At 49.3% G+C, this 70,205-nt stretch overlaps 2 protein-coding genes across 5 annotated transcripts; both read right to left on the bottom strand.

Moving 5' to 3' along the window:
• Window positions 1-25,686: 25,686 nt before the first annotated feature.
• QPRT (quinolinate phosphoribosyltransferase) lies at window positions 25,687-65,035 on the bottom strand. Of its 2 annotated transcripts, XM_055298870.2 has the most exons (7): window positions 62,060-65,035; window positions 55,727-55,798; window positions 55,517-55,621; window positions 54,522-54,716; window positions 28,105-28,640; window positions 26,191-26,322; window positions 25,687-26,119 (listed from the first exon to the last, which is right to left on the bottom strand). In XM_055298870.2, exons 4-7 carry the CDS (start codon window positions 54,532-54,534, stop codon window positions 25,901-25,903), a joined length of 900 nt encoding a protein of 299 aa, XP_055154845.1. In that variant the 5' UTR covers window positions 54,535-54,716; window positions 55,517-55,621; window positions 55,727-55,798; window positions 62,060-65,035; the 3' UTR covers window positions 25,687-25,900. The 2 variants fall into 2 exon arrangements, with proteins under 2 accessions (XP_055154845.1, XP_055154847.1); XM_055298872.2 differs by lacking the exons at window positions 55,517-55,621; window positions 55,727-55,798; window positions 62,060-65,035 and having other exon boundaries at window positions 28,549-28,640; window positions 54,522-54,599.
• A 2,280-nt stretch (window positions 65,036-67,315) lies between these two features.
• Window positions 67,316-69,663, bottom strand: SPN (sialophorin). 3 transcript variants are annotated; one of them, XM_055298846.2, is made up of 3 exons: window positions 69,568-69,658; window positions 68,615-69,189; window positions 67,316-68,560 (listed from the first exon to the last, which is right to left on the bottom strand). In XM_055298846.2, exons 2-3 carry the CDS (start codon window positions 69,153-69,155, stop codon window positions 67,899-67,901), a joined length of 1,203 nt encoding a protein of 400 aa, XP_055154821.1. In that variant the 5' UTR covers window positions 69,156-69,189; window positions 69,568-69,658; the 3' UTR covers window positions 67,316-67,898. The 3 variants fall into 3 exon arrangements, with proteins under 3 accessions (XP_055154821.1, XP_055154820.1, XP_063468012.1); XM_055298845.2 differs by having other exon boundaries at window positions 67,316-69,189; window positions 69,568-69,663; XM_063611942.1 differs by having other exon boundaries at window positions 67,316-69,324; window positions 69,568-69,635.
• Window positions 69,664-70,205: the final 542 nt, after the last annotated feature.

Genomic DNA, 70,205 nt, shown 5'->3' with positions numbered 1-70,205 from the left:
AGGGACTCTTATGCATATTTACAATATTCCAAGCAAAAGTTAAAAAGGTTGCTTTGGCCAGGTGCAGCAGCTCACACCTGTAATCCCAGCACTTTGGGAGGCTGAGGCGGGTGGATCATGAGGTCAGGAGTTTGACACCAGCCTGGCCAACATGGTGAAACCCCGTGTCTACTAAAAATACAAAAATTTATCGAGCGCGGCAGTGGGCGCCTGTACTCCCAGGCTGAGGCAGGAGAATCGCTTGAACCCGGGAGGCGGAGGTTGCAGTGAGCCAAGATTGCACCATTGCACTCCAGCCTGGGTGACAGAGCGAGACTCTATCACAAAAAAAAAAAAAAAAAAAGCTGCCTTAACTTTTTGAGTGCAGTCCATTTATTTAACTTTTGTTTTGCTTGATATTTGTGAATATGTCCATTCTTTATGGTCCTGTACTTTTTTTATTGCAATGTTACAATCTTCAAAGCTATTAAAAACCTGCATTTGAGAACACCTGTTAAAGTCCTTAATATAGCTTGATTATAAACCATTTTTTGAGAAGGAACAAAGCAAGACAACAATTGTTTGCGAATGACAAAATTTCCAGGATAGTTAGTTAAATCTTTACAAATCTTTTATAACCTTTTTAGCAAAGGACAGATTAGTGTTTTAAGACCTCCTTGCTATGCTTTTATTTCAATGCTCAATTTATGAAAAGACCATATAGATACTATGAGAGAAGACAGTGTAGTGTTTCTACCATGCATTTCATTGCAAAGCAACCCAAAGACAATTGGCTTATTTCGGTAATTAGCCCATTCTGCATGGTAGTCTCATCTCTTTGTGGGGGGCGGGGATGTCTTTTAGGTGCCCAAGAGCATGCTTTTTGATTTATAACTACTATTAGGCATCCTTTACAGTGTATTTTCTACCTAGTTATTACGCATCAAAGCTCTTTTATAATGTGAAGTAATTTGATACCCCCAAAACTCAAAATTGTAGATAACACAGTACATAACAGAACAGAGCCTTTGGTTTTGAGAGGGAACTATCTGCTTTTAATTTTGAGGGTTTCATGAGGAAAACAGGTTTTTTTCCAAAACGGGGTTTGTGGCACCTCCTCTGTTTTTCCCAAGGAGTTCCATGCTGTCAGAAGTTATCTTAGGGACTCTCATGCATGCATTAAGAGTGGTTAAGACAAAAATGGAGAAAAATAATTCAGTTGACTGAGAAGAGCCTTTTTCCAGGAAACAAGATTCAAGAAGAGAAAAACATAAGGGCCTTTTAAGTATACCTATAACTTGAATATCCACTTTTTATTAAGCTGAGTGCTCTAACAAAAGCCTTCAAAATCCCTTGTTACTTGACTTTAGCCATCCCAAGCAGTTAAGATTTTTGGATTTTGAACTTTACAAAAAGTAACCTCACAGGTGAAACCAATGAGCCTTCATTAGGTCATGACTTGACCACAAGTGTAGAAGGTATTTTCAAAGGAGTGATAGGCAGCTTTTGAAACTGTCATTGCAAAACTGTGACTGAGACAGTGAAAGAGAAGAGATCCGACTCAAACAACTCCATTTTGTTTCCAGCCCCCAGGCTGTCCTTGCCCAACCCTGGGTGTAGGCTAGACCAACTTTGGGAGGGGCGAGTTTACAGTTATTAAACTATAGATAGTTTATAGTTATTAAACTATAGATAGTTTAAAACAAAGATGATATCAGCCCCTTCTTAAGATATACTTCCCTCTTGCCTGGGGACCAGACCAAGAAACTAGCCATAAGATTAAAAACCAGGTGGGGCGCGGTGGCTTACGCCTGTAATCCCAGCACTTTGGGAGGCCAAGGCAGGTGAATCACAAGGTCAGGAGTTCGAAACCAGCCTGGTCAACATAGTGAAACCCTGTCTTTACTGAAAATACAAAAGTTAGCCAGGTGTAGTGGTGCATGCCTGTAATACCAGCTACTTGTGAGGCTGAGGCAAGGAGAATCACTTGAACCTGGGAGGCGGAGGTTGCAGCAAGCTGAGATTGCGTGACTGCACTCCAGCCTGGGCAACAGTGCAAGACTCCATCTCAAAAAAAAAAAAATATATATATATATATATATATATATATTAGAAACCATGGCTTGGGAGCTATGCACCTGGAGGCTGCAAGATTTTGACACTCCCTAAACTACTCTTAAAATGAATGCTTAAGATATTTTGTAAACCCTGCCCTTGATGGATCAGCTGGCACCACCCAGATTGACAAACCGGCTTATATGATTTTGTGGCCCTCATCCAGGAACTGACTTAGCACCAGAAGACAGCCACCATTATAAAATGGTGGAGACTCAAAGTATTGCCACGTGGTTACAGGTCATGTTTCCAAGGACATGAAACAAGATGAAGGCCTGTAGCCAAGTTTGTTAGTGACCATTTTGTTGGGCTCGCTTGAACACTAGGCTTATGGGGTCCTAGGCCTGCATCCTAACCTAAGATACTCTTTCTTAGGGAAAGACATGCAAAGCACAGAAAGACATGCAAAGCACACCAGATTGTTTACAGCTTAAGACCAACCTCACAAATCCTTTTTTATTAATTATAAATTTACAGAGAATATAAACAATGATCCTTATTATCCCTTTTACTTGTTTGCACAGGGAGAAGCCAAAAGGCCATCTGGTAAGAAACGTTTACCCTTTTGCCAGCATACCAGGCTTCTGTGTTCCCTTCCCCTAGCTCAACTCTAAGCCAAGCATTTTAACGTTTGGAAAATTAACTTTTCGCAGGTTGGAAGAACATTATAAAAGAGATAGAAGCCATTTTAAACCATGAAAGAAGGAAAAACACCATAGAAACGAGTTCCAATTAGGGTCGCCAAGAGGTATTGCCTCTTTTCCTATTGGAAATATTGTTTCCCCTATTTCTTTGTCTTCTCTATTTTTTCTTTCCCCTTTTGGCCTACTATAGGAGACCCATTGTTTATCTCCAAAATTTTCTTCTGCTTGCAGAGCTGCCTGTTTTAGCTGCAGTTAGGGTTTGGCTTAACAGCAGCATAACATTCCTCCATGAGAGGTTAAATACCTGAGTTAAATTTTGGAACCTTTCTGTATACTATCAGGGTCATTAGAAGATTGGAAGGGCACAGTGGCTCATGCCTGTAATCCCAGCACTTTGGGAGGCTGAGGCGGGTGGATCATCTGAGGTCAGGAGTTCAAGACCAGTCTAACCAACATGGTGAAACTGTCTCTACTAAAAAAAAAAAAAAAAAAAAAAAACCACAAAATTAGCTGGGCATGGTGGTGCACGCCTGTGAATCCTAGCTACTTGGGAGACTGAGGCAGTAGAATTGCTTGAACCCAGGAGGCAGAGGTTGCAGTGAGCCAAGATCATGCCATTGCACTCTAGCCTGGGCAACAAGAGCAAAACTATGTTTCAAAAAAAAAAAAAGAAAGAAAGAAAATCGGCCTAAGTCTCCCTTTACTTGCCTAAGGTCCTATAATGAGAAGGGAATTGAAGGGGCCCCAAATAAAGGAATCCTCAGGTGGTTCGCCTGGAACTGGCTTCTCTAATTTTGGGTAATCATTCTTTTTGGGCCTGCCTAATATGATTGCTAAAAGAGCTAGGTTGATTTTGCAACACTTGCAGAAGTTTAGTAAAAAGGCCACACCCGGCTGGGGGCAGTGGCTCAGGTCTGTAATCCCAGCACTTTGGGAGGCCGAGACGGGTGGATCACGAGGTCAGGAGATCGAGACCATCCTGGCTAACACAGTGAAACCCCGTCTCTACTAAATATACAAAAAATTAGCTGGGCATGGTGGCGGGCGCCTGTACTCGGAGGCTGAGGCAGGAGAATGGCATGAACCCAGGAGGCGGAGCTTGCAGTGAGCCGAGATCGCGCCACTGCACTCCAGCCTGGGCAACAGAGCGGGACACCGTCTAAAAAAAAAAAAAAACACCATGCCCTTGTGTAAAAGAAAATAAGCCACTCTTTCTTCAAAGTTTCAGGGTTGAAGGAGTCCCAGTGCTTTAAAATACACTCGAGGGCAGTGCATGTTATACATGATCTATTTCCCATCTAGAAAGAGAAGTGAGAATAAAAGTGTTCTTTTAGTCTCCTTCCTTTTGGTATGTGATCCAGGATGGAGACAAAAGCAGTAGAGGGCATTCCCCCAACTATCTTCTCTCCGTGGTTTCTGGATTCCCAGCACCTATTTAAATGTGTCACCCGTGACCTGTGACTGCAGGCATGACCCTCCAAGCCATGACATCAGAGGAACTCAGCTTTTGGGCCTTAGTCATGCTTTCCTCAAGCAGTCTTAGTCCTCTGCCTTTTATTTCCCTTTGACCTCCCAGACTTGTGTGGGCTTTGTGCCTTCCTAAAAAAATGGATTTCAAGAAAAATCATGTAGTTGGGCAAGACCGCTTTAAGGGAGAGGGCATGCTAGATTGAACTCTATATATGGGTAAACATTTACCCATAGGAAAATGGTTCCGGTTAACTTCCAGACTTAAAATTTCCTTACTAATTAAGTACTATCTTAACTGGAGACAGAATAGGTGCCTTAAAAGAACATAGGAAGCAAATGGCCATTTTTCTACTGATGGGACAATTTTAGGACTAAAATCTGGCTGCAGAAGACATTTTACTCCTAACTGTTAAAAGCAGAGCCTTCCCGTTCACATAAATAGCAGTAGAAAAGTACAAAATGGAAAAGTTGCAAAGCTGCAATGTACTGTAGAGAACCAGAAATATGTCTCATGAAGAGGATTTGTATTTCCACTAGGTGGCTTAGAAATACCAAGTGCTCGCCAGAGAAACCATAGAGAAACGTTTATTGAGTTACTGGCTGCCATGATTCACAATCTCTTCTAACAGACCTGTTTCCCTGAACTGTAAAGATTCCTGCACATTAGACACACAGAGAGGGTAAGAGACCACGGATAGAGACAGAAAGAAAGTTTGGCCACAGGATAGTTGAGGATTCTCTGCCAACACCTGGCTGTCGGAGGCTGCATCCTGTCCAGAGGCCTTTGAATCATGCCAGAGTGTGCCCTGACCAGAAATTCTCAGTTGCCTCAGAACTTTTCCCAGCCTCGCATGATGGCAAGGTCTCCCCGTGAAAATGTGGAATACGATGAGGTTTCTCTTCAAATAATCTCATCAATCTTTTATTCTTTAATTCATAGTACCCCCCCCTTTTTCTCCTTCTTTCTCCTTTTTTCCGTTTCGCCATTGTTAGATGCTCAGGCACACCACAGTACCAAGCGTTATCAGTACCAGCTCACATTCCTTTCTTTATTTGGAAAAATGACTAACTTTCTAGCTCATTACAGACACCCCTTCCCCTTCCTCTCCACTTGATTTTATGTGCCCACCCTATCTTAAAAAATGAAATGTTTAGCCAATCAGGATTAGTTTAGATTGTACGACCCAACCCCAGCCAATGGGGAAAGGGTACAGGGGCAGGACTTGCATCAGGAATAAAGGCTTTCATGCCCCTTTGTTCAGGTGTGCTTTCATGGCAACTGGCCAAGGAGGCAACCCTCTGTGCAGAAGTAAAATTGCTTTGCTAAGAATCCTGTGTTTGAGTGTTCAATTTCCTTAGGATTTTGAGCATTATCCCTAACAAAGAGAAGCTAGTTCAAACATAGCCAACATTCCCAGTACCTGTGGGTAATGGGGGATTCTCCATGTTCTCCCCAGCAAGCCTCATATCCGAGTCTTTAGTATGGCAGCCAATGCTAAGCGTATGTATTAGGCTGATGGACGCCCATTTGATTTATTTTAATATAGAGACTAAGAGCACCTCGTAATGATAGAACAGATTTTAGGATTGTTCCCATACTCACCACTCCAATGAAGGCTGTACTTTGGATTTTCCTGGCCCATGCACCAAAATGATATGGCTCTGATGAGTGGAGGAACACCAGGGCTCTTGTCTCGTGCAAATTGGATAAAATGACACAGATACACGTGGAGTGGTATTAAGGAGTGGAGAGTTTAATAGGCAAGAAAGAAGGGAGAAGAAGAAAAGAAGAAGGCACCCCTGTACAGACACAGAGGGAGGGGGGGTTCCAAAGCCAAGAGAGGAGACCACAAATGCGGAGGATACCAACAAGGTATATGAGGAGGCTGGAGGAGGTGGTGTCTAATTTGCATAGGGCTTAGGGGATTGGTTTAACCAGGCATGTCATTCATATAGCCCACGAAAAATCTGGCCCTCTCACCCTAGCCTTTTGAGATGCAAATGCAGGGCACCATGATGTTTTACACAGGTAGGGATATGTAGGGATAGCCATGTTGCCAGGCACATGTGGGGGCAAGGGCAAGAGGACAACGGTGGGAATCACCATGTTTAGGTGGACCCAGTTTCTAATGGTCTGCATTTGCATATCAAATGCTGGCTGGGCTCTAAGAGCCTGGGCTTTCCTGGTAAACCAGAAACGTTTCTGGAGTTGCTTTAAAAGAAACAACTTTCCAAGGACCCCTTTTCCTCTCCATCTCCCTAAAGTAATTTTTAAATAACTTCTATAAGTACATGAAAAGATGTTCAACATCATCAATCATTAGGAAAACGCAGATCAATACCACAATTAGATACTGCATCACACTCACTAGGATGGCTATAATTAAAAATATGGACAATAACAAGTGTTGACAAGGATGTGGAGACATCGGAATCCTTGTGCATTGCTAGTGGAATGTAAAAGCAGCAGCTTTGAAAACCAGTGTGGCCGTTCCACAAAAAGTAAAACATGACTTTTTTTTTTTTTTTTTTTTTTTTTTGAGACGGAGTCTCGCTCTGTTGCCCAGGCTGGAGTGCAGTGGTGCAACCTCTGCTCACTGCAAGCTCCACCTCCCGGGTTCACTCCATTCTCCTGCCTCAGTCTCCCGAGTAGCTGGGACTACAGGTGCCCACCACCATTCCTGGCTAATTAGCCAGGATAATCTCAATCTCCTGACCTCATGATCCGCCCGCCTCGGCCTCCCAAAGTGCTGGGATTACAGGCATGAGCCACCGCACCCAGCCAACATGATTTTCTAATTCTATTCCTAGGTATACACACAAGAGAAATTGAAAACGGGTGCCCACACTAAAACCAGTACATGAATTTTCATAGCAGCATAATTCATAATAGCCAAAACATAGAAACAGCCCACACATCCATCAACTGAAGCATGGGTAAAGAAAATGTAGTATATCCATGCAATGGAAACCATTAAAAGGAATGAAGTACAGACAACATGGATGACCCTCAGAGACATGCTGAATGGAAGAAGCCAGGCACAAAGGCCATGTGTTGTATGATTCTGTAGCAGGACGAGCCACAGACAAAACCTCTCAGACACCAAGTTGTAGAAGGAAAGGCTTTATTCAGCTGAGAGCATCAGCAAGCTATTGCCTTAAAATCCGAGCTCCCTGAGTGCACAATTTCTGTACCTTTTAAGGTCTCACAACACTAAAGATTTCACATGAAAGGGTCGTGATTGATTTGAGCAAGCAGGCAGTACGTGGCAGGGGCTGCATGCACTGGTGGTCAGAGAGAAACAGAACAGGGCAGGGAGTTTCACAATGTTCTTCTGTACAATGTCTGGAATCTATGAATAACATTGGTTTCTAAGTTATGAGTTGATTTTTAACTACTGGGTTTAGGCCAGGCAGGCCCAGGCCTGGTTTTGGGCCTGGCACTGGGCTGCCTGTCTTTGGTTTTACTTTCTTGTTGTTTTTTTTTTTCTTAAAACAGGTACTGAGTACAAAACAATATAAAACAATATGAGAAGGTCTCTCTCTTCCCTCATTTCCCCCCTTTGAGACTCTCACTTTTTATTAGTGGAGTTCTCACTCTTATTTTTGCTACTTATGTCTTTTTGTGCAATAGATTGAGAGTGATTTATATAGTATGCTTGTGCTGAAGCATTTTGGTGAACTAAGGTAGTGATGAAGTTTTTTATCATTTGGAGAAATACAGGTGTCAGACAAGGGAGTAGTAAGCGGGTTCTTATTACTATTATTACTCTTATTTTAAGAGTTTTAAATCTTCCTATTGCTGGGAACCAAGTCCCAAACATGGCTCCTGGATTGAGTCCGTGCCACACTTGCATGAGTACATGTGCCAGTTTTGTTATATTTTTAACTATATCCTCAACTACTTGCCCCCGATCATCTATGTGTAGGTAGTAATTAGTAAGGTTAAATTTTTCACAAACTCCTCCTTCAGCTGCTAGCAAGTAGCCAAGAGCTAGTCTATTTTGATAGACAGCATTTCTCATCAGAGTCTCTTACTGGGCAAGAACAGTCAAGGCTTGACCAGTTTTATTAGTAATAATTTCTAAAACAGCTTGCAACCATATGATTCGGTTGAGCATGTAGATGGGGGTTCAATATCCTCATGAGCCATCTTGTGCCTAAGTGGTGGGTCTATAGTATTGTCTGATTCGTTTAGGGGGCCATTTATTATTTTTCTAATCACCTATGGCTATGCTTCATTTTTCGTGGGAAGCATAGACAGGGAAGCCTAGAAGTTCACCTGTTTTCATGGGCAGTAAGAAGAAAGATGGCTTAATGGTGCCAATTACACAGCTACCTGTCTACTGATCAGGCAGCTTAGCACAAGCTCTGTGTCCACATATCCAGTATAACCCAGTGGGGGCCATCCAGTCCCGGTGGAATTCTGGGTGGGCCTAAACAGTCTGCAACTTTGGAAATTTACTGAATGGATTTCTTTCTGTGTAATTGGAACTCCACCATGTAACTGTTTTTGTGGCACCATTATACAGCTTTTGCCTAAGACAACTAATCCATCCTACAGGATGAGTTAATCCTTTCCTTTTTCTAGCTATGCAATATTGTCTAATAATTGAGACTTTTAGAACTTAAAGATTGTCAGGGTGGTTCTTTTGGGCTGGGAATTCATCAGGAACTTGGTCTGTAGGAACTAATTCTCAGGCTTCCCATGGCCATTGATCTCGTTACAGTTCCTCCACAAACATAACATGAGGTGACTTGCAGAGACTGCACTACATGTTTGGCTAATTGCAAAAACAAATTTTTAGTTTTTCCTGGAATCTCAGGTACTGACACATTTAGTGCATCATAGAAAGTCTGAAATATGGTTCTGGAGAGTGTTTTTGAACCTCTCCTTTTATTAGGATGCTTACACTAGGATCTAGTTCTTTTTCATCAATGCCTAATGTTACATATTTTTCTTTATTTCACTTTGGGTTTGAGGGGTTTGTGATTATCAATTCTAAAAGGTTGCAGCTCCTACTCATGCAGGAGGGAGGGGCTGACTTTTCCTTTTTGGAGCCAAGCAGGATCTTTTTAATCTTTTATTCTAAGTAGCCTAAATGACACACGACCAGTATTGACACATCTCACATAAATATGATTTTCTTATTTTCTGCTGTGTAACTTTTTTTTTTTTCAATTTAGAGAACCGCCTATTCTATGCTGCTTACTATCAACAGCGGCACAAGCATCAAATTTTAAGGTTACGCTTTTGGGGACCCCTCTTTCTTTTGTTCTAGCTATTACCTTACTTGTGTCACCTAGAAAAGGACCAGTCCTTAATTTTATTTTAAAAACTGTGATCATGGGAGGCTTAAAATTGGTCATAACACACATCAGGTTGGTTATTTCCTGGGCTACTTACCTTGGATAGAATAGCATTATACAAACGAGTTTCTTTTAGAGTCCTGGTACACTTATAATAACCATAAAATAATAGGACTGTAGCAGTCTTTTGTCCTGCCTCAGTGACTTGATGTATATACTGGAAATAGTTCTCAGTCTGAGGAAGGTCAGTTGAAGTCTTTACTGTACAAGTCCAAATTTTAAGGAAAATGAGTCTCGCAATGAGTTTCCTCATGCTTCAGCCGTGTGTGGACCAATCAGCTTCCGGGTGTGACTGGAGCAGGGCTTGTCGTCTTCTTCAGAGTCACTTTGCAGAGGTTGGTGAAGCTGCTTCCAGCCACGTACAGCTCCCAGTCTACTGATGTTTCAGCGTGGTCTCAGAGGTTGGGCCTACTAGAATAAACTGAGTCCAACACCTGTACACAGTTTATGTTTAACTGGGCTCTCTGATACCAAGAGAAGGGTGGCAGGGTTAGGGTGTTGCAAACTTGAATGTTTATGCAGGAATTTTCACAGAGCAAGCTTTGGTATCTAGTTAGTCTAGCATTCATTAGCTAATGGTGTCCTTCGGTATTTATTTTTTAATTTAATTTAATTTAATTTTTTTTTTTGAGACAGAGTCTTGCTTTGTCGCCCAAGCTGGAGCACAGTGGCATGATCTTGGCTCACTGCAAGCTCCGCCTCCTGGGTTCACACACCATTCTCCTGCCTCAGCCTCCCAAGTAGCTGGGACTACAGGCGCCCACCACCATGCCCAGCTAATTTTTTTGTATTTTTAGTAGAGACGGGGTTTCACTGTGTTAGCCAGGATCGTCTCAATCTCCTGACCTCGTGATCCACCCGTCTCGGCCTCCCAAAGTGCTGGGATTACAGGCATGAGCCACTGCGCCCGGCCGTCCTTTGGTATTTATTAAAACCACCACAGCATGGGGGGACTTTAGGTTTTGCCTAAGAGTTAGCTTATTTGCTTCTTGAACTAACAGGGCCATTGCTGCCAGGGCCCTTGGGCATGGGGACCAGCCATTGGAAACCCCATCTAATTGTTTTGAGAGATAAGCCACTGGCCTTGGTCAGGGCCTTATTGTCTGGGTTAAAATTCCAACTGCCATTTTTTCTCTTTCTGACACATAGAGTGTAAACAGTTTTGTCAGATCAGGTAGCCACAGGGCTGGGGCTGACATGAGTTTTTCTTTTTCTTTTTTTTTCTGGTTGATGAAATGCCAGAGTGAAAGGCATAGCCAAATGGACTAAAGCACAAGTGCCACTCCAGTTATTCAGCAGAGTGCCCAGTAAAGGTCCACCACAATACCACCACACATCAGCTCAGCGATGAACAAGGGCTGACTGACTGATAAGCTCTTGAAAATTCTTAAGCTTGGTGGGGCGCGGTGGCTCAAGCCTGTAATCCTAGCACTTTGGGAGGCTTATGTGGGTGGATCACGAGGTCAGGAGTTCGAGACCATCCTGGCCAACATAGTGAAACCCTGTCTCTACTAAAAATACAAGAAAATTAGCAGGGTGTGGTGGCGGGCACCTGTAGCCCCAGCTACTAGGGGAGGCTGAGGCAGGAGAATGGCATGAACCCGGGAGGCGGAGCTTGCAGTGAGCCGAGATGGTGCCACTGCACTCCAGCCTGGGCCACAGAGCCAGACTCTGTCTCAAAAAAAAAAAAGAAAATTCTTAAGCTCACTGCATCCTTTCAGGTCTCCAAGGAATGCTAAGTCTCCTCCCTACTGTGAGAGACACAAAGTGAACTTAGTGTTGGGAGACGGAAGCTGGATGGCCCTGGGGGGCTGACCCGCAGGGACTTCGGTATGTAACAGAGAGAGCTTGGCATGACTTATTACTCCAGGCTGTAGAATCCTGGAACAGAGCTACCATGCAGCCCATGCCTGGTTGACTAGAGGACCACCTTAGTGGAAGGGGGACAATCAGGGCCTCTGGCCTGCCATGTGCACAAGCATAACAATTGCTTTTGTTTAACGTGCACATGGAATATTTGATCTATTTCAACCAGGCATTTGCATCTTGGTATGCTGTCTTAATTGCTAAAGTTTGTTTTTAAGTCTTTAACTTCTATGATCTTCTAGTAAAATAAATGTTTCTTTTAGCACTTATTTTTATTAGTTTTTAGACTAAAGAAAGCTAAACACCATTTTATATTTAATAATGCTTCTTGTATGATTTTTATACCAGATAAGCTAAATTTTATTTTTATATTAGTGTGTTATTAATGTTAAACTTAATTTTAATAAAACTTTGTAGACATATTTATCTAATTTTTCATGTTTGACTATAAGGTAAGATTTTATAGACTGTTTTTGAATTTTTTAATTTTTGTTAAAGAGTAGGTTGATGCTTTAAGAAAAACCTGTTGCATTTTTACTTTAATGTCCAGTTCACAGAAAAACTGGATGATACCTTTTTAACTTTAGCTAATATGTTTACACACAGAATTTTCTTTATAATTAACATTTTAAAACTTGCTTAAACTTTTAAAACAATAATTTTTTTAAACTTTTAATGTAGGTAAAAATCCACATTCTTATGCCCCTTTATAATCTTTTTACCAAAGGTATATTTTACTTTTCTTATACACCTTGCACATAAACTGTTTTTTTTTTCATAGTACTCAGGAGGCCTTATTACTTTTAAATTATACAACAATTTTTGCATAAAATTGTTTTATAACATTTTTTCTTTTATGACTTTTGAAGACAAGTTTTTAACGTCTTAACTTTTTGACTTATTACAAACATTTTTTTCTTTAAACAACCAGTTAATTTATTTCAGGACAAAAATTTACCATATAACACTCTTTTTACATAAATTCTGCTTCCCCTCCTTTTTTTTTCCTTTTTTCTAAAGCAAACTTTCTTTATGTCTTTGGACTAGACTGTCTAAGGCCACAAGATTAGAAGTTACCATAATACATGTTACACTGTTAACTTTCAGCAAACTTCACTTTTGTTGAAAACCTTGTAAGTTTGGGATTTCAATTATCCTTTGCTATTAATAAGACCTTATTTAGTCTAAATTAACTTAGAATTGGTATAGGTGGCCTCCTTTTCTCTCTGCTGGTCTTTCCTTGCCTCTGCCAGCTGCTTATACTGCTGTTCTCTTAACTACTGTGTAGGGGAAGGGGGGTCTAAAATCAGCTGTAACTGTCTATGTATGGAAACTGGTCTGGGTGCCTTGGCTTACAGGTTACCTTGTGTCATACCTTTGAAACAAGGGATCTGTCCAGGCTTCCTTCTGATGGCCAACCCATCTCTAATGCTGGCCAGTCTATTCACACAAAGTTCTAAGTTTTCCTGGTGTCACAGTAACACCATAATCTCCCTTAAATTCTTTCTTGAAACTTTTTTTTAACATAGTTCCTAGTGGGGTGGGCTTATTTGTGCCTGACCCATGCTTCTTCGAGACAAAACACCATGCTCACACCACACGCACACCACAAAACAAAAAACAGGTAAAAAGGGCACACACACACTTTCACAGTTTACGCCAAACCAAAATCAAAACAAAAATCAGAGTATCCAGAAATCCAAGCCAGGTCAAAACCAAAGTATCACGCAATGTAAGTCAAGTCAAAACCAGAACAAAAGTGCCAATGCAGGCATGCCATGGGTGGTCAGGCCACGCTTCCACTCAGATGGAGTGGGGCAAGTTCCAAAGACTAGTCTTACCAAGTTTCAGATGTCTGGACTCCAAGTGCCAGTTCCTTCCCGGTGTTCAGCCACTGTGTTAATACTCCACGGGGGCCTGCTACGCACTGCTCTGGCGAGGCGTTCCACTGGGACAATTTCCTACCTGGGAGCTCTCTTTGGATCTCGTCACTCAGGCTGGCTGGAGTCCCCCCCAGGGACACTCCACAGGGCAGGCCTAAGCCGCCTAAGGGGCTGCCTCAGCCTTCCATCAGTTTCCTCATTTCCCGGTCAGGGAACCAAGAAATGTAGCAGGACGAGCCGCAGACAAAACCTCTCAGACACCGAGTTGTAGAAAAAGGGCTTTATTCAGCTGGGAGCATCGGCAAGCTACTGCCTTAAAATCTGAGCTCCCAGAATGCACAATTTCTGTCCCTTTTAAGGGCTCACAACACTAACGATTTCACATGAAAGGGTCGTGATTGATTTGAGCAAGCAGGTGATACGTGGCAGGGGCTGCATGCACCGGTGGTCAGAGACAAACAGAACAGGGCAGGGAGTTTCACAATGCTCTTCTCTACAATGTCTGGAATCTGTGAATAACATTGGTTTCTAAGTTATGAGTTGATTTTTAACTACTGGGTTTAGGCCAGGCAGGCCCAGGCCTGGTTTCGGGCCTGGCGCTGGGCTGCCTGTCTTTGGTTTTACTTTCTTGTTGTTTTTTCTTAAACCAGGTACTGAATATAAAACAATATGAGAAGGTCTCTCTCTTCCTTCAATTCTATGTGTATAAAATCCATCAAGACAGAAAGTAGAATAATGGTTGCCATTGGCTAAGAGGAGGGAGATGTATTTCATGTCACAAGAAGGGAGTTTCTTTCTGGGGTTATTTAATTAATTTATTTATTTATTAATTTATTTTGAGACAGAGTCTCACTCTGTCACCCCGGCTGGAGTGCAATGGCACAATCTCAGCTCACTGTAACCTCCGCCTCCCAGGTTCAAGCAATTCTCCTGCCTCAGCTCCTGAGTAGCTGGAATTACAGGCATGCACCACCATGCCCGGCTAATTTTTGTGTTTTCAGTAGAGATGGGGTTTCACCGTGTTGGTCAGGCTAGTCTCAAACACCTGACCTCGTGGTCCACCTGCCTCGACCTCCCAAAGTGCTGGGATTACAGGCGTGAGCCACTGCACCCAACCTTTCTGGGATTATTAAGATGTTCTTTTGGCTGGGTGCGGTGGCTTACGCCTGTAATTCCAGCACTTTGGGAGGCCGAGGCGTGTGGATCACAAGGTCAGGAGATTGACACCATCCTGGCTAACACGGTGAAACCCCATCTCTACTAAAAATACAAAAAAAATTAGCCAGGCGTGGTGGCAGGTGCCTGTAGTCCCAGCTACTCAGGAGATGGAGGCAGGAGAATGGCGTGAACCTGGGAGGCGGAGCTTGCAGTGAGCCGAGATTGCACCACTGCACTCCAGCCTGGGCAAGAGAGCAAGACTCTGTCTCAAAAAAAAAAAAAAAACAGAAAAACAAAAGGATTTTGTTGTTGTTGTTTCTTTTTTTTTAAGAAGGGGTCTTGGCCGGGAGTGGTGGCTCACGCCTGTAATCCCAACACTTTGGGAGGCTGAGGCAGGCAGATCATGAGGTCAGCAGTTCAAGACCAGCCTGGCCAATACGGTGAAACCCCATCTCTACTGAAAATACAAAAAATTAGCTGGGCATGGTGGTGGGTGCCTATAGTCCCAGCTACTCAGGAGGCTGAGGCAGGAGAATTGCCTGAACCTGGGAGGCGGAGGTTGCAGTGAGCCTAGACTGCGCCATTGCACTCCAGCCTGGGCAACAGAGCGAGACTCCATCTAAAAAAAAAAAAAAAAGAAGGGGTCTCACACTGTTTCCCAGGTTGGAGTGCAGTGGTGCAATCACAGCTTACTGCAGCTTCAAGCTTCTGGCCTCAAGCAATCCACTTACCTCAGCGTCCCAAGTAGCTGGAACCACAGGTGTGTGCCATCTTGCCCAGCTCATTTTTACATTTTTTGGTAGAGAGCGAGTCTCACTATGTTGCCCAGGCTGGTCTCAAAAATTCCTGGCCTTGAGTGATCCCCCCACCTCAGCCTCTCAATGGGCTGGGATTACAAGTTTCAACCACCATGCCCAGCCTGAACCCTTTAAAGCAGTGAAGTATATGGGATGTAAATTATATCTGAATTGTAAAAACGATGCTTCAGGCCAGGCGCAGTGGCTCACGCCTGTAATCCCAGCACTTAGTGGGGATTTTCCTTTTTTTTTTTTTTTTTTTTTTGAGATGGAGTCTCGCTCTGTCGCCCAGGCTGGAGTGCAGTGGCTCCATCTCAGCTCACTGCAACCTCCACCTTCTGGGTTCAAGCAATTCTCCTGCGTCAGCCTCCCAAGCACCTGGGATTACAAGCACACACCACCACGCCTGGCTAATTTTTTGTATTTTTATTAGAGAAGGGGTTTCTCCGTGTTAGCCAGGATGGTCTGGATCTCCTGACCTTGTGATTTCGGCCTGCCTCAGCCTCCCAAAGTGCTGGGATTACAGGCATGAGCCACCATGCCCGGCCAGTCCCAGCAGTTTGGAAGGCCAAGGTGGGTGGATCATTTGAGATCAGGAGTTTGAGACTAGCCTGGCCAACTTGCTGAAACCCCACCTCTACTAAAAATACAAAAATTAGCTGGGCATGGTGGCGGGCGCCTGTAATCCCAGATACTCGGGAGGCTGAATGGGGAGAATGGCTTGAACCCAGGAGGTGGAGGCTGCAGTGAGCCAAGATCACACCTCTGCCCTCCAGCCTGGGTGACACAGTGAGACTGTCTCAAAAAATAAATAAATACAAGTAAAAAATAAAAATAAAAACAATGCTTCAAGAAATGGGGATTAAATATATCATTTAAAGTTATAACTAGTAGGAAGACTACCAGTAAAGACAGCACAAAAAAATAAAGAAGAAAAAAAGAATGAGTGAGATACATTCTTTGCTCTTCACATCAGGGAGTCAATAGCGCTTAAAACCACAAATGATCATCTTTTCCACTCAAGTGTAGATGCCAGGAGAACTAAAAACACAGAGCTCCTTAAACGTGGTTACCTCATGGGAATGAGAGTGAATGGATACTTTTTACTTTTTCATTTTGTACTCTGATAACTAAATTAACAAATGAGAAAGCAAGAGGAGGTGGATAAGTTAACTATGCTAGAAAATTTATGAATGAACTTTATTGTTCTATTTTTACTTTTATTTATTTTTTTGAGACAGTTTCAGTCTTGGTGCCCAAGCTGGAGTGCAATGGCACAATCTCGACTCACTGCAACCTCTGCCTCCTGGGTTCAAACGATTCTCCTGCCTCAGCCTCCCAAGTAGCCGGGATTACAGGTGTGCGCCACCACGCCTAACTATTTTTTTGTATTTTTAGTAGAAAAGGGGTTTCACCATGTTCACCAGGCTGGTCTCAAACTCCTGACCTCAGGTGATCTGCCCTCCCCGACCTCCCAAAGTGCTGGTGTGTCTGGAATTGGTTGGTTCTTGGTCTCACTGACTTCAAGAATGAAGCCGCGGACCCTCGTGGTGAGTGTTGCAGCTCTTAAGGTGGTGTGTCTGGAGTTGTTCGTTCCTCCTGGTGTTCGGATGTGTTCGGAGTTTCTTCCTTCTGGTGGGTTCGTGGTCTCGCTGGCTCAGGAGTGAAGCTGCAGAACTTCACAGTGAGTGTTACAGCTTTTAAGGCAGCACGTCTGGAGTTGTTCATTCCTCCTGGTGAGCTCGTGGTCTCGCTGGCTTCAGAAGTGAAGCTGCAGATCTTCGCGGTGAGTGTTACAGCTCATAAAAGCAGTGTGGACCCAAAGAGTGAGCAGTAGCAAGATTTATTGCAAAGAGCCAAAGAACAAAGCTTCCATGGGGTAGAAGGAGACCCAAGCGGATTGCTGCTGCTGGCTGGGGCAGCCTGCTTTTATTCTCTTATCTGGCCCCACCCACGTCCTGCTGATTGGTAGAGCCGAGTGGTCTGTTCTGACAGGGCGCTGATTGGTGCGTTTACCATCCCTGAGCTAGATATAAAAGTTCTCCAAGGCCCCACCAGAGCAGCTAGATACAGTGTCGATTGGTGCATCCACACACCTCGAGCTAGACACAGGGTGCTGATTGGTGTGTTTACAATCCCTGAGCTAGACATAAAGGTTCTCCACATCTCCACCAGACTCAGGAGCCCGGCTGGCTTCACCTAGTGGATCCTGCAGGGGGGCTGCAGGTGGAGCTGCCTGCCAGTCCCGCACCCTGCGCTCGCACTCCTCAGCCCTTGGGTGGTTGATGGGACTGGGCACTGTGGAGTGGAGGTGGCACTCGTCGGGGAGGCTTGGCCGCACAGGAGCCCATGAAGGGGGTGGGAGGCTCAGGCATGGGGGGCTGCAGGTCCCGAGCCCTGCCCCGTGGGAAGGCAGCTAAGGCCTGGTGAGAAATCGAGTGCAGCGCCGGTGGGCTGGCACTGCTGGGGGACCCAGTACACCCTCCGCAGCCCCTGGCCTGGGTGCTAAGCCCCTCATTGCCCAGGGCCGGCAGGGCCAGCCGGCTGCTCCGAGTCGGGGGGCCCGCCAAGCCCACGCCCACCCGGAACTCCAGCCGGCCCGCAAGCACTGCGCGAAGCTCTGGTTCCGCTGGTGCCTCTCCCTCCACACCTCCCTGCAAGCTGAGGGAGCCAGCTCCTGCCTTGGCCAGCCCGGAAAGGGGCTCCCACAGTGCAGTGGTGGGCTGAAGGGCTCCCCAAGTGCCACCAAAGTGGGAGCCCAGGCAGAGGAGGCGCCGAGAGCAAGCAAGGGCTGTGAGGACTGCCAGCATGCTGTCACCTCTCACTGGGATTACAGGTGTGAGCCACTGCGCCTGGGCCTATTTTGATTATTATACGCAGAGGGTCACTGAATTGTTGACTCTGGTCACATAAGCAGCTCTTCTGCATCTTCTGTGTTTTCTCCAATGAGTGTTTCATTCACTGGAATTAATTAGGTTGGAATGGAAAGTGCAGGACTTGGTTTAGTCCTCAAAATCTTACATCCATCGGGGAAGTTACTATACCAATAATCTAAAAATGTATTCACTATAATCCTCCACCTAAAAGGCTGCCAAACCACAGCAAACTCCCCTTCTGGTTCACAGCTTATTAAGAAAACTAAGCAGATCATGCAAAAAATAAAAATTAAATATTTTTTGTTTCTTAGTGAGATTACAGTTAAGGGGCTTTTTTGAGATGAAATTTTGCTCTTGTTGCCCAGGTTGGAGTGCAATGGTGTGATCTTGGCTCACTGCAACCTCCGCCTCCCAGGTTCAAGTGATTCTCCTCTCTCAGCCTCCTGAGTAGCTGGGATTACAGGCATGTGCCACCACACCCAGCTAATTTTGTATTTTTAGTAGAGATGGAGTTTTTCCATGTTGGTCAGGCTGGTCTTGAACTCCTGACCTCAGGTGATCCACCCTCCTTGGCTACCCGAAGTGCTGGGATTACAGGCATGAGCCATTGCACCTGGCCTCAGTTAAGGGACTTTTTACATTTTTTACTTATTTAATTATTTATTTATTATTTTGAGATGAAGTCTTGCTGTTGTTCCCCAGGCTGGAGTGCAATGGCGCAATCTTGGCTCACTGCAATCTCCGCCTCCCGGGTTCAAGCGATTCTCCTATCTTGGCCTCCCAAGTAGCTGGGATTACAGGCGCTTGCCACCATGCCTGGCTAATTTTTGTATTTTTAGTAGAGACTGGGTTTCACCATGTTGGCCAGGCAGGTCTTGAACTCCTGACTTCAGGTGATCTGCCTGCCTCTGCCTCCCAAAGTGCTGGGATGACAGGTGTGAGCCACCACACCTGGCCTTTATTTATTATTTTCAAGACAGGGTATCTCTCTGTCACCCAGGCCGGAGTGCAGGGGCACAGTCATGGCTGGTTGCAGCCTCAAACTCCTGGGCTCCAGCAATTCTCCCGCCTCAGCCTCCTGAGTAGCTGGAACTACAGGTGCACATCATCATGCCTGGCTAATTTTTAAATTTTTGGTCAAGATGGGGTTTCTCTATATCGCCCAGGCTGGTCTCAAACTCGTGGCCTCAAGTGATCTCCCTTCTGGGCCTCGCAAAGTGCTGGGATTATAAGTATGAGCCACCACCTCCGGCCTTCCTTCCTTCCTTTCTTTCTGCCTTCCTTTCTCAAAAAAAAAAAAAAAAAAAAAAAAAAAAAGAAGTCAGTGTTGTCTGACTGGTATTGTCTGATTACCTGCATATATTGATATATTATTCCAATAAAGATGCTTGCTTTTTCCTTTGGTTAAAAAGTGTCCGGCACTATTCACAATAGCAAAGAGTTGGAACCAACCCAAATGTCCAACAACGATAGACTGGATTAAGAAAATGTGGCACATATACACCATGGAATACTATGCAGCCATAAAAAATGATGAGTTCATGTCCTTTGTAGGGACATGGATGAAACTGGAAAACATCATTCTCAGTAAACTATCGCAAGGACAAAAAACCAAACACCGCATGTTCTCACTCATAGGTGGGAATTGAACAATGAGAACTCATGGACACAGGAAGGGGAACATCACACTCCAGGGACTGTTGTGGGGTGGGGGGAGGGGGGAGGGACAGCATTAGGAGATACACCTAATGCTGAATAACGAGTTAATGGGTGCAGGAAATCAACATGGCACACGGATACATATGTAACAAACCTGCACATTGTGCACATGTACCCTAAATCCTAAAGTATAATAAAAATAAATAATAAATAATAAATTAAAAAAAAAAAGTGTCCAGCCAGGCGCGGTGGCTCACGCCTGTAACCCCAGTACTCTGGGAGGCTGTGGTGGGTGGATCACCTGAGGTCAGGAGTACGAGACCAGCCTGGCCAACATGGTGAAACCCCATCTCTACTAGAAATACAAAAATTAGCCAAGTGTGTAGTGGCATGCACCTGTAATCCCAGCTACTTGGGAGGCCAAGGGAGAAGAATTGTTTGAACCCGGGAGGCAGAGGTTGCAGTGAGCCAAGATCACACCATTGCACTCCAGCCAGGGCGACAAGACAGACTCTGTCTCAAAAAAAAAAAAAAAAAAAAAAAAAGCATCCAAAACCCTGGCACAGTGGCTCACTGCTGTAATCCCAGTTACTTGGAAGGCCAAGGCAAGAGGATCACTTAAGGACAGGAGTTCAGGACCAGCCTGTGTAACATAGCAAGACCCCCGCTTAAAAAAAAAAAAAAAGCATCCGAATATCTGGAACAATGCAACTTGTGGGATAGCTCCTTCTTGTTGCTAAGGCTCCTGAATATTTTAGCTGAAGAACTAGGAGACAGGAAAGAGGTTATCCAAGGACCCACTGAACTAGAGGTATGTATTATGATTTTTTTGCCCTTGATAATTTCTGGGGGTGTTATAGTAGAGTCCCATGATCTTAAGCGCAAGGCATACCTGAAATAAATAAAGCCTGCATTATCTGGCCTAAATCGGATGTGTACAGTGATGGATGGAGATGTTATTCACAGCCACATAGGCAGATTTTCTTCAGTACTTCAGTCTTAGAATGCTGAGCTACTTAGGGCCTCCGGAAGCAGGTCTTAAATGTTGCTGAGTAATTGGCAAAACAATCAATTACTCAGGAAGTCATTGGAACAAAGTATAGAGGCGGTGAACATTTATATAATTTTACCCACCTGGTTGTCTTGAAGGGCTAGCCATAAATTAATGTATGTGTCCGCAGCATAATGCCACAGCGGGATTTTTTTAAAGATCCGACGTTGAATTGTTTGCAGATAGTTGGTTTGCTAAGAGTGTCTCGCTGTTGTGTTTTTTGTTTGCTCTGGGTTTTTTTTTTGGGACAGAATCTCACTCTGTAGCCCAGGCTGGAGTGCAGTGGCATGATCTCGGCTCACTGCAACCTCTGCCTTTGAGGGTCAAGCGATTCTTGTGCCTCAGCCTCCTGAGTAGCTGGGTTACAGGCACCTGCCGCTACGCCTGGCTAATTTTTGTGGTTTTTTTGTTTTTGTTTTTTGAGACAGTTTCGATCTTGTTGCCCGGGCAGGAGTGCAGTGGTGTGATCTTGGCTCACTGAAACCTCTGCCTCCCGGGTTCAAGCGATTCTCCTGCCTCAGCCTCCCAAGTAGCAGTAGCTGGTACTACAGGCACATGCCACCATGCCCAGCTAAATTGGTATTTTTAGTAGAGCCAGGATTTCCCCATGTTGGTCAGGCTAGCTTTGAACTCCTGACCTCAGGTGATCCACCTGCCTCGGCCTCCCAAAATGCTGGGATTACAGGCGTGAGCCACCGTGCCTGGCCTTGCTGTTTTTAAATGCTTTTACCTTTCACAGCCTCAGCACACTAAAACTCATATCCATTGAGGTGACTCACTGTCAATCTGGTTTGACCTCTTGCCATCTTTGACCTCTAGATTGAGTGCCCCAGTTCTGGGCTCCTGTAGCATCGGATGGTGGATGGGCAGAGGGGTGGGAAGAGGGATGAGTGGATGGAAGCACAAGGGGGTGGACAGGATGGGTTGGGGGTGGACAGGATGGGTTGGGGGTGGACAGGATGGATGGGGGTGGACAGGATGGATGGGGGTGGACAGGATGGATGGGGGTGGACAGGATGGATGGGTGCATTACCAAAACGCCAGGGGTTCAGTCTAGGTTCCATTGCTTACTGCACAGAAAGCTGATCTGGGATCCTGGGATAATGAGTATCGCCAGGAAAGAAGGCTTTATTCAGGTGGCATCAGCCAAGGAGACAGAAGATAAGTCTCAAATCCATCTCTCCAACAAACTCCAATTGGGGGTTTATATAGTGGGGAGCAAATGTAGCTGCAGGCGGGAAAACAGGAATTAGAGGGGGGTAAAGAAAAGGAGTTTCAGTTCCTTGATGCTGTCTGGGAGGCCTGAGGGTCAGTTTCCTGGGGAAGGAACTCAGATAAGGCAAATTTAAGTTTCAAGCTTTAAGATCAGGAATGTCAATTTCTGTGTTTATCCAAAAAAAAAAAAATCTATGGGACAATTTGGCCAGTTTCAGGTGGGCAGGACAGCAGGTGGAAGGGGCGCGGGTGGGTGGCTGAGGAGGAGGACAGGCATCAGCTGAGTGGATGGATGGGTTTGGTGGGTAACCCAGACAGTATCTGGGAGGGGATGGTGGCTGGGAGTGAATGTGAGTCGCTGGTGAATGTAGAGTACACGGGGCTTTGAAAAGTCACTGGGGTACCCTGGGCAGTTGGATGGGGGTCTGATGAGGGGATGAGGCTGGAAAAGTGGGTGGAGAAAAAACTGCTGCCAATGCCTCCTCGCGTTCATTCTTGAGCGGATGCTATGCTGCGTATTCATAGCCTCCTCGGCTATTGTCTTCGGAATCTGGAAAGGGAGCTGGAATTAGAGACGAAAGGAGGGCCGCGTGGTTGCAGTGCCCTCTGGTGGCCATGAGGGGAGTTGACAATTGGTGTCTACATATTTTCCTTAAGTGTTTTTTCATTGTCTATTCTTCCCCGCCCTCACCCCAACCCCAACATACAGACTCCCTGAGGACAGAGATTTTTATCTGCTTACTCGTTGAATGTTCACTGTCTAGAATAGTGCCTGGCACATAGTAGATGCTCAGTTAAATATTGAATGACACAATTCAAACTGCTCCACCACTTTATATATTTTTTTATTTACTTTTTTTGTTTGAGATAGGGCCTCTGTCACCCAGGCTGGAGTGCAGTGGTGCAGTCACAGCTCATTGCAGCCTCAACTGCCCAGGCTTAAGCGATCCTCTCACCCCAGCCTCCTGAGTAGCTGGGATTACAGGTGTGCACCACCACAGCTGGATAATTTTTTAAAAATAGAAATGGAGTCTCACTGTGTTGCCCAGGCTGGTCTTGAACTCCTGGGCTCAAGTGATCCTCCTGCCTCAGCCTCCCAAAGTGCCGAGATTACAGGTGTGAGCCACCATGATTGGCCTCCACCACTTTATTGATGAGTCACCCTAAGCAGCTCTCTTAACTTCATAAAGCCTCAGTCTCCTCTTCGGTAAGTGGAAAGGCTAACACCCACTCCCACGAGCATTAACTGAGGGAAGGGGACCCGCACACCCTGGATGAAGGTGCTCCCTGCTAGCTCCCGTCTCATGCAGTAGCCAGCATTGCTGGCACATCACGTACTCACAACAGCATATCATTTTCATTAAACAAACTGCTATGATGGGCACATTTGCCGCTGGGTGTGGGGCAACGATCCCAGCTTTGTCCTAGGCTGGCCAGGCAAAGAGGAAGTGTAGCCAGATGGACAAGGGACCGGGAGGTGACGCATAAGAGTCCTCGCCTGCCATGCATGCCCCATTTCCCCACCCCCTCAGTCACACCCAACTCTTCCAACTGCCTTGAGCCATCGGACTCCCTCTGCCTTTTTTGAAGCTCTGAAGACACTGTATCACTTCTTTCCAAACCCCATGGCCATGACCCACGCTCAAGTCCTCTTGCACAGCTCCTCCTGGCTGGCCTCCCTGCAGCCGCTCTAGCCCCCTCAAATGCATCCTTCTGGAACGGAGAAGGATTGAAGCTGCGAATAAGCTTATCTGATTTTCCAGCTTGATTTCCAGCTCACTCCTGGGACAGTCCAAATCCTCCGACCTACCATTTTGTGGTTTGGACCCAGCCCATTTCCTAGCCACCTCCTGATCACAGCTTCAAATCTTACAGCAAACAATCCGAGCCACCTCTGCCCATGCATCTCCACTGCCTGGAAATCCATTTCCCTGCAAGGAGGGCATGTGTTGCCCTTGAGTGCCCAGGATCCATTTCCTGTTCCCCCAGTAATGGAGTGCCCTCCCCAGCTCTCAGAGCTGGAGGATCCTGGAGGGCTAACCCATTTATGGGTTCAAGGGGAGCTTAAGACTCAGCCAGGCAGGTTCCTTTTGCTTTTTTAATGGAATGCTGTGGCTGCAACGAGCATTTTCCAGTTGGCCACAGTTCACCCCCACTTTGTCTTATTCCAGTTCCACCCATTTATTTTATCCGAATAGGTCCTGGAGACACTGAGTTTGCAGGTCCTGGTACCCACTCCTCCCTTCTGTTCTGTCAGGTCCCAATGCCTGCCCAGATCCCACGTGTTTTCCCTTCCGGTTCCCAGATCACCCCTGGGCTCAACTTTCCTCCCTTGATGCCCAGTGGCACCCCTGGTCCCATGGGGCTTCAGTTTCCCCAGTTCAGGCATAAGAAGCTGGGGTTCACCTGAGCGTGTCCATGTTTCCCCTGGAGGAAGGACAGGAGCAGACAGGGTGGAGCTGGGATTAGAGAGGACAGGGCAGCTGCAGGTGGCACCTCTGGGCTGTGTCCTATTGTAGCAGGACGAGCCACAGACAAAACTCCTCAGGCACCAGATTAACGAAGAAAGAGGTTTATTCGGCCAGGAGCATTGGCAGTCTTGCATCTTAATAGCTGAGCTCCCTGAAAAATAAATTCTTGGCCATTTTAAAAGGCTTACAACTCTAAGGGGTCCACGTGAAAGGGTCGTGATATTTCGAGCAAGCATGGGGAATGTGACTGGGGGCTACATGCATCAGCTAACAGAGCAGAAAGTTTTGCAGTGCTTTTTCAAACAATGTCTGGAATTTACAGATAACACAAGTAGTTTAGGTCAGGGGTTGATATTATTATTATTGTTACTTTTTTTTTAACTACCAGAGCCGGGTGGTAACGCCAAGGTCTTCTGGCTATTTATCTTATTTCTGTTTTGTTTTGTTTTCTTTTTGCTTTCTCTCTTTCCTCCTGTCTTGTAAACTAGGCAAGGTGGGGGGAGGAGGGCAGCAGGAGTAGTAGTGGTCTCCTTCCTTACTGTGGGACTGGCCCCTTTTGTTTAGGGTATCACCAAAGGCAACATCCAGCCCAGCATGTCTGCCCAGCGAACCTCCGTCTGCTGTGCACTCAGAGCCAGGCCATGCTGGTGTTTGGTACAGGTTGGGTGCATGAAGGATGAAGGTTTTGGCCTGTTTGGGGCTTTTGCCTGCTTTTCTTCCTTTCTTTCCATCCTTCCTTTCCCTCCCTCCCCCTCTCTCTCTCTTTCTCTCCTTTCTTTCTTCTTTGGAGACAGAGTCTCGCTCTATCACCCAGGCTAGAGTGCAGTGGCACCATCAGCTCACTGCAACCTCCACCTCCTGGGTTCAAGCGATTCTCCTGCCTCAGCCTCCTAAGTAGCTGGGATTACAGGCGCGCGCCACCACACTCAGCTAATTTTTCTATTTTTGGTAGAGATGGGGTTTCACCATGTTGGCCAGGCTGGTCTTGAACTCCTGACCTCAAGTGATCTTCCCACCTCAGCCTCCCAAAGCACTGGGATTACAGGCGTGAGCCATCGTGCCCGGCAGTCCTAGGTAACGTCTGACATTTGCTGACCCCTCACTACGTGCTCATTATCACCGCAGAACCCCATGTGGTTGATCCTTTATTAGACCCATTTTACAGATTAGGAAACTGAGATGAGCAGAGGTGAAGTCAGCCCTGACAGGTCACAGGAGCGGCAGGTGGCAGAGCCAGAGTTGGGCTCAAGCTAGTGCCAAGTGTGCCCCATTGGGCCTAAAGATGTGTGACCCGGAGGGTCCTGAGGAGCCACGTTAACCCATGGCTGGTGTCATCCTCTTCCGGCTTAGGACCAGTGGATTTTGGGCACTGGAGCCGCCTCTTTGGCAAACAGCTTGAGGGAGAAATCAAGGGCTGGGGCCGCCTGGGTCAGCATCCCCATAGAGATGACGTCTATGTGCGGCCCGCAGAACTGGGGGAGGTTGTCCAGGGTGATGCCCCCACTGGCTTCCACAGCCACACTCGGGAACTGGGCCTTCAGCACAGTGGCCGTGGGGTGCAGCTCCTGCGGGACACAAGCCGAGGGGAGGTAAAAGCCCACCACAGACCCCTCCCCAGAGGCAGAGCCCACCTTACCTCCGGCTTGAAGTTGTCCAGCAGGACAAGGTCGGCACCCGCCTCAGCCGCCTGCACGGCCTCCTGCAGACTGCTGCATTCCACTTCCACCTTCAGAGCGAAGTCGGCCGCCTGCCGGGCCGCCCGCACCGCCTGCTGGGCAGCCGGGAGGACGAGGGTGAGGACTGGGCCCAGCACCTGGCACTGGGGCGCAGGGAGCCGGGAGGGCGAGGGTGACAATAGGGCCCAGCACTGCAGCTGGGGCGCTGGGAGCCGGGACTGACATTTGAAAAGCTCTGGATGGACCATGAGCTTGGGGTTAGTAAGGAAACCAGACATTGGGGTTTTTTTGTTTTGTTTTGTTTTGTTTTGTTTTTGAGATAGGGTCTCATCCTGTCGCCCAGGCTGGAGTGCGGTGGTGCAGTGACAGCTCACTGCAGCCTCCACCTCCTGGGATCAAGTGATTCTCCCGCCTCAGCCTCCTGAGTAGCTGGGACTACAGGTGCACGCCACCACGCCCAGCTAATTTTTGTATTTTTAGTAGAGACGAGGTTTCACCATGGTGGCCGGGATGGTCTCTAACTCATGACTTCGTGATCCACCCACCTCAGCCTCCCAAAGTGCTGGGATTACAGGCGTGAGCCACCACGCCTGGCCACTGTTTTGTTTTTGAGTCAGGGTCTTGCTCTGTCGCCCAGGCTGGAGTTCAGTGCAGTCATAGTTCACTGCAGCCTTCACCTCCTGGGATCAAGTGATCCTTCCACCTCAGTCGCAAGTGGCTGGGACTACAGGGGCTTGCCCACAAGCATGGCTAAATTTTTCATTTTTTGTGGAGACAGAATCTTGCTATATGGCCCAGGCTGGTCTCAAACTCCTGGACTTAAGTAATCCCCCACCTGGGCCTCCCAAAGTGCTAGGATTACAGCCATAAGCCATTGAGCCAGGATGTTTTACTGTAGGTTAAAATGACCACTTTTGTGGGTCAAAAAGTGGATGAATATCAGCAATATTTGGCATTTGGACCTGAGCTCAATTTGACTCAGAATATTAAAATTAGAAGGGGTCTTTAAGGACATTTCACAGATGGGAAATGAGGTGCAGAGGGCTAGAGAGATGGGCTCAAGGCTGTGGGGCCAGTGACACTGGCTTCCCCCGTGTTGTCCTTTGCTCTTGAGCATCACACCACACAGCAGCAGAACAAAGATAAAGAACCAATTCCAAAACCAGGCATGTGGCTTATGCCTATAATCCCAGCACTTTGGGAGGCCAAGGTGGGAGGATCACTTGAGTCCAGAAGTTTGAGACCAGCCTGGGCAACATAGTGAGACTCCAATCTCAAAAAAAAAAAAAAAAAAGGCAGCTGGGCGCAGTAGCTCACTCCTGTAATCGCAGCACTTTGGGAGGCTGAGGCAGGTGGATCACCTGAGGTCAGGAGTTTGAGACCAGTCTGGCCAACATGGTGAAACCCTGTCTCTACTAAAAAATACAAAAATTAGCCGGGCAAGGTGGCTGGCGCCTGTAATCCCAGCTACTCAGGAGGCGGAGGCAGGAGAATTGCTTGAACCCAGGAGGCGGAGGTTCCAGTGAGCCGAGATTGCATCACTTCACTCCAGCCTGGGTGAAAGAGTGAGACTCCATCTCAAAACACAAAAAAAGCAAAAATTAGCCAGTGGGGTGGAGCATGCCTGTATATCCGGCTACTGGAGAGACTGAGGCCTCATCTCCAGAAAAAGAAAAGCAGGCCCAGCTCCCCTTTAGCTTAGCTGGATGAGCTCTACTGAGCCCGGCTCAGATGGAGGAGCTGAGGTAGGAAGAGTCTTGTGTTGCTGACTCCAGGCCATGGCTGTTCACCGGGTCATGGCTGGAGGCTCTGGGGAGGGGAGAGAAGGGGTGTGCTGAGGGTGGGGTTGGACCAGGGACAGGCAGGACCAGCACCTTCTCCACGCCACCGGCGGCCACCACATGGTTATCCTTCACCATCACCAGCCCTCCCAGGTCGTAGCGGTGTGAGGCGGCCCCGCCCACCAGGAGCCCGTACTTCTCCACCAGCCGGAAGCCTGGCGTGGTCTTCCTCGTGCCGGCCACGTGCCCAGTCCAGCCGGCCCCCCTGGCGGCCTCCACTGCAGCGGCGGCAGCACTGGCAATGCCACTGCAGCGGGCCAGCATGTTGAGGGCCACCCGTTCCCCCAGCAGCAGGTGGTGGGCAGGGCCCCGGACCTCGGCCACTCTGGCCACCGGCACCAGCTTCGATCCCTCGGGGAGGAACCAGGAGACTTGGCAGTTGAGTTGGGTAAATATGGCATCGAAGAAAGGCTGCCCTGCCAGTACCCCAGGGGATTTGGCCCACAGCACCGCCTGTGAGGGGCCTGCCCCGCTGACCAAGGCTGCGTAGTTGAGCCCTGGGCAGTCCTCTCGGAGCCAGCTGTCCACCAGGGCTGCCAGGGTGACGGGCGGCAGCAGCAGCGCCAGGCCTGGGGGGAAAGAGAGAACAGGTGTTGAGTTTGGCTGCCTCTCCTGCTGTCAGGGGTCACTGTCAAAATATTTAACAACCAGTGAAACTGGGCACTGGCCCATCAGCCTCAAGATCTAGGGGTCCCAGGGGAGGGACTGCGGTGAGGAAGGGGGGTTTGGGGGGAAGAGGGGTTGTGGGGGCGAGGGTTGGGGAGTGCTGTGGGCTGGACGAGGTCACTCGGCACCTAGTTAAATTTAAACTTCTGGGCCGGGTGCGGTGGCTCACGTCTGTAATCCCAGTACTTTAGGAGGCCGAGGCAGGCGGATCACGAGGTCAGGAGATCAAGACCATCCTGGCTAACATGGTGAAACTCGTCTCTACTAAAAATACGAAAAAATTAGCCAGGCTTGGTGGTGGGCACCTGTAGTCCCAGCTACTCCGGAGGCTGAAGCAGGAGAATGGCGTGAACCCAGGAGGTGGAGCTTGCAGTGAGCAAGATCACGCCACTGCACTCCAGCCGGGGTGACAGAGTAAGACTCTATCTCAAAAAAAAAAAAAAAAAAAGTAAACTTCTGGCCAGGTGCTGTGGCTCATGCCTATAATCCCAACACTTTGGGAGGCTGGGGCAGGCAGATCACTTGAGGTCAGGAGTTCGAGACCAGCCTGGCCAACATGGTCTCTACTAAAAATACAAAAATTAGCCAGGCTTGGGGGTGGACACCTGCAATCCCATCACAGTTTGTTTATCCAATACTCACCAGCTGCAGCTTTCAAATTCACTTTAAAAAAAAAATCAGTCTGGCCAGGCGCGGTGGCTCACGCCTGTAATCCCAGCACTTTGGGAGGCCAAGGCGGGAGGCTCACCCAAGGTCAGGAGTTTGAGACCAGCCTGGCCAAAATGGTAAAACCCTGTCTCTACTAAAAATACAAAAATTAGCCGGGTGTGGTGGCAGGCGCCTGCAATCCCAGCTACTCGGGAGGCTGAGGCAAGAGAATTGCTTGAACCCGGGAAGCGGAGGTTGTAGTGAGCCGAGGTCGTGCCACTGCACTCCAGCCTGGGTGACAGAGCAAGACTCCATCTAAAAAAATAGTAATAAAAATAAAAAATAAATAAAATGAGGATGCTGGGGCTGGGCACAGTGGCTCATGCTTGTAATCCCAGCACTTTGGGAGGCTGAGGCAAGTGGATCACCTGAGGTCAGGAGTTCAAGACCAGCCTGGTCAACGTGACGAAACCCCGAAAAAAAATTAGCCAAGTATAGTGGCACACGCCTGTAACCCTAGCCACTCGGGAGGCTGAAGCAGGAGAATCGCTTGAACCCAGGAGGCAGAGGTTGAAGTGAGCTGAGATCATGCCACTGCACTCCAGCCTGGGTGACAGAGCAAGACTCTGTCTCAAAAAAAAAAAAAATGATGGGGAGGTGGGGAAGGTTAATGTGTACATAAAAAATAGAATGAATATGACCTACTATTTGCTAGAACAACAGGGTGACTATAGTCAATAATAACTGTACATTTCAAAATAACTAAAAGAATGCAATTAGACTGTAACAAAGGATAAATGCTTGAGGGGATGGACACCCCATTCTCCATGATGTAATTTTTTTTTTTTTTTTTTGAGACAGAATCTCACTCTTGTTGCCCAGGCTGGAGTGCAATGGAGTGATCTCGGCTCGCTTCAACCTCTGCCTTCCGGATTCAAGCGATTCTCCTGCCTCAGCCTCCTGAGTGGCTGGGGTTACAGGCGCCTGCCACCACACCCGGCTAAATTTTGTATTTTTAGTAGAGACAGGGTTTCACCATGTTGGCCAGGCTGGTCTGGAACTTCTGACCTCGTCATTCGCCCGCCTCCGCCTCCCAAAGTGCTGGGATTACAGGCGTGAGCCACCGCGCCCGGCCTAACTTGATACTTTTTATTTATTTTTTTTTTGAGACGGAGTCTCGCTCTGTCGCCACTGTGGCGCCTGCAGTGGCCTGGCGACTGCAGAGGCGCGATCTCGGCGTCAGCCACAGCGCCTGGCCCATGATGTGATTAATATGCATTGCATGCCTTTATCAATGTGCACCCCACAAATATATATACCTATGTACCCACATTTTTTTTTTTTTTTTTTTTTTTTGAGACAGAGTCTCGCTCTGTCGCACTGGCGCGATCTCGGCTCACGGCAAGCTCCGCCATTCTCCTGCCCCAGCCTCCCGAGTAGCTGGGACTACAGGTGCCCGCCACCACGCCCGGCTAATTTTTGGGGGGTTTTAGTAGAGACGGGGTTTCACCGTGTTAACCAGGATGGTCTCGATCTCCTGACTTCGTGATCCACCCGCCTCGGCCTCCCAAAGTGCTGGGATTACAGGCGTGAGCCACCGCGCCCGGCCAGTACCCACACTTAAAAAATAATAAATAAATAAGGATGGTGGACTTGGTGAAGGTCCCTCGCGCCCTAAGCATAGCCCGTGATGGGCCCTGCATGGCTGCGAGCAGAGGCAAACCCAGGCGCGGTGCAACAGCGCCATCTATCGGCAGGGAGAAAACCTGCAGCCTAATGGACCCCCGCCATCTGTGGACTTGGCTTCCCGTTAAGGGGAACACAGCCAGTGAGGGTGTTGATTTCGCGCGCACACACGTGCACGCACACGCACATGCACGCGCACACAGCACACTTCTGCTCCAAGTGGAAGTGAAGGCCAGACATCCTGGCTTGCTCTGCTCTCCGAAGCAGGCCCTCTCTTGTCTACTTCCCCAAAGCCAAGTTGCTGAGTCACCACCCACTCACCCCACCTCCCCTCCGAGCCACAAGCCTCCTTGACTGCACCCGGCTCTCCTTCGCCACATTCTCTCTGCCCCAGATGGCTCCTGTCCCTCCGCTAAGAGCTAGCTATACTGAGGCTGGGCACTGTCTCTGTTGGTCACATCCAGCTACGGAAAAGGCCTGGGAGCAAACGGCAGAGAGGAGAGCCTAATCCCCCACTCCCACTCCATTCAAACTAGGTGCAGTGCAGTGGCGCGATCACGGCTCACTGCAGCCTCAACTGCCCAGGCTTAAGCAATCCTCTCGCCTCAGCTTCCCAAGGAACTGGGACTACAGGCGCACACCAACCATGCCCGGCTAATTTTCGTATATTTTTTTGTTGTAGAGATGGGGGTCTCACTATATTCCCCAGGCTGGTCTTGAACTCCCAGGCTTAAGCAATCCTTGCACCTCAGCCTCTCAAGGTCCTGGGATTACAGGAGTGAGCCACTGTGCCCACCTTGGTTTTTTTTTGTTTTGTTTTGTTTTGTTTTTATACAGAGCTTCACTCTTTTGCCCAGGCTGGAGTGAAGTGGCGTGATGTTGCCTCACTGCAACCTCCGCCCCGCAGGTTCCAGCAATTCTTCTGCCTCAGCCTCCCAAGTAGCTGGGATTACAGGCGCCCGCCACCACGCCCGGCTAATTTTTGTATTTTTAGTAGAGACAGGGTTTTACCATTTTGGCCAGGCTGGTCTCAAACTCCTGACCTCGGGTGATCCACCTGCCTCGGCCTCCCAAAGTGCTGGTATTACAGGCGTGAGCCACCACGCCTGGCCAGCCTGATTTTTTTCTTTTTTTTTCAGGCTGATTTTTTAAAAATGAATTTGAATTCCACAACTGGTGAGTATTGGGTAAACAACCTGTGATGCAGGCTGGGCACCAAGGCTCACGCCTGTAATTCCAGCACTTTGGGAGGCCAAGGTGGGCGGATCACGAGGTCAGGAGTTCAAGACCAGCCTGGCCAACATGGTGAAACCCCATCTCTACAAAAAAATACAAAAACTAGCCAGGCATGGTGGCACGCGCCTGTAATCCCAGCTACTTGGGAGGCTGAGGCAGGATAATCACTTGAACCAGGGAGGCAGAGGTTGCAGTGAGCTGAGATCATGCCACTGCACTCCAGCCTGGACGACAGAGTGAGAATCCATCTCAAAAAAAGAAGAAACCAACTACTGATACAGGCAACAATAGGGACCTGTCTCAAATGTATCAGTCTAACTAAAAGGAGCCAGATCCAAAGGCTGTATGATGCCATTCACGCAGCATCCTGGGAAAGGTAAAACTATAGGCACAGAGCAAATCAGCATTGCCTGGGGAGTGGGAGTAGTTGACCACCGAGATCTGGCGAGGTTGCAGAGAAAAAGGAACACTTATATACTGTTGGTGGGAGTGTAAATTAGTTAAACCATAGTGGAGGACAGTGCAGCAATTTCTGAAAGACCAAAAACCAGAAATACCATTCCACCCAGCAATCCCATTACTGGGTATATACCCAAAGGAATCTAAACCATTCTGTTATAAAGACACATCACAGTACTTTTCACCATAGGAAAGACATGATTCAACCTAAATGCCCATCAATGGTAGACTGGACAAACAAAGTGTGGTACACATACACCATGGAATACTATGCAGCCATAAAAAATAATGAGATTACGTTCTTTGCAGGGACATGGATGGAGCTGGAGGCCATTATCCTTAGCAAACAAACGCAGGAACAGAAAACCAAATACCGCATGTTCTCACTTATAAGTGGGAGCTAAATGATGAAAACACATGGACACATAGAGGGGAATGACACATAGAGGGGAATAACACATACTGGAGCCTATTGGAGGGCGGAAGTTTGGAGGAGGGAGAGTGTAGTAGGACGAGCCGCGGACAAAACCCCTCAGACACCAAGATAGTGAAGGGAGTGGTTTAATCAGCTGGGAGCATTGGCAGGCTAGCATCTTAAAATCCAAGCTCCTCAGGTGCTCAACTTCTGTCCTTTTTAAGGGCTCAAAACTCTAAGGGGGTCCGCATGAGAGGGTCATGATCGATTGAGCAAGCCAGGGGGTACGTGATAGGGGCTGCGAGCACTGGTGGTCAGAGTGAAATTAGAACTTAACGGGAGGTTTCACAACGTCCTTCCATATAATGTCTGGAATCTATAGATAACAACAGTTGCTAGGTCAGGGGTCGAATTTTAACTACCAGGCTTAGGTCAGGCAGGCCCAGGCCTGATTTCGAGTCTGGTTCCTTGGTTTCCGGTCTGGTTCCTAGGCGCCGGGCTACCTGCCTTTAGTTTTGCTTCTCTTTCCTTTTCTGAGTATAAAACAATATGAGAGGGTCTCTCTCTTCCCTCAAGAGGATCAGGAAAAATAACTAATGGGTACTACACTTAATACCTGGGTGACTAAATAATGTGTACAACCCCCATGACACAAGTTTACCTATATAAGAAACCTGCACATGTACCCCTGAACTTAAGATAAAAGTTAAATTTAAGGCCGAGCGTGGTGGTTCATGCCCGTAATCCCAGCTCTTTGGGAGGCCAAGGTGGGTTGATCACCTGAGGTCAGGAGCTCAAGACCAGCCTGTCCAACATGGCAAAACCTCATCTCTACTAAAAACACAAAAATTAACCAGCCGTGGTGGCAGGTGCCTGTAATCCCAGCTACTTGGGAGGCTGACTCTCTTGAACCCAGGAGGCAGAGGTTGCAGTGAGCTGAGATTGCACCACTGCAATCCATCCTGGGTGACAGAGCGAGATTCGGTCTCAAAAAAAAAGTTAAATCTGGCCGGGCGCGGTGGCTCACGCTTGCAATCCCAGCACTTTGGGAGGCCGAGGCAGGCGGATCATGAGGTCAGGAGATCGAGATCACGGTGAAACCCCATCTCTACTAAAAATACAAAAAAAAATTAGCCGGGCGTGGTGGCGGGCGCCTGTAGTCCCAGCTACTCGGAGAGGCTGAGGCAGGAGAATGGCGTGAACCCGGGAGGCGGAGCTTGCAGTGAGCTGAGATCGCGCCACTGCACTCCAGCCTGGGCGACAGAGCGAGACTCCGTCTCAAAAAAAAAAAAAAAAAGTTAAATCTAAAAACAAACAAAAGACTGGGCATGGTGGCTGACACCTGTAATCCCAGCACTTTGGGAGGCTGAGGCAGGCAAATCACCTGAGGTCAGGAGTTTGAGACCAGCCTGCCCAATATTATGAAACCCCGTCTCTACTAAATACAAAAATTAGCTGGGCATGGTGGTATGCGCCTGTAGTCCCAGCTACTCGGGAGGCTGAGGCAGGAGAATCGCTTGAACCCAGGAGGCAGAGGTTGCAGTGAATCGATACCACGCCATTGCACTCCAGCCTGGCCAACAAGAGCGAAACTCAGTCTCAAAAAAAAAAAAAAAAGAATAAAAACAAACAAAAAATTAGCCTGAGGTCAGGAGTTCAAGACCAGCCTGTCCAACATGGCAAAACCCTGTCCCTACTAAAAACACAAAACTTAGCTGTGTATGGTGGCATGCGCCTGTAATCCCAGCTCCTCGGGAGGCTGAGGCATGAGAATTGCTTGAACCTGGAAGGCAGAGTTTGCAGTGAGCCGAGATAGCACCACTGTACTCCAGCCTGGGCGACAGAGTGAGACTCTGTCTCAAATAAATAAATAAAGTAACTTTGATGGGCACCCTCAGAGGTTCTGTCTATGGCCAAACCTCACTCAGGTTCCTTCAGCTCTTTTCCAGTTAGGCCTTGGACTTCCGTGTTCACCTCTGCATCGTCCAATTTTAGCAAGAATCCTGCTAAGTCAGCTTAGCCAGTCCCTCATCCTCCACATCTGATTGCCCCTTGATCCCTAATGGGGGTCCTCATCCTCCACCCTCCCCCAGGTGCTGTCTGACCACCTTGGCCTGCCCTCAGCAAGAATCCCTTTAGGTTGGTCTTTTCAGAATCCCCCCAACCCCCAGTGCTTTCTCATGGTAATATCCCATCCACTGCCCCCCAACTCTGCTCGTTGGCTATAACCCCCATGGTGTACTCCTCGAGTTCAGCCCAGTTCTGATCTAAGGTCACTCTTCCCCTACAGCAATAGTCTGGAATGCAATATATTTTTGCTATTTTAACGACTGTCTAGTTCTGGTTTTCTTTGATCACTCTCCTGCTGAAAACTGACCTTTCATGGTTTCAGCTCCAGTTCTCTTGACTTTTTTCTTTCTTTCTTTTTGAGACAGAGTGGAGTGCAGTGGTGCAATCATGGCTCACTGCAGCCTTGAACTCCTGGGCTCATGTGGTCCTCTCACCTCAGCCTCCTGAGTAGCTGCTCCACCATGCCAAGGTAATTTTTTTTTTTTTTTTTTTTTATAGAGACAGGGTCTCAAACTCCTGGCCTTTTTTTTTTTTTTTTTTGAGACAGAGTCTCGCTCTGTCACCCAGGCTGGAGTGCAGTGGCGTGATCTCGGCTCACTGCAAGCTCCACCTCCCAGGTTCACGCCATTCTCCTGCCTCAGCCTCTCCGAGTAGCTGGGACTACAGGCGTCCGCCACCACGCCCGGCTAATTTTTCGTATTTTTAATAGAGACGGGGTTTCACCGTGGTCTCGATCTCCTGACCTCGTGATCCGCCCACCTCGGCCTCCCAAAGTGCTGGGATTACAAGCGTGAGCCACCGCGCCCGGCAACTCCTGGCCTTTTAAACATTTTTTTCTTTTTCTTTTTTTTGAGACAGAGTCTCACTTTTTTGCCCAGGCTGGAGTGCAGTGGCATGCAATGGAAAAGGGATGGAGCCCTGAGCTTTGGCAGTAACTGTAGACTCACTGCAGCCTCCGCCTCCTGAGTTCCCCTGCCTCAGCCTCCTGAGTAGCTGGGATTACAGGCACGTGCCACCATGCTTGGCCAATTTTTGTATTTTAGTACATTTCTGTATTTTATAACAGCACGAGGAGGTCATTACTGTCATCCCCGTCACAGATGAGGAACCCAAGGCACCTGAGGGTTGTCTCTGCTCCACAATCACTTAGTGACAAGTGGCAGAGCCAGGGCTGGACCTCAGGTGTGTGGCCCCAGAGCCTGGGCTCTGATTCACTATGCTACGCAACCTCTCTGATGGGATAAGTATCCTAGCTCACATACTATGAAGCTACCCAATATAAAATTGCCAATATTTGGCCGTTTTGACCAATAAAAGCAGCAAATTTATATGGTTCAGTATGCAAAGCACTTGGATATAGCAGAAAACTCAATGGCCAGACAGTCTTTGCCCGTCGAGAGGAAACAGCCGTAGAAGTGATGATGGGGGAAGAACAGGAAGCACAGAGGGACCCAGATCTAATGTCGGGGCGTGTCTGTGAGGCCCCTGCTGAGGAAGTGATGTTTAAGGGAAGACCTGCAAGAGGAATGAGCTGAAGGGGGAGATTGGGGATGAGGATAAGGGAAGGGGCTTCCAGGCCAAGGCACAGTCCTGCAACAGCATAGGCTAAAGACTGACAAGTAAGAGAAAGAGCTGCCCACGCTGTTGCCTCCATGCCTAGCAATTATTAACACCCCGCACGGTGCAGGTGCTCAATGAGGATGTGTCAGAGAATCAGTGAAAAATGGAAAGAAGTTGCCAGGTGTGGAGGCTCATGTCTGTTATCCCCAGCACTCTGGGAAGCCAGGGTGGGAGGAAGACAAGGCCAGGAGTTGGAGGCTGGGCAGGGTGGCTCACGCCTATAATCCCAGAACTTTGGGAGGCCGAGGCGGGTGGATCACTTGGGGTCAGGAGTTCAAGACCAGCCTGGCCAAGATGGTGAAACCCTGTCTTTACTAAAAATACAAAAAATAAAAAAAATTGAAAAAAAATAAAGCCAGGCGCCTGTAATCCCAGCTACTCAGGAGGCTGAGGCAGAGAATTGCTTGAACTTGGGAGGCAGAGGTTGCAGTGAGCCGAGATTGTGCCATCGCACTCCAGCCTGGGCGACAGAGTGAGACTCCATCTCAAAAACAAAAAACAAGACTTTATATTTGAAAGCCCTTAGGAACAGTGTCTAGCACAGGATAGGCGTGTTCACTAAGAAATGAAGCGTTTCTCAAGTGTGGTGGACTCATGGAATAAATGACTAGGTGTCTCTGAGGACCGGTGAGTGATGTTTGCCAAGGAGAGGTGTGGGGTGGGGCCGACATTTGGGGCTGAGAAAACTGATCTGCTCACCCGCAGACAGTGGTAGGGTGGGGGCAGTGTGGGATTCACAGGTGACATGGTGGGAGGGGAGGCCACAGGGAGAAAGAACTAAACTATTTAGCGGAGGAATTTGGCCAGATCACAGAAGCCATCATAAAATTTCATTTTATTGGCCAGACACAGTGGCTCACGCCTGTAATCCCAGCACTTTGGGAGGCCGAGTTGGACCGATCACCTGAGGTCAGGAGTGCGAGTCCAGCCTGACCAACATGGTGAAACCCCGTCTCTACTAAAAATGCAAAATTAGCCAGACATGGTGGCGCATGCCTGTAATCCCAACTACTCAGGAGGCTGAGGCAGGAGAATCGGTTGAACCCGGGAGGTGGAGGGTGCAGTGAGCTGAGATCCCACCATTGTATTCCAGCCTAAGCAACAAGAGTGAAGCACCATCTCAAAAAAAATTTTCTTTTCATTTTATTATTTTATTATTTTTAAGTAGAGATCGGGGGTCTCACTATGTTGCCCAGGCTGGTCTTGAACTCCTGGGCTCAAGCAGTCCTCCCACCTCAGCCTCCCAAAGTGCTGGGATTACAAGTGTGATCCACCATGCCTGACCCATCACAGAATTTTAAAAGAAGGAGTGATATGCTTATGGTTTTGCTCCAGAAGGGTCACTTCAGCCACCAACTGGAGACAGATTGGGAGGCAAAAAAAGGCTGAGGTAGTCTTGGCCAGACAAAAAGTAGGCTGGGCACGGTGGTTGTCGCCTGTAATCCCAGTGCTGTGGGAAACCAAGGCAGGAGGGCCACTTGAGGCCTGGGCAACATAGTGGGACCCTGCCTCCACAAATAATTTTCTTTTGTTTGAGACGGAGTCTCACTCTATTGCCTGGGCTGGAGTGCAATGGTGTGATCTCAACTCACTGCAAACTCTGCCTCCCGGGTTCAAGTGATTCTCCAACCTCAGCCTCCCGAGTAGCTGGGATTACAGGCATGCACCACCATCCCTGGCTAATTTTTGTATTTTTGTAGAGATAGGGTTTCACCATGCTGGCCAGGCTGGTTCTCGAACTCTTGACCTCAGGTGATCCACCCGCGTCGGCCTCCCAAAGTGCTGGGATTATAGGCATGAGCCACTGCGCCCGGCCAACAAATAATTAATTTGAAAAAATATTTTCAAAGAAACCAAAAGAGATGGAGCCCTGAACTTTGACAGTAGCTCTGGGGTAGATTTGAGAGCTATTTCCAAGAGGGGATCTACCAGAATTAGCAGCTAAACAGATGTGGGAGCCTTGGGCCTCCGTCCTGGGTAGCTGAGAGCTGGCAGAAGGAATCATTCCGGGAGAAGAGCCGGCGGGGTGGAGGTGGGGACAGCAGGAGGGGGCGGTGACCCCACTGAGTGCCGTGGCGTGCCAGCCGTGGGCACCCCTGTTCCCCTTTGTGCTCTCATTTGGAGCTCACCACAGGGATTCTTCCCATTTCACAAGAACAGAAGCTGAATCCCAAAGCGTTTCCTGAATCGTGCCCTGGTGAAACAGCTTAGCAACTGCAGAGCCAGAGAGAAAGAATGGATTTGGTTTTGCAGAGGTTAAGGCTGAGGCGGCAGCAGGAGATGTGGATGGTGGTGCCCAGAGGGTGGTAGGGGTTGGCTCTGGAGTTCAGAAGAGATGCTGCCATGGCCAGGCGCGGTGGCTCACGCCTGTAATCCCAGCGCTTTGGGAGGCCGAGGCGGGAGGATCACGAGGTCAGGAGATCAAGACCATCCTGGCGAAAACGGTGAAACCCTGTCTCTACTAAAAATACAAAAAATTAGCCCGGTGTGGTGGGGGACGTCTGTAGTCCCAGCTACTCTGGAGGCTGAGGCAGGAGAATGGCGTGAACACGGGAGGCGGAGCCTGCAGTGAGCCAAGATGGCGCCACTGCACTACAGCCTGGGTGACAGAGCAAGACTCTGTCTCAAAAAAAAAAAAAAAAAAAAGAGATGCTGCCCTGAGGAGTGGGGATTGGGGAGCCGCCAGCGCATGCGGATGGTGACTGCATAGAGCAGCAAATGCAATCGCCCAGAGCAGGGAAGAAGAGGGGAAGGGATTTGGGAAACATTAGTTATTAAAAGACGAGTGCAGGGGCTCATACCTGTAATCCTAGCACTTTGGGAGGCTGTAGCAGGAGGACTGCTTGAGCCCTGGAGTTGGAGACCGGCCTGGGCAACAGAGTGAGACCATTGTCTCTACAAAATATAAAAAAGGAAAACGTATGGCCGGACACAGTGGCTCATGCCTGTAATCCCAGCACGTTGGGAGGCCGAGGCAGGTGGATCACCTAAGGTCAGGCAGGAGTTCAAGACCAGCCTGGCCAACATGGCAAAAGCCCATCTCTACTAAAAATACAAAAATTAGCCAGGCATGGTGGTGGGCGCCTGTGATCCCAGCTACTCAGGAGGCTGAGGCAGGAGAATTGCTTGAACCTGGGAGGCAGAGGTTGCAGTGAGCCGAGATAGTGCCATTGCTCTCCAGCCTGGGCAACAAGAGCAAAACTCCATCTCAAAAAACAAAAGGAAAAAAAACGTTAGCTGGGCATGGGGGTGCACGCCTGTGGTCCCAGCTGCTCGCCAGTTACTCGAGAGGCTGCGGCTTGAGTCCAGGAGTTGGAGGCTGCAGTGAGTTGTGATTGCACCACTGCACTCCAGCCTGAGTGACAGAGCAAGCCACGGTCTCTAAAATAAAATAATAAGATAAAGAACCCACAGGGCATGTCCAACAAAAAGAGAAGCAGCATCAGGAGTGGGTGCCTGGGAAGGAGAAGAGGGTTTTGGGAGGTGAGCAGAAGTAAATAGAAGGAAGACTGAGGATGGGGCTCTGCACTTAGCAACTGTGAGGCTTGTGCCAGAGCGGTTTTGGTGCCGGGTGTCAGGGGCAGAAGCCACATTGTCATGCTCGAGGAGTGCACGGGAGGCAGGGAAGTGGGGGTGTGGGTGTGAATCACTCCTTTCAAGAGAAGTGGACACAGTGGGGCCTCTGCCTGGGCTGCACACCAGAATCATGGGGAGCTTTTCAAACTCTCAGATGCTCAGGCCCATTCCAGACCAAGTGAACCAGAATTTCTGGGGGTAGTTTCCAGGGATCCAGGTTGGGGAAGAGCCAGCCCCCACCCTGCTCTGTGACTCAGATGCACGTGAGGATCAAGAATCAATGCTCGGCCGGGGCGGTGGCTCACACCTGTAAGCCCAACACTTTAGGAGGCCGAGGCAGAAGGATCGCTTGAGGCCAGGAGTTTGACCAGCCTGGGCAGCATAGTGAGATCCCATCTCTACAAAAACAATTATAAAAATTAGCTGGGCATGGTGACACCTGCCTGTAGTCCAGCTATTCAGAAGGCTGAAGTGGGAGGATCCCTTGAGCCCAGGAGTTGGAGGCTGCAGTGAGCTATGATGGAGCTACTGCACTCTGGCCTAGGCAACAAGGTGAGACCCTGCCTCAGGGAAAAAAAAAAAAAAAAAAAAAAGAACCAGTGCTCTCATAAGACCACATATTGGCTGGACGCGGTGGCTCACACCTGTAATCCCAGCGCTTTGGGAGGCCAAGGTGGGCAGATCACCTGAGGTCAGGAGTTCAAGACCAGCCTGGACAACATGGTGAAGCCCTGTCTCTACTAAAAAAATACAAAAATTTGGCCGGGCGCGGTGGCTCACGCTTGTAATCCCAGCACTTTGGGAGGCCGAGGTGGGCGGATCACGAGGTCAGGAGATCGAGACCACGGTGAAACCCCGTCTCTACTAAAAATACAAAAAATTAGCCAGGCGTAGTGGCGGGCGCCTGTAGTCCCAGCTACTCGGGAGGCTGAGGCAGGAGAATGGTGTGAACCCGGGAGGCGGTGCTTGCAGTGAGCCGAGATTGCGCCACTGCGCTCCAGCCTGGGCGACAGAGAGAGACTCCGTCTCAAAAAAAAAAAAGAAAAATACAAAAATTAGCCAGGTATAGTGGTGCAGGCCTGTAATCCCAGCTACTGGGGAGGCTGAGGTGAAAGAATCACTTGAACCCAGGAGGCGGAGGTTGCAGTGAGCCGAGATTGTGCCACTGCACTCCAGCCTGAGTGACAGAGCGAGACTCTGTCTCAAAACAAACAAACAAACAAAGTTCGAGAATTGGTTTGCTTTAAGATAATACTGGAAGGTAGAGAGAGGGAGGGTGGGACTGGGCTGGCCGCACACTGGTGCTTTTTGAGGTTGGTGGTGGTTTTGTGGGGGTTCACCATGCTTTTCTATCTACTTTCGTGTATGTTTGAAATTCTCTATAATAAAAAGTGAGAAAAACAAGGAAAGGAGAGAGAGGGTCCCCACTTGAGACAGGGTCACGGAACGTTCTTTTAGGGTGACGTAGATTAAAAAACCAACAGTGTTTCTTTTCTGTATGTTCACTCAACACAGAATGCTTCTGCGACCAGTTATATGGCCTTTTTTCCCCCACATCAACCAATTCTCCAACAATAGCTGCGTGCCCACAATTCACTTCAATTGTGACCATAACCAGAGTTAGTGCAGACCCCACAGCAAAAGGGCTCAGTCCCACAAGACTGTCCCCCACTTCAGACGTCAGCCTCAAGTAGTAAGAGATTCTCATGCTACCCACAACTTTTGTGTGACTTGGCTACAAATCAGAGGTTCCCATGACTCCTGCTTGTATTTGATCTTTACTAAAGCAGCAATCCCCGGAAGACAGTTTACTTACTATTGCTGGTGTATTACAACACTTTTTTTTTGTTTTGTATTGTTTTGTTTTTTATTTTTTATTTTATTTATTTATTTATTTATTTTGACGAAGTCTCACTCTTGTCCCCCAGGCTGGAGTGCAATGGCGAGATCTCAGCTCACTGCAACCTCCACCTCCCGGGTTCAAGTGGTTCTCCTGCCTTAGCCTCCCGAGTAGCTGGGATTACAAGCACAAGCCACCACACCCAGCTAATTTTTGTATTTTTAGTAGAGATGGGGTTTCACCATGTTGGCCAGGCTGGTCTCAAACTCCTAACCAAGTGATCCACCTGCCTCTGCCTCCTGAAGTGTTGGGATTACAGGCATGAGCCACCGCGCCCAGCTTGTTTTGTTTTTTGGACAGCGTCTTTCTACGTTGCCCAGCTGGAGTGCAGTGGATATTCACAGGCTCGAGGATAGCACACTACAGGAGCACTCTTCAGCTCCTGGGCTCAAGTGATCCTTCTGCTTCAGCCTCCTGAGTAACTGGGACTCTAGGTGCGCCACCACACCTGGCTTACAAAGGCATTGTCAAATGACACAAATGAACAGCCAGCTGGAAGAAATACATAGGGCAGGGTATGGGGGAAGGGGCTTCCATGCCCTCTCCTGGGTACCACCCTCCTCCTGGCACCTTTACCCGGCCTATAACACAGGAGCTCTCCTAACATCTTATTTCAGCGATTTCTATGGAGGTGTCATCACACAGGCATGATAGTTAAATCAATCTCTAGCCCCTCTCCCCTTCCCAGAAGGTGGAAGATACTGCTGAGAGTTCCAAGCTTCTAATCATTGCAGTATCTCTCTGGTGACTGGCCCCCTTCCAGAAGCCCACCAAGAATCACCTCATTAGAACAAAAGACCCCCTGATCACCCAGAAATTCCAAGGGATTAGGAGTTCTGTCAGGAACTTGGGTCAAAGATCAAGTATTAGGCCCAGTGTGGTGGCTCATATCTGTATCCCAGCACTTTGGGAGGCCAGGGAGAGGGAGTCGCTTGAGGCCAGGAGCTCGAGATCAGCCTGGCAACATAGCACAACTCCATCACTACGTAAATTTTATTTTGTTTTATTTTATTTTTTGAGACGGAGTTTTTGCTCTTGTTACCCAGGCTGGAGTGCAATGGCATGGTCTTGGCTCACTGCAACCTCCGCCTCCCAGGTTCAAGCGATTCTTCTGCCTCAGCCTCCCAAGTAGTTGGGATTACAGGTGCCTGCCACCACGCTCGGCTAATTTTTGTATTTTTAGTAGAGACAGGGTTTCACCATGTTGGCCAGGGTGGTCTCAAACTCCTGACCTCAGGTGACCCTCCCCCCTCAGCCTCCCAAAGTGTTGGGATTACAGGCGTGAGCCACCGCCCCTGGCCAACTACATAAATTTCACAAATTAGGCATCATGGTGGCTGACAGCAATAATCCCAGCACTTTGGGAAGCCGAGGCGGGCAGAACACTTGAGCACAGCAATTCAAGACCAGCCTGAGCAACATAGCAAAACCCCATCTCTACAGAAAAATTAGCCGGGTATGGTGGTGCACACCTGTAGTCCCAGCTACTTGGGAGGCTGATGTGGGAGGATCCCTTGAGCCCAGGAGTTCGAGACTGCAGAGAGCCGTGATCACACCACTGCACCCCAGCCTGGATAGCAAAGTAAGATCCTGTCTCAATTTGAAAAAGCAATAACGGCCAGGCCCAGTGGCTCACGCCTGTAATCCCAGCACTTTGGGAGGCTGAGGCGGGCAGATCACCTGAGGTCAGGAGTTCGAGACCGGCCTCAACATAGAGAAACTCGTCTCTACTAAAAATACAAAATTAGCCGGGTGTGGTAGTGCATGCCTGTAATCCCAGCTACTCGGGAGGCTGAGGCAGGAGAATTGCTTGAACCTGGGAGGCAGAGGTTGTGGTGAGCCGAGATCATGCCATTGCACTCCAGCCTGGGCAACAAGAGCGAAACTCCGTCTCAAAAAAAAAAAAAAAACAACAACAACAAAAAACCAACAACAACAAAGATCAAATATTAGAACAAAGGATTCTCCTTGCTCCTCTATTGCTCAGGAAATTCCAAGGATTCTAGGAGCTCTATGCCAGGAACCAAGGATAAAGAGCAAAATACATAATTCTTATTATAAATCACAACACTATTGGGTAGGGCAGCGGTTCTCAACCTCTGCTGCACAGTGGAATCATATGGGGAGCTCCAGGCCCCACCCTAGAGATTCTGATGTAATTGGTCTGAAATATGGCAAAATAATTCTAAGTTGTTAAAAGAACCGAGAACTTCTGAGCCACAGGAAGACAATAATAGCTACCATGCGTTGGTGCCTACTGCGTGCCTGGCGCTTCTCATGCCTCCTCCCAAACCTCACCTACAGGGCCTCAAAGTGGATGTTGTTCATATTTATTGGTGGAAAACCGAGACTGGGCACAGTAGCTCACGTCTGTAATCCCAGCACTTTGGGAGGTCGAGGCGGGTGGATCACTTGAGGTCAGGAGTTTGAGACCAGCCTGGCCAACATGGTGAAACCCCGTCTCTACTAAAAATACAAACAAACAAACAAAAAACTGGCCAGGCGCAGTGGCACACGCCTGTAATTCCAGCTACTCAGGAGGCTGAGGTAGAGGGAGGTAGAGGTTCCAGTGAGCCGAGATCACCCTATTGCACTCCAGCATGGGCGACAGAGCGAGACTCCATCTAAAAAAATAAAATAAAATAAAATAAAAATAAAAAATATAGGTGGAGAACCGAGGCTCAGAAACATAAAGAGGAATTATCTAAAGAGCAGAGCTAGAAAATGACGCAGCTAGACAATGGTAAGTATGAGCCCAGGTCCTCCCTTTCCATAGCTGGGTACTTTAGAACATCATAGCTGCTGGCTGGGCATGGTGGCTCATGCCTGTAATCTCAGCACTTTGGGAGGGCAAGGTGTGTGGATCACTTGAGGTCAGGAGTTCAAGACCAGCCTGGCCAACATGGTGAAACCCCAACTCTACAGAAAAATACAAAAATTAGCTAGGCATGGTGGTACACACAGCCTGGGCAACAGAGCGAGACTCCATCTCAAAAAAAAAAAAAAAAGAACATCATAGCTGCTGAGGCCAGGCACGGGGGCTCATGCCTGCAGTCCTAGCATTTTGGGAGACTGAAGTAGGAGGATCACTTGAGCCCAGGAGTTGGAGACCAGCCATGACAAGATCCTCATCTCAAAAAAAAAAAAAAAAAATATATATATATATATATATATGTATTAGCCGGGCATGGTGGCATGCACCTGTGGTACCAGCTACTCGGGAGGCTGAGGTGGGAGGATTGCTAGAGCCCAGAAGGTTGATGCTGCAGCAAAGCGTGATTGTGCCACTGCACTCCAGCTTGGGCAACAGAGGGAGATGCAGTCTAAAAAATAATAATCAAATACATAAAATTTAAAAGATTAGCCAGGCGTGACGGCATGCAGTTGTAGTCCCAGCTACTCTTGGGAGGCTGAGGCAGAAGGATCACTTGAGTCTAGGAGGTTGAGGCTACAGTGAGCCCTGATCGCGCCACTGCACTCTAACCTGGGCAACAGAGCGAGACTCTGTCTCAAAAAAAAAAAAAAAAGGCCGGGCGCGGTGGCTCACGCCTGTAATCCCAGCACTTTGGGAGGCCAAGGCGGGCGGATCAGGAGGTCAGGAGATCAAGACCATCCTGGCTAACACAGTGAAACCCCGTCTTTACTAAAAATACAAAAAATTAGCCGGGCGAGGTGGCGGGCGCCTGTAGTCCCAGCTATTCTGGAGGCTGAGGCAGGAGAATGGTGTGAACCCCGGGGGGCAGAGCCTGCAGTGAGCCAAGATCGCGCCACTGCACTCCAGCCTGAGCGACAGTGAGACTCTGTCTCAAAAAAAAAAAAAAAAAGAGAACATCAAAGCTGCTTCCATGTGCAGGGGTCCCCCTCTTGCCCCGTTCTTGGAGCTCAGTCGTTCTGATCATCTAATAGAGAGGGGAACAGTTACACATTCCATGTTCTATTTGTGAAAAATAAATAAACACATTTGGGTGGTTTTTGTTTTTAGGCCCTCACTTTCTCATGCATTTCCAACAAAAGGGATTCCTGTGGGTAGCTTTGAAAATACCAGGCTCTCCTAATTAGCAGCTGTTACTCAAAGGCACTTCAGAGAGGGGAAGGCGCTTTTACAGCTGGCAAGGGGGAGTTGGCCCAACAGAGAAATGCCAGGCAGGCTGCCACGTGCACGGAGGAGGCAGCTGCACCCTCCCTGTCCAGCGGCCTCCTAGCTTTGCAGCTGGACATGTAAAAGGTCTCCTAAGATGCCTGGACTTCAGAGATTAGAGTTTTATCCTGTGGGATGTAACCTTGATCACTCAAGGCGATCCTTTCTTAATTGGTTGTCCAGAGTTAATAAAACTCTAATAAAATTGGCATATTTAAGGCTGGGCACAGTGGTTCATGCCTGTAATCCCAGCACTTTGGGAGGCTGAGGTGGGCGGATCACTTGAGGTCAGCAGCTCAAGACCAGCCTGGTCAACATGGTGAAACTCCGTCTCTACTAAAAATAGAAAAATTAGCCAGGTGTGGTGGCGGGCATCTGTAATCCCAGCTACTTGGGAAGCTGAGGCAGGAGAATCGCTTGAACCCAGGAGGCGGAGGTTGCAGTGAGTCGAGCCTAGGTGACAGAGGGAGACTTCATCTCAAAGAGAAAAAAAAAATTGGTATCTCTGCTCGGAGGGGATCAGGGCATCTTGGGATATTATTTGTACATCTTTTTTCTTTTCAAATCATGTAAAGATACAGATTACTGACAACTCTGGCATAATAGATAAAGATTTTCCCCCCTCTGGCACTGTTGCTGTTGTATTCTGGATTGTTTACTGATTTGTTGTTGTTGTTATTTACTGTTTTTTGTTTTTGTTTTGTTTTTAGAGACAAGGTCTTGCTCTGTCGCCCAGGCTGTAATGCAGTGGTACAATCACGGCTCACTGCAGCCTCAAGCTCTTGAACTCAAATGATCCTCCTGCATCAGGCTCCCGAGCAGCTGGGACCACAGATACGCGCCACCACGCTCAGCTCTTTACTGTGTTTCTATGTTACACCTAACCTACAGGCTGGGTGACTCAGGCAAGGCGCTAACCTCCCTGAGTGTCAGTTTCACGTGGAAATTCCAGGGCTGCTGGAAGGACCAAAAGAGGCAATTCACATAAAGCACCTGAGCCAATGCCTGGCCAGGAGCCTCAACCCAGGGGTCTGACTCTGGCAGCTATGTTCTTCCATCTGTTCATTTGTTGACTCATTTGGCAAACACCAGATGGAGACAGAGGCTGGTCAGCACCTCAGGTCCCAGATAAATGTCCTTTTCCCCTCCGTTCACTCCCTGGAGAAGAGAAGTGACCTCCAAATACGGCCAAATGTGACCACCCTGCACACATACGGTAGAATGAGTCACAGAATCTGAGTATGGATAAGAGAAACCAGAAAGCCTGGTTCTGAGAATGGGCTGGAATTGACAGGAGAGGAAGGCTCTCCAGGCAGAGAGAATGGAGAGAGCGCAGGCCAGGCAGCAGAGGCACAGGGCACATGCAGGTGACGATGCCCAGTCTTGGGCATGGGGAAAGAAGGCTGAGTCATAGGACGGGGCCAGAATGAGCAGGCCGTGGTTGAGAGGAAGAGTTAGGCTTCTCTCACTAGGCAATGGGAAGTCACTACAAAATTTCGATCAGAAGTCACACGATCAAAATGAACTGGGCTGGCTGAGTGGCTCACGTCTGTAATCTCAGCACTTCAGGCGGCCAAGGCAGGAGGATTGCTTGAGCCCAGGAGTTCAAGACCAGCCTGGACAACATAGCAAGACCCCGTCTCTACAAAGAATTTTTATTTATTTATTTTTTTTCTACAAAGAATTTTTAAAAAATAGTTGGGCACGGTGGGGCACCCCTGTAGTCCCAGCTACTCAAGAGGCTGAGGCAGAAGGATCTCTTGAGCCCAGGAGATGGAGGCAGCAGTGCCACTGCACTCCAGCCTGGGCAACAGAGCAGGATCTTGTCTCTTTGGAAACAAAACAAATCAAAACAAAACAAACAAACAAACAAAAAAACTTTGAAGTTTATTTGTTTATTTTATTTTAGTTTTTTGAGATGGAGTCTTGCTCTGTTGCCCAGGCTGGAGTGCAATGATGCAATCTTGGCTCACTGCAACCTCTGCCTCTGGGATTCAAGTGATTCTCCTGCCTCAGCCTCTTGAGTAACTGGGACTACAGGCGCCCACCACCATGCCCAGCTAATTTTTGTATTTTTTAGTAGAGACAGGGTTTCACCATGTTGGCCAGGCTGGTCTTGAACTCCTGACCTCAAGTGATCCGCCCACCTTGGCCTCCCAAAGTATTGAGATTACAGGCGTGAACCACCATGACCAGCCAACTTTGAAATTTAAACATTTAAACTGCGTCTGGAGTTCTTGATGGATACAAGATGGAAAGCTGTTGTGAGCCAAGGTGAAGTGTAGGAAAAGGCCACCTGGACTCCATACCCATAAGATGCTGGGACTGGCCCTGCTGCCCACACCTGGCCCCCGGTGAACCACTCTGCCTCTGCCCACTGGCCTCGCATTGGTATGTACCCACACTGGACTCCCCCGTCACTTCCCAGCCTCTGCCCCATCCCGGGCTCATCTCTTCTCTCCTGGGTCCATGATCCCAGCGCCAACCCTCCTGGCCCAGCCCAGAGTTCAGCATCAGCTGTCGTCACATGCGTGAAGGCAGCAAGGAAAAGGAAGCTTCAAACAGGCTGCTCCCGCAGAGGGAGGAGGTGTGGAAACAAAGGAAGAGGGTCAGGCGATGTCATGAAGGTAAGTCCAGGGAACATGTGGGGACTCTTTGGATCCTGAGGTATAAGGGAGAGTGAGTGGTCAAAGGTGACCCTGAGGTTTCCAGTCTGAGTAGGAGGCTGGTGAGGCAGGAACAGAAATGGAGACGTCAGGCCGGGAGCTGTGGCTCACGCCTGTAAATCCCAGCACTTTGGGAGGCCGAGGCGGGCAGATCACTTAAGGTCGGGAGCTCAAGACCAGCCTGGCCAACATAGTGAAACCATGTCTCTACTAAAAATACAAAAACTAGCTGGGCGTGGTGGCGTGTGCCTGTTATCCCAGCTACTCAGGAGGCTGAGGCAGGAGAATCACTTGAACCCGGGAAGCAGAGGTTGCAGTGAGCCAAGACTGTGCCATTGCACTCCAGCCTGGGTAACAGAGTAAGACTCTGTCTCAAAAAGAAAAATAAAAAGAAAGAAATGGAGATGTCAGAAGGAAAAGCTGGTGGCAAGGGAAGATTTTGAATGTGACACATCAAGAGAGATGTCAGGTGGAAATGGACAGTCAGGGGTTTTAAAAACAGAGCTGGAAGCCAGGCGCAGTGGCTCATGCCTGTAATCCTAGCATTTTGGGAGGCCAAGGCGGGTGGATCACGAGGTCAGGAGTTCGAGACCAGCCTGGCCAATATGGTGAAACCCCGTCTCTACTAAAAATACAAAAAAATTAGCTGGGTGTGGTGGTGTGCGCCTGCAATCTCAGCTACTCAGGAGGCTGAGGCAGGAGAATTGCTTGAACCCAGGAGGCAGAGGTTGCAGTGAGTCAAAATTGTGCCACTGCACTCCAGCCTGGGCAACAGAGCTAGACTCCGTCTCAAAAAACAAAACAAAACAAAACAGAACTGGAGCCTGGGGAGGGCTCAGAGCTGGAGAGACAAATGTGAGGAGCCAACAAGATCAACAGCAAAACCATCGCCAAGTGACATTTTTTTTTAATACAGGGTCTCATTCTGTCACCTAGGCTACAGTGTGGTGGCACAATCATGGCTCACAGTAGCCTCGACCTCCCAGGCTCAGATGATCCTCCCACCTCAGCCACTCAAGTAGCCAGGACTACAGGCATGTGCCACCACGCCTGGCTTATTTTTGGATTTTTTTTTGTAGAGATGGGGGTCTCATCATGTTTTCCAGGCTGGTCTCGAACTCCTAGGTTCAAGCAATTATCCTGCCTCAACATCTCAAAGTGCTAGGATTACAGACGCGAGCCACTGTGCCTGGCTTACCAAGTGATTTTTGTCTGTCAGGTGCCAGACACATAGCATCTTATTGAATCCTTACCACAGTCCTATGGGAAGGCACATTCACACTTTATCAATGAGGAAATAAAGGCACAGTAAGGCTAAGCATCTTGTCCAAGATCATAAAGTTATCAAATGGTGGGAATGGGACTGGGACCCAGGCCTTTGACTCCAAGGTCATTTCTAAACTACACAGTGGGCCAGTCACAGTGGCTCATATCCATAATCCTAGCACTTTGGGAGGCCAAGGCAGTAGGATTGTTTGAGCCTGGGATTTTCTTTTTTTTTTTTTTTTGAGACGGAGTCTCGCTCTGTCGCCCAGGCTGGAGTGCAGTGGCGCAATCTCGGCTCACTGCAAGCTCTGCCTCCCGGGTTCACGCCATTCTCCTGCCTCAGCCTCTCCGAGTAGCTGGGACTACAGGCGCCCGCCACCACGCCCGGCTAATTTTTTTTTTTTTGTATTTTTAGTAGAGACGGGGTTTCACCATGGTCTCGATCTCCTGACTTCGTGATCCGCCCGCCTCGGCCTCCCAAAGTGCTGGGATTACAAGCGTGAGCCACCGCGTCTGGCCGAGCCTGGGATTTTCAAGACCAGCTGGGGTAACATAGCAAGACCTTCGTCTCTGCAAATAAAACATTCAAAAAAGTAGCCAGAGACAGTGTTGCACAACTGTAGTCCTGGCTGCTCAGAAGGCTGAGGCGGGAGGATCACTTGAGCCCAGGAGTTCGAGGTTGCAGTGATCCTGCCACTGCACTCCAGCTTGGGCCACAGAGTAGGACCCTGTCTCTGAAAAAACAAAAAACCCACACCGGGTGCGGTGGCTCACGCCTGAAATCTTTGGGAGGCTGAGGTGGGCGGATCACCTGAGGTCAGGAGTTCGAGACCAGCCTGACCAACATGGTGAAACCCCATCTCTACTAAAAATACAAAAAAAATTAGCTGGGCATTGTGGCAAGTGCCTGTAATCCCAGCTACTCGGGAGGCTGAGGCAAGAGAATCGCTTGAACCTGGGAGGCGGAAGTTGCAGTGAGCCGAGATCACGCCACTGCACTCCAGCTTGGGCGACAAGTGCAAAACTCCATCTCAAAAAAAAAAACCCAACAGAAGAATTACATGGTGGGAAGGCCACAAGGTGGGTATGTCATCCCTGAGCAACCCTGACGTGTTTTTTTCTTTTTAGAGGCGGGGTCTCCCTATGTTACCCAGGCTTGTCTCGAACTCCTGGCCTCAAGGTATCCTCTCGCCTCAGCCTCCCAAAGCACTGAGATTACACGTGTGAGCCACCGCGCCCAGCTTCCATCCTTGACTTTTGGAGGTTTTCATTTACTCTGTTAAGAATCTGGGCCAGGTGCGGTGGCTCACGCCTGTAATCCCAGCACTTTGGGAGACCGAGGCAGGCAGATCACAAGGTCAAGAGATCGAGACCATCCTTGGCCAACAGGGTGAAACCCTGTCTCTACTAGAAATATAAAAATTAGTTGGGCATGGCAGCAAGCGCCTGAAGCACTGTAGTCCCAGCTACTCGTGAGGCTGAGGCAAAATAATCACTTGAACCTGAGAGGCGAAGGTTGCAGTGAGCCGAGATCCTGCCACTGCACTCCAGCCTGGCGACAGAGTGAGACTCCATCTCGAAAAAAAAAAGAATCTAGATCTGCTAGCCTGGCTAACATGAACATGGTGACACCCCATCTCTACTAAATGTACAAAAATTAGCTGAGCATGGTGGTTTATGCCTGTAGTCCCAGCTACTCGTGAGGCTGAGGCAGGAGAATCGCTTGAACCCAGGAGGCGGAGGTTGCAGCGAGCCGAGATCATGCCACTGCACTCCAGCCTGGACAACAGGGCAAGACTCTGTCTCAAAAAAAAAAAAAAGAATCTGGATCTGATGAAAATTATGGATCTCCTTCCCAGAAAAATGCATAACTGTGTTCTCACAAAGACACACAATTTCACGTGCAAATTCTGGGGTTCATGAACTCCCCCAGAGCCCATCCATGATCCCTCAGTAAAGAATTCTGGCTCTGAAGGAATCAGGTCGAGACCCCTTGACATCTGCTAAGGTATTTAATCCTCATTACAACCCCGTGAGACCAGTGCCACCAACTCCATTGTCCAGATGTGGAAACGGTTACAAAACTTGCCAGGGTTTCCACCACTGCTGAGTGGCAGTCAGGATTCACATCCAGGTCGGTGTTGTTTCAAAAGAGAAAGACACAATGGACATTGAAAGGTGTTTGGCATGGCATCCTGCATGGGACCCCCGAGAGCTGGTTCCACAGCAGAGCCAGAGGGACCAGGTGTGTGGGGCCAGCAGGCACCCCAAACGTGGAAGAGGGTCTAGGCACCTGTGCCTCCCATCCTCTGTCCTCCCAACAACCTTCTGAGCAGGGAACTATTTTTTTATTTTATTTTATTTTTTTGAGATGGAGTCTCTCTCTGTCTCCCAGGCTGGAGTGCAGAGGCCTGGTCTCAGCTCACTGCAACCTCCACCACTGGGGTTCAAGCAATTCTCCTGCCTCAGCCTCCCAAGTAGCTGGGATTACAGGTGCTCACCACCACACTCGGCTAATTTTTGTACTTTTAGTAGAGACGGAGTTTCACCATGTTGGCCAGGCTCGTCTCAAACACCTGACCTCAAGTGCTCCACCCGCCTCAGCCTCCCAAAGTGCTGGGATTACAGGCATGAGCCACCGCGCCCAGCCAGAGCAGGGAACTATTATTGTCATTTTACAGATGGAAGAAAACAAGGCTCTGAGAAGCCGGGACCCACCCACGGTCACACAGCCCCAACACTGGTGGAGCCTTCTGAGCGTAGAGCATGGCCCCCTGGGTTTATGCTGGTGGAAGGGTTTGCAGGGTGCCAGTTTAGTCAGCCACCCCTGTGTAGGACACCTATGGAACACCATAGGGGGCCTCTGAGGAGAATCATCTCCTTATTGTCATTGTGTCCCCAGGCCAGTGAACATGACCTGCTCTGCGCCTTTACACAGAATGCTCTAGGCTGAAACACTCCCTTGAAGCATTGGAATGTGACCAGACATCCTGGCTCCTTGTAAAACCCACTCCCACCAGCTGCAGCCCGATAAGTTAAAAGATTATCTTAGTTGGCCAGGCGCCGTGGCTCACACCTGTAATCCCAACACTTTGGGAGGCCTAGGCGGGTGGATCACGAGGTCAGGAGATGGAGACCATCCTGGCCAACATGGTGAAACCCTGTCTCTACTAAAAATACAAAAAATTAGCCAGGTGTGGCGGTGGGCGCCTGTAGTCCCAGCTATTTGGGAGGCTGAGGCAGGAGAATGGCATGAACCCAGGAGGCGGAGCTTGCAGTGAGCTGAGATCACGCCACTGCACTCCAGCCTGGGAGACAGCAAGACTCCGTCTCAAAAAAAAAAAAAAAAAAAAAAGATTATCTTAGTAGTTAGACATATGCTTTGAGCTTAAAGGAAATTCACGTAAACCACCACTGCTATACATATTTCAAATGACGCACACACCCCTACCTTCACCGTTTCACCCCGTACCATCTGCTTCTTAGATCAAAAAATTGTACTCAATAAATTGTCAGGCAACCAGGGCTCTGCAGCCTTCACTTTAGCAACTGGCCCCCTGGGCCTGCTTTAAATCTTAACTTGTCTTTTCTCATTCCTTTGTTGCCACCAGACTTTGTGGTTGGGGGTTGGGACTGATCACCCCAACAGTTTGCATACAGCTCCCTCCAGGCAGGGAATCACGGGACTCAAGCCCCCTCCCCCACCCGGCTGCAGAAGGGACAGGACTTTGTCTCTGCTTCTCCCCAGCTACCAGCGAGAGCAGAAGTCCATGCTCCTCCCCCATCCAGCCTCCCACTTCCAGCCCCCACTGCCCCCAGGAGATGCCACCTCCTCCAGGCCACCCTGCCCTTTTCTAGGGCTTAAGCCCCTTCCTTCCCCAGAGCTCCTTGGGGACTCAACACAGGAGAAAGAAGAGTGAGAAGGGGCCTCGGGGGGTTGAGCAAGGCTGCAGGGACATGGGGTAGGTAAGGGAGTCGATGGCGGGACCAGAGGAGAGATGATTCCAGAGGAGGCGACGAGGGGCTGAGACAAGCCAGGATGTGGGCAGGGGTAGGCAGTGGGGGGATGGGTGCAGGGACACGGCAGAGAGAGTGTCCCTTTACCTTCAGCGTCCATGGTGACTTGCAGCTGTCTGGGCTGGTGTGTTGGTTGCTCAGGACCAAGGCTCCCAGAGGCCCCAGGCTGGGGGTGGGACCGTGGAGGGAGGGAGGGCCCATCGAGCTGTCAGCCAGCCCTTCCCAGGCTCCCCAGGCCTCCCTCCTGTCCTCTGCCAGGCCTGCAGATTCCTCAGCAGGCCCCTGAAAGTCAGAGGAGGGGCTCTGACAGGGAACTCAGAAGCCCTGCCCCAGCCAGTGAAGGAGCCCGAGACCCTGTTCTCGCCCCACACCCAGCCCTCCTGGCCCTAACCCGGGGTCCAAGGCTGTGAATGTAAGCGTGTGCTCCCTGCTGAGGGCAGGCAAGCATTTTGGATGGTGTGCTGGGAAAATCATGGGCCCTGGACCTGGGTTCAAATCGTAACTCCATCCTTTTTGATCTCAAGTACCTTTTTACCTTTTCTGTGCCTCAGTTTCCTTAGCTTTAAAATGGCATAACAGGGCCGGGCACAGTGGCTCACACCTGTAATCCCAGCACTTTGGGAGGCAGAGGCAGGTTGATCACCTGAGGTCAGGAGTTTGAGACCAGCCTGGCCAACATGGCGAAACCCCATCTCTACTAAAAATACAAAAATTAGCAGGGCATGGTGGCAGGCGCCTGTAATCCCAGCTGCTCAGGAGGCTGAGGCATGAGACTCACTTGAACCCTGGAGGTGGAGGTTGCAGTGAGTCTAGATCATGCCACTGCACTCCAGCCTGGGCAACAGAGTGAGACTCTGTCTCGATAAATTAATTAATTAATTAATTAATTTAAAAAACGGCATAACAGGCTGGGCACAGCGACTCATGCCTGTAATCCCTGTGCTTTGGGAGGCCAAGGCAGGAGAATCGCTTGAGGCCAGGAGTTTGAGACCAGTGTGGGCATCATAGAGACATACAGAGATCCCATCTCTCCCAGAAAAAGAAAAAAGAAAAAGAAATTAGCTAAGTACAGTGGTGCACACCTGTAGGCTGAGATGGGAGGATCACTTGAGCCCGGGAGTTCAAAGCTGCAGTGAGCCGTGAGCATGCCACTGCAGTCCAGCCTGGGTGAGAGAGAGACCCTGTCTCTAAAGAAAAAAAAAAAAAAAACTTTAATGGCATAACATCTTCCTCATGGGTTCAACTGAGAATCAATGAGAAAACTCTGCAAATGAAACAGAGTAGGAACTCACCTAATATCCACTTCCCTTCCCTTCCCTCTTTCCAAGGAACTTTAAGGGCACAGACAGCTTAGAGCCCAGCTTCTGAAACAGAAAATGGGGAAACCACCAGTCACCGGGACTGGGACTTCAGGCAAGTTCCTGTCCAAGAACTGCCAGGGCCTTCCTTTCTTCCCTTTTTTTTTTTTTTTTTTTTTTTGATGGAGTTTCGCTCTTGTTGCTGAGGCTGGAGCGCAATGGCGTGATCTCGACTTACTGCAACCTCCGCCTCCCGGGTTCAAGCGATTCTCCTGCCTCAGCCTCATGAGTAGCTGGGATTACAGGCATGCGCCACCACACCCGGCTAATTTTGTATTTTTTTCCCGTAGAGACAGGGTTTCTCCATGTTGGTCAGGCTAGTCTTGAGCTCCCGACCTCAGGTGATCCACCTGCCTCTGCCTCACAAACTGCTGGGATTACAGGCGTGAGCCACCGCGCCCGGCCCAGGGCCTTCCTTTCTTCACTGGAAACCCTTCTTGCTACAGTTGCTCGCAGGGACTGCTAGTCGCTAAATTCACTTCCACCTTCCCAGCCTTCTTCCTTTTCTTTCTCTGCCGCAGCTGACTGCTGGGACTGGGGCTGGGGTGACGGATCGAGGCACCCAAGGCACAAAATTTAGGGAGGCCTCACCCTCCAGCTCACTTTTTGAGACAGGGTCCTGCTCTGTCACCCAGGCTGGAGTGCAGTGGTACAATCTCGGCCCAGTACAACCTCCACACCCCAGGCTCAAGTGATCCTCCTACCGCAGCCTCCTGAGTAGCTGGAACTACAGGCGTCTGCCACCATGCCAAGCTAATTTTTGTATTTTTAGTAGAGACGGGGTTTCACCGTGTTGGCCAGGCTGGAGTCGGGCTCGCTTATCACCCCAGCAGCTTGCTGGCCTTGGTTCAGTCCTGGGCCTGCTTCTGAGACTGCAGTTGGCTAGGCAGTGAGCTTTTTTTTTCTTTAGAGACAGGATCTCCAAATCTCATTTTTCTACTGGTTAATTTTTTTTTTGGATACAAGGTTTTGCTCTGTCACTCAGGCTTAAGTGGAGTGCAGTGGCCCAATCATAGCTCACTGCAGCCTCAAACTCCTGGCCCCAAGCCTCCTGAGTTGCTGGGACTGTATGTGCATGCCTCCACCCTAGGCTAATTTTTTATTTTTATTTTTTGTGCAGATAGGATCTTGCTATGCTGCCCAGGCTGGTCTCAAACTCCTGGCTTCAGGCAATCATCTTAAAGGCTCTTTTCTATCTTTTGCAGGTGCTTCTTCCTACACCCAACCCCTGAGGGTGTCACTCTGTCGCCCAGGCTGGAGTCCAGTGGCACAATCTCGGCTCACTGCAACCTCCGCCTCCCGGGTTCAAGTGATTCTCCTGCCTAAGCCTCCAAAGTAGCTGGGATTACATGTGCATGCCACCATGCCCAGCTAGTTTTTGTTATTTTTGGTAGAGATGGGATTTCGCCATGTTGTTCAGGCTGGTCTCGAACTCCTGACCTCAAGTGATACACCCACCCTAGCCTTCCAAAGTGCTGGGATTACAGCCTTGAGCCACTGCATCCAGCCGACTCTTAAATCTGTATCTTCTATCCTGAGTTCCCTTTCAAGCTCCAGGCCTCTATTCTGTTTTTGTTTTTGTTTTTGAAACAGGGTCTCACTGTGTCACCCAGGCTAGAGTGCATTGGCATGATCACAGCACAAAGCAGCCTCAACCTATAGGGCTGAAGTGATTCTCCTGCCTCACCCTCCTGAGTAGCTGGGATTACAGGTGAATGCCACCACGCCCATCGAACTTTTTTATTTTTAGAAGGAACAGGGTTTCGCCATGTTTAAAGGCTGAAGCAATTCTCCTGCCTCAGCCTCCCAAAGTGCTGGGATTACGAGCATGAGCCACTGCACTTGGACAATAAATCTATTTCAAACCCAACCTCTTTCACCTTCCAGACTGCTACTGTATCCAGCATGGGCTAGAATAATATGATCATTTCACACTTCCTCAGAACATCCTCCTGGGTGACAAGGTCAACTCAAAGGACAGAACTGGGCCAGGGACTGTGGCTTGTGCCTGTAATCCCAACAGTTTGGGAGGCTGAGGCAGGAGGATTGCTTGAGGCCAGGAGTTTGAGACCAGCCTGGGCAACAGAAATTTGTTTACGAAACTAAACAAATAAGACCAGGTGCAGTGGCTCACACCTGTAATCCCAGCACTTTGGAAGACCAAGGCAGGCAGATCACCTGAGGTCGGGAGTTCGAGACCAGCCTGGCCAACATGTTGAAACCTCATCTCTACTAAAAATACAAAAATTAGCCAGGCGTGGTGGCGCGCGCCTGTAATCCCAGCTACTTGGGAGGCTGAGACAGGAGAATTGCTTGAACCTGGGAGGCAGAGGTTGCTGCAGTGAGCCAAGATCACACCACTGCACTCCAGCCTGGGTGTCAGAGGCGAGACTCCGTCTCAAAAATAAATAAATAAATAAATAAATAAATAAATAAATAAATAAAACTATTCTTTGTACATGAATTTATTCATCCTTCCATTCAGTAAACACATACTAGGTAGCTACCGCATGCTGGGCCCTGGGCTCTGGAAACACAAAGAGGACACGTGGCCTTGGAGGGGCTCACACACTGGTGATGAGTGACACCCTCACATCACTACAGCCAGGTTATTCATGCTGTCGCAAGGGGCGCTGCAGGAGTGGAGAAGGAACACAAAGTCTGCGTGGGGTGGGGCAGCGAGGGCAGCTGCACAGAGCCTGTGACATTTGAGCTGAATCTTAATGGTTGAGGAAGAGTTGGTGGGAAGTCAGGGCGTTTATTGTGAGCCAACTTGGGGACGGCTGGCTTCAGACAGAGCTCAGGCAACTCAGGGGGAGTTAGCGGTTCTCTCCAAGGCCAACGCAGAGCCTGTACGGCTTGCCTGGGACCCTGGTTCAAGCTGGGCTGGTGATGGTGCAGTGGGGCAGGCAGGCTCTGAGCTCCAGACTGGGCTGAGCACACAGGCACCTGCTTGCAGCTCATTTTTGGGAGCAAGTTGATTGTCTCCAAAATAACCTGGGTTTCCATTGTCTAATGGCCCTGCCCCAAACCTCCCAGAACTAGGTGGTCACTGCTGGGTGGGCTCCTCAGCCTAAATAGCCTTTTAAGTTTTGAAGATTTTCTCTCTACTTTTGTTTGGGTCTCCTTTTGTTACTACTTTGAGAACTTAGAAACTTTTGATTATATTCTTCTCTGTCTTTTTTTTTTTTTTTTGGAAGACAGGGTCTCACTCTGTTGCCCAGACTAGAGTGCAGTGGCAGTGGCACAATCATAGCTCACTGCAGCCTCGACCTCCCTAGTTCAAGCTGTCCTCCCACCTCAGCCTCCCAAGTAGCTGGGACTACAGGTGTGCATCACCAGGCACAGCTAATTTTTTTCTTTTTTGAGAGACGGGGTCTCACTATGTTGGCCAGACTGGTCTCGAACTCCTGGGTTTAAGCAATCCTCTCACCTCAGCCTCCCAAAGTGCTGGGATTACAGGTGTGAGCCACTGCGCCCTGTGTTGTTTTGTTGATAGTGTTGTGTGATCTGTCTCCTGCCAAACGAGTCTGAGCTTGGTGGCTCAGAGATGGGGTCTGTTTCTGTTCTGTTCCCTCTGCCCAAGGGCTGAGGGCTCAGAGCTCACAGGAGTCACCTCTACCCGCAGCCCTCGGGTAGCCCGTCCTCCCTTCCCCGGCTTCCCCTTCCCACTTGAACATGGTCAAGGGTCAGAAATGGGGATGCAGGCCGGGTGCGGTGGCTCAAGCCTGTAATCCCAGCGCTTTGAGAGGCTGAGGCGGGAGGATCACTTGAGCCCAGGAGTTCAAGATCAGCTTAGGCAACACGGTAAGAACCCATCTGTACAAAAAATACAAAAATTAGCTGGGTGCCGTGGTGTGTGCCTGTAGTCCCAGCTACTTGGGAGGCTGAGGTGGGAGGATCACTTGAGCCCAGGAGGCGGAAGTTGCAATGGGCCAAGATCACACCACTGCACTCCAGCGTCAGCGACAGAGGAAGACCTTGTCAGAAAGAAAGAAAGAAAGAGAGAAAGAGAGAGAGAGAGAGGGAGAGAGGAAGGAAGGAGAGGAAAAGTGGGTGGAAATGTACATTTTCAGAAATGGAATGTCCTTAGAACCATATATTAGGGCCCATTTCCTGTCTGCAAAAGTGAACTCCATTCACAGATTTCTCAAGACCTTCCCCATCCAAATCTTGCCATCTGGATTTTTCACTTTGGATGACAAGGCTTTATTTGTAAACATGATCTTAATGTGTACTTTTGAGGAAAAAAAAAGGAAACATTTTAAAGTATAAGATGAAATATAATACAGTGCGTGCGTGTGTGTGTGTGTGTGTGTGTGTGAATTCTGTTATTTAAGACTGCTGGCTGGGCGCAGTGGCTCATGCCTGTAATCCCAACACTTTGGGAGGGTGAGGCGGGTGAATCACCTGAGGTCAGGAGTTCAAGACCAGTCTGGCCAACATGGTGAAACCCCCGTCTCTACCAAAAATACAAAAATTAGCAGGGCATGGTGGCATGTGCTTGTAGTCCCAGCTACTCGGGAGGCTGAAACAAGATAATCACTTGAACCCGGGAGGTGGAGCCGAGATCGCGCTACTGCACTCCAGCCTGGGGGACAGAGCAAGACTTTGACTCAAAAAAAAAAAAAAAAAAGAAAAAAGAAAAAAAGGAGAATCTTCAATGTGCTGATAATTAACTTTTGCAAAACAGGAAAAAATGTTATTTTACTGTCTGGAAAAAATAAATATTTTCAACATGTTAAATCAGCCTTCTTCACCCCTCACCTCCAAATAAAGTGCATGGCATATTTAGGGAGCAACAGGAATATGATGGGGCTGGATAGCATAGACTGTCTGTACCAAGGACTGACCGGGCAGGGGTGGTCAGAGGAGAGATAGGGCCAGGTCCCAAGGGTCTTATACGCCACGCTAAGGAAGGAGGGTTCCACTCTGACAGCCTTGGGGATACAGGAATATCACCTAGACAGCGTTTTATTTTATAATTTTATTATTATTATATTTTGAGACAGGGTGCCACGCAGGCTGGAGTGCAGTGGTGTGATCATGGCTCACTGGAGTCTGGACCTCTTGGGCTCAAGTGATCCTCCTACCTCATCCTTCTGAGTAGCTGGAACTACAGGTGTGTGCCACGATGCCCAGCTTTTTTTTTTTTTTTTTTTTTGAGATGGAGTCTCATTCTGTCACCCAGGCTGGAGTGCAATGGCGCGATCTTGGCTCACTGCAACCTCCATCTCCCGGGTACCAGCAATTCCCCCGCCTCAGCCTCCCGAGTAGCTGGGACTACAGGTGCACACCACCATGCCTGGCTAATTTTTGTACTTTCAGTAGAGATGGGGTTTCACCATGTTGGCCAGGCTGGTCTCGAACTCCTGACCTCAGATGACTGGCCTGCCTCAGCCTCTCAAAGTGTTGGGATTACAGGCGTGAGCCACTGTGCCCAGCCCATAGTGACCTTTTAGAAGGGTCCCCGGGACTATCACTAGCAGAGAGTGGAAGGAAATCAAAGAGGAAGTGTCAATAGGATCCCGGTGAGGTGCGATGAGGACTGAAGAGAAGGAAGGGATGCAAGGGCCGGTGGAAGAGCCAGGGACTTGGCACCTGGAGAGCAGGAATGGGGAGAGAGTGGGGCTGCATGGTGGTCCTAAGGCGTTTTGCCTGGGCCACCAGAATGATGCTACTCACCACTCTGGGGACCGGAAGAGAGGAGAAGAGCAGACTTAGGTGTGTTGATTTCACCACTACTTCCAGAACGCAATTCAAACTCTCAGCAGGGCACTGTGGCTCACGCCTGTAATCCCAGCACTTTGGGAGGCCGAGGTGGGCAGATCACGAGGTCAGGAGATCGAGACCATTCTAGCTAACATGGTGAAACCCTGTCTCTACTAAAAATACAAAAAAATTAGCCAGGCGTGGTGGCGGGCACCTGTGGTTCCAGCTACTCAGGAGGCTGAGGCAGGAGAATGGCATGAACCCACGCCACTGCACTCCAGCCTGGGTGACAGGGCGAGACTCCGTCTCAAAAACCAAAACAAAAAAAAACCTCAGAACTCAACTCAAACTCTTGAACTTCTCATAGCACGGCTCCAACCTCCACTTGCAGCCTTATCCCCCACCACTCTCCTCAAACCAGACACCCCAGGCCACCCCCTTGAATACCTTTTTGACCACTATTTTTTCATATTGTAAAAGTAACAGATATTTATTGTATGAAATTCGGAAAATACAGAAGAGCATAAACAAAATAAAAATCACACATAAACTCACCACTTTCGAGACAAGCATGGTAAACATTTGCGATGGGTCCTTTGTTTCCCTGTAAGTACATATATGGTTGGGAATTTTTACTACAAAACTAGAATCATATGTATTTACAGAGGAGTAACTTGCATTTTTCCCCACTTAGCATTATATTGCTGGTATTTTCCTAAGTCATTACATAATTTTCAAAAACATGATTTTTAGTGACTGTAAGTTCAATAAGCCATTTACAATTATTTTCATAACTAATATAATCTTATACCATATTTAAAAAAATTTTTTTTTTTCCAAGACAGAGTCTTGCTGTGTCGCCCAGGCTAGAGTGCAATGACACAATCTCGGCTCACTGCAACCGCCGCCTCCTGGTTTCAAGCAATTCTCCTGCCTCAGACCCCAAGTAGCTGGGATTACAGGTGCATGCCACCACACCTGGCTAATTTTTGTATTGTTAGTAGAGACAGTTTTCACCATGTTGGCCAGGCTGGTTTCAAGCTGGCCTCATGATCTGCCCGCCTTGGCCTCCCAAAGTGCTGGGATTACAGGTGTGAGCCACCACGTCTGGCCATTTTCTTTCTTTTGAGACAGAGTCTCACTCTGTTGCCCAGGCTGGAGTGCAGTGGCATGATCACAGCTCACTATAGCCTCAAACTCCTGGGCTCAAGCAATTCTCCCTGCTTCAGCCTCTTGAGTAGCTGGTACCACAGGTGCATACCACCACACCTGGCTAATTTTTCGTATTTCATATTTTTTGTAGAGATAGGGGTCTCACTATGTTGCCCAGGCTGGTCTCCAACTCCTGACCTCAGGTGATCTGCCCACCTCAGCCTCCTATAGTGCCACCGCATAGCCACTGCACCCAACTATTTTCTTATTGTTCCTTGCTCTATCTGCTTTTTTTTTTTTTTTTGAGATGGAGTTTTTTACTTGTCGCCCAGGCTGGAGTGCAATGGCGCGATCTCGGCTCACTGCCACCTCCACCTCCCGGATTCAAGCGATTCTCCTGCCTCAACCTCCCAAGTAGCTGGGATTACAGGTGCCCGCCACCACGCCCAGCTAATTTTTTGTATTTTGAGATGGGGTTTCACCATGTTGGTCAGGCTTGTCTTGAACTCCTGACGTCAGGTGATCCACCTGCCTCAGCCTCCCAAAGTGCTGGGATTACCACACCTGGCCTGCTCTATCTCCCTTTTTTGTTTTCCTTTTTAGTCTTAAAATATCCACTGCTTCTTTTGCTTTGCTTTTTCCTCCAGAGAATTAAAAGACATCTATTGTCGGGCACAGTGGCTCACGCATGTAATCCCAGCACTTTGGGAGGCCGAGGCATACGGATCAGCAGAGGTCGGGAGTTCAAGACCAGCTTGACCAACATGGTGAAACCCCGTCTCTACTAAAAATACAAAATTATCCAGGCTTGGTGGTGCATGCCTGTAATCCCAGCTACTTGGGAGGCTGAGGCAGGAGAATCGTTTGAACTCAGGAGGCAGAAGTTCCGGTGAGCCAAGATCATGCCATTGCACTCCAGCCTGGGTAACGAGTGAAAACTCCATCTCAAAAAAAAAAAAAAAAAAAAAAGACACCTATTTCACATTTGTTCAAAAAAGACTCTGCATTGAACTGCTCCACTTTAAAATATATACATAAATGTTTACTTTTTGTAGAGACGGGGTCTCACTATGTTGCCCAGGCTGGTCTCAAACTCCTGGCTTCAAGCAGTCCTCCTGCCTCAGCTTCCCAAGCAGCTGGTACTACAGGCACACACCACCACGCCTGGCTAATTTTTTATGTTTTTGTAGAGACAGGGTCTTGGTATGTTACCCAGGCTGGTCTTGAACTCCTAGCCTCAAGCAATCCTCCCTGCTCTGCCTCCCAAAGTGCCGGGATTACAGGCATGAGCCACTGTGCTGGATCTACTCCACTTTTTTTTTAAATTATGCATTTCCACCTGCTATCCCCTCTGCTGGGAATGCCTTTTCCTTTTCCCAGCTTTGCAAAATCCTTCCCAGCCTTCAAATATCTGAGGCAAGCCTGGGCATAGTGGCTCACACCTATAATCCCAATATCTGGGGAAGCTTAGGTGGGAGGACTACTTGAGCCCAGGAGTTCAAGACCAGCCTGGCCAACACAGCAAGACCCTGTCTCTACAAATTAAAAATAAAAAAGAAAAAATTAGCTGGGCATGTTGGTGCACACCTGTGATCCCAGCTACTTGGGAGGCCCAGGAGGTTGAGGCTGCGGTGAGCTATGATTGCACCACTGCACTCTAGTCTGGGTGACAGAATGAGACCTCATCTCAAAAGAAAGAATCTCTGAGGCGTCATCTCATTCATTCATTCATTCATTCATTCATTCAAATGCATATTCAGGGAGGATTTGCAACATGCCAGGCACAGCAGCCACCAGGAATAAAGCAGTGGCCGGGTGCAGTGGCTCATGCCTATAGTCCCAGCATTTTAGGAGGTGGAGGCAGGTGGATCTCTTGTGCCCAGGAGTTTGAGACCATCGGGGACAACATGGTGAAACCCCATCTCTACTAGAAATACAAAAATTAGCCAGGTGTGGTGGTGCTCATATGTAGAAAACAATAAAAATAATTTTTAAAGAAAGGAATCAAGCAGTGGGTATGATAAAGACCACGACACACTCTCAGGTGAAGCCTTCCAACCTTTCCCCAGGGCAATGTGAGTCCTTCTGCTCGACCACTGGAATCTCTTCCTCAAAGTCTCCCTTGCCGCAGTACACATGCATGTGCGAACGTGCACGAACACACACATGTGCACACGCACACGCACACACATACACAGGCACATGCACGCACGCACACGCATGCACATGCACAAGTACACACATACACATGTGCACACACGCATGGCTTGGAAGGCTTCACCTGAGAGTTATGAATGCACCATTTTCCTTGGTGCATTCATAACATTCTGTTTGTGCCTCTCTTTTATTTTTTATTTTTATTTTTATTTTTTGAGACAGTCTTACTTTGTCACCCAGCCTGGAGTACAGTGGCACGATCCCGGCTCACTGCAACCTCCGCCTCCAGGGTTCAAGCAATTCTCCAGCCTCAGCCTCCTAAGTAGCTGGGATTACAGGAGCACACCACCACGCCTGGCTAACTTTTGTATTTTTAGTAGAAACGGAGTTTCATCATGTTGGCCGGGCTGGTCTCAAACTCCTGACCTCATGATCTGCCCGCTTCGGCCTCCCAAAGTGCTGGGATTACAGGCGTGAGCCACTGCACCCGGCCTGTGCCTATCTTTTAACACTTATATTTTGATATTTTCTGGATTGTGAAAGCCCTGTTGGGTGCCTTCCTTACCCGTACTACCTCTTTTTTTCACGATTCGCCCAGGACCTGACTAAAACCAGTCCTGGCTTAGAAAACAACCATATCTGTCAAAGGAAAGGGAGGTGGAGCTGAGGACAGCGACGTTCGGTGACAGTATTTTCTAAACCTGATATAGGTGCACTTATTTTAACAACTCTAAGACAACAGTGTCTGTAAGGGATTTTGGACGTAGCCTCTGTCATTCTGCAGCTGCAGTGAGTCCAAATAGCAATCAGAAAAGGCCACCAGATGCAGCCCAGTGGGTGCCCAGCCTGGCTGGTAGAAGCCGGTTCCATCCCAGCTCAGCTCTTCCCACCCACTACGCAAGCCCCTTCCCGCCCCCTCTCTCCCTCTCCTCTCCCACTGCACGAGCCCATCCCCCACCTGACCCTTTCTCCCATCTCCTGCCCAGGCCACAGAGCAGCGCTGTCACACTCACATGCCTCCCCTGTCTTTTTTTGCAGGTCAACCTGTCTGCTCTCAGCCACCGCAAGCTCTAACTCAACAACTTCCTCTTTGAAAATTTCCTCTTTGTCCTCGGAAAATACCAACTGCCCTGGCCCATGTGTGCTCCTGGGCTGTAGCCTGGGCTGGTCTCAAAGGCAGCACCATTGGGTCCTCCCCTCTCCACCCAGGCCCCACAGGGGAAGTCCCTGGCTCCGGGCCCCCCCTTCACTCACTCTCACTGGTTCCTCTTGGGGGATGGAAGGGGCTCAGCCCCTGGGATGGAAGAGGCTCAGCCCCTGGGATGGAAGAGGAGACACAAACAAACTAAACCTGGAAACGTGCAGCGGGGAAGCGCCAGCAAGACCAGTCCCCGCGACCAGGGCAAACCCCTCTCCCCTGCCTCTGTTCGCGGGACAGCACGCACGTGTGTGTGTGTGTGTGTGTGAGAGAGAGAGAGAGAGAGCACATGCATGTGTACTGCAGAAAGGGAGACTTCAAGGAAGGGATTACCATGGCTGAGCTGAATAACTCACATTTGGGTCACACATATGATCTTTCTATGAAGCCTGGCTTTCTTTTTCTTTTCTTTTTTGAGACAGGGTCTCGCTCTGTTGCCCAGGCTGAAATGCAGTGGTGCAATCACAGCTCACTTCAGACTCAAACTCCTGGGCTCAAGCGATCCTCCTGCCTCCACTTTCCAAAGTGCTAAGATTAAAGGCACCAGCCACTGTGCTAACCCTGGCATTCTGTATGGGGCTACAGAGTTAGATTTTCTGCTATGTCCACCCCATCAGAGTAAAGATGACACGCATGTTCTCAGCAGTCCCTGTGTCCCCCATGCTCAGGTTGACCCTCTTCAGTCTCTGCACCACTTCCCACCCCCACACCGTCTGTACCCACCACTACCACTTCCCACCCCCACACTGTCTGAACCCACAACTACCCCTCCCAAGCATCGCCAAATCCTCAGCTCTTGCACACAAACCACACCCACGAGTGGACGCACGCAGGCACTGGGGTTTCTGAGAACTACACCCAGCCAGAAACTCGGAGGAGAAACCATGAGGCCTCTGGCTGCCTCTGTCCATGGGTGGGGAGAGTGTGGTGGCGTGGGCCAGGGCCAGCCTAGAGTCCATGTGTCCTGGGAAAGATCACAGGCCCGCCTGAGAGCATGGGCCAGTGGCCCCACCCAGCCATGCTCCAGGCCATCCTGGGGGGCCCAGAGCTAAAGGTGGTTGCGGGCTGCCCAGGTTCCACAGCCCTTGCAGCTACAGGGCAAGGGTGCTTTACAAAGTTAATCCTAGGGGGGAGTTTGCCGGGCTCTCTTGTCCTTCTTCTTCCCAGACTCTGGTCAACCCAGGGTGGGGTCTGGGGGAAAAGGAGAATTCTCAAAGAAATCACAGGTCAGATAATTTGGCTGATGGAGGATCAGCAGCCGTTTCCAGGGACAAGAAAGAGGGGGAAATGGTGATGGAGATAAATAGGGGTGGATGAGGAGGGTTTATTCATTCAGTCCACAGACGTCGAGAGGTGCCAGCCCTGCCCTGCCCAGGTGCTAGTTGCGGGTGCTGGGTGAGGATACCAGCAGGAAATCCAGGGCTGAGAAGCCTGATGAGGATTCAGAGTGAAGAGGCAGGTGAGGAGGCAAGGTGCGGTGGCTCATGTCTGTAATCTCAGCACTTTGGGAGGCCAAGGCAGGTGGATCACCTGAGGTCAGGAGTTTGAGACCAGCCTAGCCAACATGGTGAAACCCCATCTCTACCAAAAATACAAAAAAGCAGCTGGGCATGGTGGTGGGTGCCTGTAATCTCAGTTACTCGGGAAGCTGAGGCAGGAGAATCGCTTGAACTCAGGAGGCAGAGGTTGCAGTGAGCTGAGATCGTGCATTGCACTCCGGCCTGGGCGACAAAGCGAAACTCTGTCTCAAAAAAAAAAAGAAAAGATTCGGTTGAGGATTGGGGTGACGGGTGGAAACGTGGGAGCGAGGGGGCAGTGTGATGGTGAGAGGGAAGGTGCTGCAGGCTGGCTGAGATTCCGGCATCCAGCCTCACTATTCACCGGCACTTAAGGGGCAGCCCCGTCTCCCGCTTCGGGCTCATCAGGAGCTGGGGCGTCCACAGCCCCATCCTCACTGGCCACCAGCGGCTCCTCCTCCCCTTTGAGGCTGGAGCCTGACCCAGACTTCAGCTCCTCCATCGCCAGGGAGCCCTGGCGAGACTTCCGTCTGCCAAAGAAAGTGGTGAGTGTGGGTCGCCGGCCAGACCCCTCCCCATCGGGGACCCCAGAGCCCTTGTCGCCCCCAGACCCTCCCACGGTCACTGTCACGGCCCCCTCCTCAGGGACCTGGGCTGGCCCAGCCCAGGCATCCACCACCCCGTTACGCTTGCCGCCTCTGCTCAGCACCAGGGCCCCAGTCCGCCGCTTCTGCCGCCGACGCCACAGCAGGAGCAGAGCCACGAGGACTATGACCGCCAGCAGGGCCACAAGCACCGCCACCAGCAGCATGCCTCGTGAGTTCTCATCTGGGTTCCGGAAGGGCACAGTGCTTGCGTTGGTGGAGGTCGTTGGAGTCATCATCGTGGATAGTTTTACACTAAAGACCTGGGGTCCACTGGCCCCGCTGGAGGGCTCCAGAGAGCCAGTTGTCATGGTAACAGGGGGTCCAGTGGTCCCAGCGGAGGTCTCCAGAGAGTCAGTTGCCATGGTAACAGGGGGTCCAGAGGTGCCTTTGGAAGTCTCCAGAGAGAGAGTTGCCATGGTGAGAGGGGGTCCAGAGGTGCCTTTGGAAGTCTCCAGAGAGACAGTTGCCATGGTAAGAGGGGGTCCAGAGGTGCCTCTGGAGGTCTCCAGAGAGCTAGCTGCCGTGGTAACAGGGGCTTCACTGGTCCTACTGGAGGTTTCCAGAGAGTTCGTTGTTATGGTTCCACCTGTCACGGTGTGGGATCCTAAAGAGTTTGCTGTTATGGGAGCAGCAGGATGACTGGTTGCATGAAGGGTTTCCTGGGGCACTGATGATGTCTTGACAGAAACTTCCCAGAAGGTTGTTGGCTCAGGTAAAGGGGAACCAGTGCTGGCACCAATGGAAGTCCAAAGAGGGGGTCCCTCACTGACGGAAGTTGAGGGAGGTAGGGCTGAGGTCTGGTCCCCAGTGCTGTTGGCCTTAGGGTCACTTGTTATTGAAGTGGTGTACATCTTTGAGCTCAGGGCCTCGCTAGTAGAGACAACAGGCTCTCTGGTGGTGGGTGTCTGCATAGCTGTCGTGTTCCCCAGAGCGTCTGGGCTTACCACCAGCACCCCAAGGAGGAGGAGAAGCACGGCCATTTCCAGGCAAACAGGCAGGAGCAAGAGCTGGGACCTGCAGGTGGGCAGCCGGAGAAGCAGAACACGCGGGAGTTGCCGGAGGACCTGGCCGGGCCTCCCCTCTGCCCACTTCCCTGCCAACGGCCAGGCCCAACCTGCGGTTTAACGGTTTTTTCCATCCTGGCTTTTACTGTTATCAGAAATGACAGAGAAACAGATGCTGGCAGCTCCCCCATCAGCCCCATCCCGACGCTCCCTCCAGCCTCAGCAGCTTAGACTCCGGCAGTGACCACCCCCTCCTGGCCTTCCCTGACCCTGTGCAGCCCAGTGGCTCCTGATCTCTTCCCATCATCACCTGTCAGAGTCTTTTCAAGCCACAGGCACATTCCCAGGCCCACTGAAGCCCCTACCCCACCAAGTCTCACCCGCTTACCGGCTCGGCTGATAAGGACGCAGCGCTGGGGCCAGGTCACTCCACCACCTCCCAAGGCTGGGGCAAGACTGGGGAGGACAGGGCCCCAAGGGGAAAGGAAGTGGGCCCTGGCTCCACCCACCCCACCCACCCCTCCATCCTGCCCCACCCGCCTGCTCCCACAGCTGCTGGGCGAAGACAGCGCCATCACCTGCTCCTTCAGGGGCCAGCGGGGTGCCTGGGGATCTGGGGCTCACCTGAGGCAGGCAAGGAAGTGTGGGATCTGGAATTGGGATTCCTGGCTCTTGGCTGAGGAATAGGATGGAAGGGGTAATGCTAGGGAGGGCTGGGCTTGGAGGTGTGTGGTGGGAATGTAAGCCTGAGAATTCAAGGGTGCAGAGGAGGAGGTGGGAGGGGAGGGTGGTTTCCTTTGCATTTGTGGTCCCCAAGCTGTTAGGCCAGGAGCTGAGTGGCGCCATTTCCTGCCCTCAGAGCTCCCAGGAAGTAGCAGGGCAAGAGGAAGCCCCCGAGTCTGGCTGGGGGCCATGAAAACCTTTGTAGGCTGGTGAGCTCTTGACTCCGTCTGGGGAGCTGGGGGTCACCACAGTGGCCCCCAGTCACAGAGGCTTGGCTAAACCAAGGCGGTTCCTACACACTGC

Source organism: Symphalangus syndactylus, chromosome 11 (assembly GCF_028878055.3).
Source record: "Symphalangus syndactylus isolate Jambi chromosome 11, NHGRI_mSymSyn1-v2.1_pri, whole genome shotgun sequence".
Lineage (NCBI taxonomy): Eukaryota > Metazoa > Chordata > Mammalia > Primates > Hylobatidae > Symphalangus > Symphalangus syndactylus.
The sequence above is the reverse complement of the archived record's forward strand: the minus strand, read 5'-3'. Positions and strand labels throughout refer to the sequence as shown.

What these genes read in the sequence shown, in the direction of transcription:
- SPN (XM_055298845.2), bottom strand. Translation starts at nt 69,155, where the DNA reads ATGGCCGTGCTTCTCCTCCTCCTTGGGGTGCTGGTGGTAAGCCCAGAC.
- QPRT (XM_055298870.2), bottom strand. An exon ending in CCGCCGGTGGCGTGGAGAAG is followed by an intron (nt 26,323 to 28,104) that starts GTGCTGGTCCTG and finishes GCTGCCCAGCAG; the next exon opens with GCGGTGCGGGCGGCCCGGCA. An exon ending in TGGACAACTTCAAGCCGGAG is followed by an intron (nt 26,120 to 26,190) that starts GTAAGGTGGGCT and finishes TGTGTCCCGCAG; the next exon opens with GAGCTGCACCCCACGGCCAC.